The 72,089-nt window shown below is 37.2% G+C and overlaps 2 protein-coding genes across 2 annotated transcripts; one reads left to right on the top strand and one right to left on the bottom strand.

The window, feature by feature from the left end:
• Window positions 1–6,311: 6,311 nt before the first annotated feature.
• LOC126100856 (endoplasmic reticulum resident protein 29) lies at window positions 6,312–13,982 on the top strand. The gene is made up of 2 exons (XM_049911524.1): window positions 6,312–6,480; window positions 12,765–13,982. Exons 1-2 carry the CDS (start codon window positions 6,379–6,381, stop codon window positions 13,392–13,394), a joined length of 732 nt encoding a protein of 243 aa, XP_049767481.1. The 5' UTR covers window positions 6,312–6,378; the 3' UTR covers window positions 13,395–13,982.
• Window positions 13,983–18,751: 4,769 nt separating this feature from the next.
• Window positions 18,752–51,463, bottom strand: LOC126100894 (ran-specific GTPase-activating protein-like). Its single transcript, XM_049911561.1, has 6 exons — window positions 51,361–51,463; window positions 51,085–51,224; window positions 38,149–38,306; window positions 37,920–38,048; window positions 19,505–19,579; window positions 18,752–19,339 (listed from the first exon to the last, which is right to left on the bottom strand). The coding sequence occupies exons 1-6, from the start codon at window positions 51,373–51,375 to the stop codon at window positions 19,143–19,145; spliced, it is 714 nt and encodes a 237-aa protein (XP_049767518.1). The 5' UTR covers window positions 51,376–51,463; the 3' UTR covers window positions 18,752–19,142.
• Between the last annotated feature and the right edge of the window lie 20,626 nt (window positions 51,464–72,089).

The following is a 72,089-nucleotide window of genomic DNA, read 5'->3' on the forward strand; positions in this document are numbered from 1 at the left end:
TAACCATTCCTGCCACCTTGGAAACTTATTCCCCAGTTAAGCTCGCTAATCGGCAAAAAATAGCTGGTTAAGTTATTTAAGTGATCCCGAATTATTCTCCATTAGGCGTTATTCCGGGTTCATACAACGCGTTTCTTGTGATATTCCTGGAATAGAAATTAATTGGCTGCTAACTGGAGACTGTAAAACCTGTCCTAAACAAATTTCTGAAGTAATAACGTATTTTCATGTGCAGTGCTTATTTTTGGGACCAAAATATAAGTCTTTAATTCTTTTTGTGCCTCACATATGAGATATTCGAAGTCTAGGTGATTATCGAAACTGTACGTGAATCCAGTATATCAGATCTTTTATCACCATTATTATTTAATGAGACTCTAACCTCAGCTTGCACAGAAGTGGTACTGACAATAATTGGGAAGGTAATAACAATAAATTATACAAGATGCGATCAAAAAACAATGGGAATTTTTGTTTTTCTTAAAGAATCTGTATTTATTTATCAATATCCAAATTGTCCCCTTCAAAGTAATCGCCCTCGGATATAACACAGTTATGTCAACACTTTTTCCAATCTTGGAATCACTTCTAGAACTTACTTTTCGTTATGGTGTTCAGTTACCTCAGAGATTGCTTTTATCTCATCAGTGGTGGCAATACTACGCCCTTTCATGGTTCTTGTCAAACTCGGGAATAGAAAGAAGTCTCAGGAGGTCATGTTGGCGAATATGGTGCCTGAGCCAACACAACAGTTATGCCTTTTACCAAAAAACCACGAACAGGCTCTGAGGTGAGAGGTAGAGCATTATTACGATGCAATTTCCACAAGTGCTTTTGCCACAATTCTGGTCGCCCTTTTCACATTGCTTCACGCAAAACGGCACACGGAGGAAACAATGGGGAGAGCCTTCACTTGTGATTGAACTTGTCGAATTCTTTTTCAGTCTCGGCTCTTCAGGCAATTTCCTTTGGGCCAATTGGAACTTGGTTTCGATGTATATCCTAATACCAATGTTTAATCACCTGTTACAGCTTTCCTTAGAAGTTCTGGATCATTGTCGACTTAACTAAGCAATTCCTGAGTGATGTCTACACTGTGCAGTTTTTGGTCGAAATTCAAACATTTCTGGACAAACTTTGTTGTACACGTTTAATACCCAAAACATCCGAAGAAATTGCTTGGTGGGAGTCAAAGTACATGCAGATATCATCAGCAGCCTCTCTGATAGTGATTCGGCGATTTTCCAGAACCATGAGCTGGGCGTCCATCGCAGTCGCCATCTTCAACGTCTCCTCGACCCTCTTTGTGACCTTTATAACAATCATAAACTCTTGTCTTATCCATAGTAGATTTGCAAAAAGCCTCAATATTTCGAATTCGATGCTGCACTTTATTTCATTTTTGAAGCAAAATTTAATGTGGATTCTTTCATCCATCTTTTGCGAAAGTAAGAGCTCGCCAAGTACTCAAAAACACGTATAACCCTTCGACTGTCAACAATAAACCGAATATTCAAAACAGCTGAAAATGCAAACATAATCAGAAACATGAAATTAGATTTATAAAGTCTGCGAAATTAAATTTACTTTTTCATCACACCTTGTATATGTTTATTTTATGTAATTCACTCATTAATCAATGAAATGCACTGAACAAGTTCACTGTCTAAACTGAAATATGATTAACTAGATCACTGTGTAAATTAACATTCACATAACCAAATCATTGCATAAATTGGAATCAATAATTCACTGCACAATAAATAGCATCTTTGATGAAGCGATTCCTGATTAGAATTCATATAGACTGCTCGTCTGTAGAGTTTGATGACAGACACTTGTAGCACACCTACGTCACTTGTTCTTCTCAGAAACGAGATGGATGACAGTCACATAGACAGTGGATGCAGAACTTCTGTATGTAGCTTTGAGCTGATGATTCATCATGCAAGACCATTCAGAATTATATCAAATCCCCAGAAAATATTTGAATTTGATATTGGCTTCTACATACCCCAGAACTATGTATATTACTGTTTGTTCTTGCTGTTCAATTTGTTGATAATCTTTTGATTACCACTGCTATGAAAAATTCACTCATATATTCCATGAATCAAATATTAATTATTTTAAAAATGTCTTAAGTTTAATTTATGAACCATCTGACAACATCTTGAGGCATTAATTTGATTTGTGATCAATGCTAAATCATCATCATTGCAAACATTACATATGAGTATAACTCACAAGACAATTAAGCATATTACTTCAATATCATTTTTAAATGATATTTTAATTCACTTTAAAAGAAAACTTTTAGTGCAGTTTTTATTTCAGGGTGCCCTGAAATAGAAGCCTTATATGATCTTTTTTTTCTGTCTGCCTGTCTGTCCAACTGTTGAAAATCCTTTTTCTTAAGAACAGGTACACATATCAAACTTTATGTCACATACTAAAATATATGGTTCCTTTACGGGCCAAAAAATTGAAGCTTCTAAACCAACTCAGTGTAAAGATATTGGCATTTATGTCACATATTTTGATACTGACAATCTCACTCATCAAAATCTATAGCGTACTTACCATTGACCTAGAACCATGAAATATGACAAGAAGCAAGGATTCACAGCACAAATAAAAGAAAAAAATCCGAAAATTGCAAATCTGCTACTATATCACTGGAAAATATATTACTTTTTGTTATTCTCGAACGTCTTAGATTTCCCAGGACCGATATCTTGTCAGTGTTGCATCGAGAACAGGAAAAAATCGTTCAAACTACCTACTCCCAGGATGATGCACTATCTATACATATGATTAAATTTATATGGAACCCTCTGCGCATGAGGCCTCCTTGCATTTAATCGGATTTTAAAATAAATTCAAAATATTCACAAAAGACTTCAGTTCTTTTAATATTGCACAGTTTCTCAGCCTTCATCACTGTACAGTAGCACTTCCGCATATATAAGGGCCGATCAAAAAGGCATTTATAAGGGCCAATCAAAAAGTTTCCGTTCAAAGGCCACACAATCCAGAACCTGTATGCCAATGAGGCAAAAGCGGATAAAACACCATGTCTAGCTGCGTGAAGATCCGCAACTGCCTGCTGCAGTGCAAGAGGGATCTTTGACCCTTCAAGGCCTTTTTTGAGGGACCAAAGGTGTGGTAATCACATGGGGAGCGATCAGAACTTCAGGTTGGGTGTTCAAGTGCCTCCCACTTGAGTTAATGTAGCTTCTGCGTTACAGCATGTGCTACAAGGGACGTGCAATATCATGAAGAAGCAGCACCCTGTCTCACACCATTCCACAATGGTGATTTTCACAGACGTTCTCCCCCATACACATTCTTCATTCTCTGATGTATGTCTACCAGTGTTTTTCTCTTGGCAGCCAAGAAAAGAACAACAATACGTTGGTGATGTTTGGACACATTTGGTAATAATATCGTCATAGTTCACATTCCCACGTTTACCGCATGCACATCTCAAAGACACGAATGCCACACTAATTCCTGGCCTACACGTCAGTGTTTATGTACTCACATCAGAATCGCACTATGTAACATGTATGCTGCAGCAATGCCCTTGAATGGAAACTTTATGATTGCCCCTTATACCAATGTAATCCAAATTTTTCAACATGCTGCAGATTTAATCTCCTTTCCTATGGCAGCCACATGAAAGAACAATTCTGACAGGATCGCAATCATAATGAAAGTGATGAATGTTAGCTTTCAAAATATATCTCTTGTTCTTCCTCAAATTTCGAAAACCAACAACAACTATGTACAATGAGGTGGCAAAAGTCATGGGATATAGATATGCACTTATACAGATATTGGTACTATCAGGTACACTAGACATAAAAGGACAGTGCATTGGCAGAGCTGTCATTTGTACCCAGGTGATCCATGTGAAAACGTTTCCAACACCACTATGGTTGCATGACAGGAATTTCGGAAAAGTATTTCGAGCTAGATGCATGTGACAGTCTAATTCGGATTCACTCAACAACCAAAAGTAGAGGCGTTTGCGTAGAGTTACCTGTGCAAACAGGCAAGCGACACTGTGTAAAATACCTGCAGAAATCAATGTGGGATGTACGACGAAAATATTCGATAGGACAGTGTGGCGAAACGTGGCTATGGCAGCAGACGACCGAATCGAGTGTCTTTGCTAACATCACGACATCGTCTGCAGTGCCTCTCCTGGGCTTGTGACCATATTGATTGGACCCTAGATGTCTGGAAAATTGTGGCCTGGTCAGATGAATCCTGATTTCATTGGGTATGGCCGGTGGTAGGGTTCGAGTTTGCTGCAGACTCCATGAAGCCATGGACCCAAATTGTCAACAGGGCACTGTGCAAGCTGGTGGTGGCTCCATGATCGTGTGGATTGTGTTTGCATGGAATGGACCCAAGTTGTCAACAAGGCACTGTGCAAGTTGGTCGTGGCTCCATGATGGTGTGAGTTGTGTTTGCATGGAACGGACTGGGTCCTCTGCTCTAACTGGACCGATCACTGGCAGGAAATGGTATGATCAGCTACTTGGAGACGATTTGCAGCCACTCATGGACTTCATGTTCACGAACAACGATGGAATTTTTATAGATGACAATGCGCCATTGTCCACAGTAACTTTGAAGAACGTTCGACGATTCGAGCGAATGATTTGTGCATGGAATCGCCCAACATTAATCCTATCAAGCATTTATGGTAAACGATCGAGAGATCAGTTCATGTACAAAATCCTGCACCAGAACCACCTTTCCTATTGTGGATGGCTATAGAGACAGCACGGTTCAGTATTTCCGCAGGGGACTTTTAACGACTTGTTGAGTCCATGAAACATTGAGCAGCTGCCATGCACTGGCGGTCCAACACTATATTAGGAGGTATTCCATGAGTTTTGTCTCCTCAATGTAATATTTATTCGATCCGGATTTCTTTTATTGTCTAGTTTCTCTGACTATGGCAGCTTAGTTTTTCAACGTTTTTAATAATAAAATTCCGCTTTAAACATAATGGTGTAGTTAACTTCTGTCATTCGCTGCAAATAACCTCCTATACACTCAAAGGTACCATATTATACAACATTTAATTATATGTAGCTTACTGTATAACATAAAGACAAGTGTAGTGAACAAAACAGATGGATTTTTAACAATCCTGACATTGCTTTTTCAGGCATGCCACTACTGATGAAAAAACTTGGGAAAGATGGATACATTTTTGCATACTTGTATCTCATATAATGCTTTGTGCACCAGCATTTGTTGCCACTCAGTGTCACAGAGACATGTTTTACAAATGTAACGATGTGTTTCTCCCAACAAGATATAAAATACTGATATGGAGTTTTCATGGGTACATGTTCATGTTGACAGATACTGGATCTTATTAAAAGAGCTGCAAAAGTTTATCAATTTCTTCCAGTACAGTAATGATATAAACTATCAAAATATTCCTGGAGCACAAAACTTTTGTTACCATATGCACAAATAAAACAATTCTACAGATTGTGAATTCGTGACTTTTGTTCACGACGGAATTATTTTGAGTATGTGAACAGCTTGTAATGAAGCAAGCATTACAATATTGTTCTTATCTGACAGCTCTCTGTTTCAGAACTGTTACAACAAATGACATAAGGTTCATGACTTGAAATAACCCTTAGTCACATACAAGGTGACAAATTTTTTGGCCAATTATAACATGGTATATGACAGGAATCTATGAGGCTACAGTTGATCTCTGCTCAGATGCCTGAGTTCTATACCCAACTAGTATGGAAATCATGGAAATTATAACATTCGCCATCTGAACATCTTTGTTTCCTGCATTTTAGAGATTCCCACATTATATAATTTTATTTTATTGTTCGACCTCAAACAGCGTGGTATCAATCATGACAAAATGAAGAACAGTATACAGGATATTAATATTTACTGCTACAGGTACATTGTGCTCTTTTGCAGTAAATGAAATACACATTTGTATGAAATACACCAATACATTCAGTTGTACTAAGAATTTGTAGGCGACTGACTTTGCCGCACTTACCTCGCTGTCTGCATTTTTTTAACTTTTTTGTTTTGCGTTTCCTGGTGATTATATATGTTAGCTGCGCCGAGTAGCTAATGGGGAAAGACGTAAAAACAATGAAATTGTCATTAACACAATTTCAGTCATAGGCAATAAATCTGTTTCAGATTCTCTTCGTATAAGCTTGAGACTACGAGATTTCGAGACTTCTTATTATATTGTTGGTTTGTGTTGGCTACCCTGTTTGTTTCAACTGACGTGTCTGTACGCGAAAAGGTTTGATAAGGAGGCGGCGAAGTAGATGTATTGTTGTTTAGACAGGAGGGAAGATGTTGGCGTTGGTTCTGGTGTTTCTTTTCTGCAATTCCTTGTCCGCCGAAGTTATAAACTGTAAAGGATGTGTGCCTTTAGACTCCTATTCATTTGACAAAGTAAGTACACTTAGTTATGTAGTATGATTTACGGTAATTTTATGTGGCACATGATCAATAACGAAAGTTACCGGTGTTAAATTCTTGAGGATTAAACTGTTAATTTCTTTACGAAACTAAGCTTTTCAATGTGAAATTGAACTAACGTAGATGTATTATGTTGTATAGTTCAACAAGTTCAACAGTATACTATACGGAGATTACTATATCAACTTCTATGAAACTGTGTAACATTCTGTTGTTCTGCGATGACGGAAACAAAATCCGTGGATACCCACCACTTTTATTATCCATGTTGACGGAAACAAAATTCGTGGATACCCACCACTTTTATTATCCATGTATCCAACAAGTCTTAAGTATTTCTTTTGTGTTATTTCTGTAAAAGGCTAATGGCCACACTAGAGCAGTGGAAAAAAAAAGCCATTGACAGCTAATGTTACAACGAACAAGACGAAAGGAAGTTATAAAATTGCAGTTTCTTTAATGTGGTACAAAAGTATGTATTTGTTGACTTGCGGAATACTAGATGTTTCCGGAGTGCAGAGAAGTACCTTCGGAAATACGGCTAGAAATTGCGAAAGTGCAACTTGTTAACCGTAGAGACTGTAACCTCACGATCTGTTGGAATATGAGCGCACGTTTCACTGGATAGAGTGGACGAAAAGTGAAAATTTGAAGATTATTGAGCTTTTATTAATGTAACAGGATATTTTCACATTTTAACGAACTTCACAATTCCATTTTTGCCCTCAACTGTGACACATTACAGAAGTTAGTCATTGAGATATTGCGCTCCAAAATGGAATCTACTTTGCAGCAAACCTGAAAACATTCAGGAAAAAAATTCGTTAAAGGAGACAGTGACAGGGGTCATTTCACGTCAAATCACGCAACAATTGAAGTATTTGTAACACTCTATCTCAGATTTTCGCAAAACTTTGTATATTTGCTTATACTTATAACATAGTATCTTCTGCAAAATCTTTTTAGTCTCAGACTACATCTTTACTTTGTGTCGAATTTTAAATGTAGTGATATTCTGATTACTGGGCTCTCCAATAACGTCAATGCAAAATGGTACTTATGTACATAAATGCCCATAGCTCAGGTGTTGGCGATGCTTTTGATTTGGGATTTTTTCAAAGTTATGTTAGGCATATAGTTAACAGGTAGGCTAATAAATGCCATACGATCATTTCATTTTATTGAAGCAGTAAAGTTACAAAGAAAATTTTTAAGAAATGTTAATGTATGTCAGTTTTCGATTTCAGAAAAATTGCGAGGGTGTGGAAAAATGCCTGTATCACATTTCTTCAACCTACTGGGAACCTGATTTTGGTCTAAAATAATCCCATGGATTGTAAGCTTTCCAATAAAAAAAAATTAAATAAATTCGGACCTTCTACTATTTGATACACACATCTGAAATCAAAATACCTTTTGCTTTGATGGAAAAGTGTCATTTTAAGTAAGTTCACCCACTCACTGTTCCGTTACCTCAGATGCAATGGTACCAAATTAGCAAATTTCATTCTAGGCAGGCAGGATAACTTTGTGTGAAAATTTATTTCCTTTCATTTGACTTATTCAGTTACTGAAGACTATTAATATATATAATTTATATTTTCAGCCAGTCACCTGCTCACAGTGGTAAAAAAGTGTTCTTAGACAGCAGTAGCTTTCTTTAAAACCTTTATAGGCATGAAAACAATGCAACAATTGCTGAAATTCATTGTTGAAAATAAGTGACATGCAACAATTAGTCTATTTGGCTTCAGTTGCTGTTTGTCTTTCTGCGAGACAGATCATATCTGTTTGTGGTGCTGGCCATGTCATTCCACTTGTATAAAGTATGTTACAAGTGAATTAGTGCTCAGTTAATTGCAGTGGAAAATTTGAATTCATGTACTGTTGGAAAATTACTAAAAACCGCCATGTCATTTGACACCCTATACCTTAGTAAAAACTGTACCAAAAATATAAGAGCTGAGTGAAGACCAATGAGATTTTGCTGTGGTTCAGTATAAGTTTTCCACAAGATCAAGAAAGTGCTACTATATGTGGACATCACAGATAGTGATATCCGAAAGTTTTTGAAAGTCATCAAAGAACTTGTTGATTCTTCAAAATGTGCAGACAAACGGTTAAAAATCTTTGAGGTCAGTTTGTTTGACTTTGTCTAAAACATTGTGCTAAAAGAATCTATGTAAAACTAGGCCAGAACATGTGCACATGTTTATAAGTTTTGTGAACAGAAAACTGATGTCACTGGTAGATATTAAAATGGTGCAGGGACATTTCACGAATCAGTACAAAAAAAAAAATGTCAAAGTATTGAGGGTGCAAATAGAACCTCACATGTTTTGGGGTGCTCTCCTTAAAGCTTCACTCCATCCAAATCACAACAAGGCTACACATGGCATAAGAAGCTAGAAAAAGGAAGCATGTTTTGGAAAGAAAAGTGTGTAGGGCATAAAATGGCAGTAGTGAAGATTCGGACTGTAGAGGAGAAAAATTTGTTGATGAAATTGTTGATAAAGCCAAACATTTTGATGCCGTGATATTGTTAATGGAAGAAAAAGAGACTAGCATAGGAATACCTGAAAAAAAAATCAGATTTTAACTTTAGCTCCACCCTCTTGGTCAACAGAAAAGATAATGTCAGAATTCAATGTTGGTGAGCACGTGCTTTGACAAGTAAGGAAACTGTAAACAGAAATGGGTATTTTATCAATTCCTAAACCGAAAAGGGGGAAGTTATTGCTTATGAAATGGTAAAGATTGTCACTTATTTCTGCAAAAATGATGAATATACTCTAATAACAAGCAGCAGCTGTATGAACCATCCTGCATGTGGTAATGTGGTAAATTAAGAAAATTAATAGGTGATTGTGAACCACTGCTTTATAAGTACTGATATGGAACATGATGTAGAATATGTAAATACTGGCCAGAAAGAAATGGTCAAGTGGCTGGTGGAGCATTACTGACAAGTGAAGAAAGTGCATTATGTCAGTGATGGATGTGCTGCTCAATATACGAATAGAAAAAGCTTTAAAAATATGTGTGAGCACAAAAATTGATGCTGAGCATTCCTCTTCCATATGTTGTTTTCACCACTTACAGAAAGTTGGTGTAGGATTTCCTATGCACAAACCTCAAGAAGAGATTTTCAACATGTGATCCTTTGGAGATTGGAATAGTATCTTCTTCTGGAAAGTCTTCCTTGATTTTTTTTTCATTAATTGAAAATGCCCCACAATGGACATGCACTCGTCCTCAACAAAATTCTTTTGCATCAGCTATACCTTGCCTTCATCAGAAATGTCTGTGATGAAGGAGACTTCAAACTATGTTTTGTCCGCCCACTTGGACCAGCAGTGTCCTTTTTTTTAGCCTGAGAAGGAAGACTTTGTTTTGTGCCTTTGGAAAACATTTGATGTGCTATTTGGTGCACCCAGATCAACATCATTAGGAAGAATGTATTACTTTAATTAAGAAAATATTAGGTTAACACAATATAATTTGTCATAGTGGATTAAAAACAGAGTTGTTCTTAAGAACTTTCATAGATAGTTTCAGGGATCTTCACTGCTAAACGTGTACATTTTAAATTAACATTATTGTGGCTAAAATAGTTGTTAAAGATTTGACATCCTAAATAAAGTTAACCTGTGTAATGAAAATGTTTCAGTTACATTTATAACTTTTGGTTCTGTACTTTCATGAGGCAGCCTTACTGAAAGTTTACGTAATCTGATTTCAGTGCTCTTCTGAATAATGATGTCATATATTAAAAACGGTTTCGATAAAAATAAATCTTGTATCAGCTGTCAGTGTCTTAGATATTTAATAATCATTGTTTGGACCACAACAGCTTAATTTGATTTTCTATATTACCATAAGTCAAGAACAGTTCAGTAAAAAGTGACGGGACATGGACTGCAAGGGGATGTCCTGTTCTGGGCCACCGTTGCGAGAGATGGATCGCCGTGTTAGAAAAAAGGAGATGGTAATTACGATGGTGAGGTGAACTATGAACGTGGGCAGTATAATTTGCAAGCGGTAGTTTCTTTGGAGCTGCAATGGGGAAATGTCAGCTTTCACGAGGAGGCTGTACACTGGGCTCATTTGGAAAGCTCCCGTTGCAAGCTGAGCTCCACAATGGTGGATAGGGTCTAGCAGCTGCAGCATGGAAGGTGATGCTGAGCCATTCGAGTCTCTACAAGACTGTATGAGGGCTTTGTACAGCTGCAGCGGTGTATGGTGATCAGCATCCCAGTCAGTGTGGCTGAGGCATCGAATAATATTAAGATGCCACCAGCACTTTTCCTTAAGCAGGCTAAGATGGGGAACCCACGTTAAGTGGGTGTCGATGATCAGTCCCAAAAAGCGTTAAGTCTCCAATATGTCAAGTAGTTGGTCATCTAGGTAAAGGCCTGGATGGGGGTGGAAAATAATGACGACGACAAAAGTTCATGATGTAAATCTTGGCTGCAAAAAACTGAAAAGCCGTGAGTGAGGGTCCATGACTGCACCTTTCTTATGGCTTCCCTTTACTGTTTGTATTGACGTTCTCGTTGTCTCTGTGTGTGTTAATCGTGACTTCTCTTTTAGGGTGGAGATTGTAGTGTGTTGCAGAGTGGCTGGCTAATTCTTTTTTGTTCTTGTAATCAGCCAGCCTTGGCCATTGCTATATTATTTTACTACCTCCTGCTACTTTTAACTTTAGTGTATGTTTTCCCCATCTGGGTAGCTTGTTTAGTTTCCTCTTTCTGTGTGGTTTCCCGTTAGTTTTCTGCCCTTTTCCTTTCCTCTACTCCTTTTGGGAATTGTTTTAACTTGAGCCTCATTTACATGAGAAAAAAACGGACTGATGACCCTATAGTTTGGTCCCTTTATACCCCAAACCAACCAGCTAATAGTTACTAATCGTTTTTCCAATAAAGATACATCCCTTCTGTGATATAGGAAAGATGAGAGTGATGTGTTGAAAATAAGATATTTATTGTTGTTGTTGTTATTATTTTTGTCTGGAGTAATGCAATCCAAATGACAAACTCAAGTTGCAGCATTTGCATTTGTAAAAAATTTCAATCATCCCCCCCCCCCCTCAAACTACATGAAGTATGTGGAGAAATTTTGCAGTCACTATTGCCATGCAAAAAGTAACAAGTAGAAAAAGTTTTGTGAAAATCTGAAGCTGTGGGCATCATGTATGGATGATCGTACCTAGAACTATTTTTTTTTCCCCCATCACAACACAAAGTATTGATTTCAAATTTATGTGTGTGTCCATTCGTAAAAACCCATTAATCATTTTATTTTATCACATTGTGTGCTCTCTTGGGAGTTATTTAAGACCAGAAGTTGGAAAGCAACACATTAAATTTTTTGTATTGTTCTTTGTGACTTTACTGCTTAAATAGTTACATGTTTTAAATATATGCTTCTCTTAACTTATGAAAAAAATTCCAAAGTAAAAGCTTCGTAAAGGCCTGAGTTATGGGCATTATATAGATAAGTAACATCTTGCATTGACATTCTTGCAGAGCCCAGTTATCAAAATATCACCCCATTTAAAATTAGATGTAAAAAAGTTTGCCTTAGAGCAAAAGGATTTTGCACAAGTTCTTGGAAGTATAAGAAAATGTCCAAGGTTTCAAGAAAATTTGAGATGATGGGTGACATGGCCTGCATGATTTGACATGGAATGACTCATAGACTTCTTATAGTTTCTCATAATAAAAAGATTGTCAAAATTATAACCAGAAAAACACATCTGAGTTACTCTGTATGTTGCTGTGATTTGAATACTTACCAGAAACTGCAGTGTGTTACATCTTTCCCTTCTGCTTTGTCATAGGTACTCAGTTGTTGACACCAATGGCTAAGTAGTGTAAGTCTTGTACATAAATAACAGTGTCCATGTTAAAACATCACAGATTGTATTTATTATATTATGCAAAGAACTGATACTTTTTAAGAAATATTTCTAAACGATTCAGCTAGGTCATTAATGAAGTATGTTCAGGTGTTTAGAAGCTTAAATATTTTTTGTCATGTGCATCCTTTAAGGCATATAATTTAGTATATCTTAACGGGCACTATGTTCCTTCTCTCTTTTTAGTTTCATATTGGCTAAAAGGTTAAAGCTCGTGTTATTTAGGACAGTTGCAAAATTTTGTTATCATAACTGTCAATGGCTCAATTTTGGCTATTTTGATATAATTGACCTGTAGTTGTTTTATGTAACTGACAGATTTTCATTTTTTCTCCAGATTATTTCGAGGTTTAAAGCATCAGTGATAAAATTTGATGTTGCATACCCTTATGGTGAAAAGCATGAAGAATTTGCAAAAGTCTCCCATGCTACCCATGACATTCCTGACCTGCTTATTGGTGAAGTTGGTGTGAAGGACTATGGTGAAAAAGAAAACTCTGATCTTGCTGAACGTTTCAAAGTCACCAAAGATGATTTTCCAGTTGTGAAATTATTTCTGCAGGGGAAGGAAGAACCAGTTACTTTCACAGACACAGATTTCACTGCAGACAATATAAAGAAATTCATCCGCAAATATTCAGGAATCCATATAGGATTACCTGGATGTCTGGAAACTTTTGACAAACTAGCAGCAAAGTTTTCAGAAACAAATGATAAAGAAGCAAAGAAAACAATTTTGAGAGAAGCAGAAGATGAGTGGGATAAGACAAAAGGTAAGGTAGATCAACAAAAAGCAGAAACCTACGTCAAAATGATGCGAAAAGCCCTGGAGAAAGGGGACGAGTTCATTCCCAACGAAATGAAGCGAGTGCAAAATTTGGCAAAAGGCAAGCTGAGTAAAGAAAAGAAAGAGGAAATGCAACATCGACTCAATATCTTGCAGTCATTCACACACGATGAACTATAATATCCTATTTGTTCGGATATCAGCTATCAGCAGAAAGACTGAGATAAGGCAAACATTCCAGCACAACAAAACAAGAGTGTGAATAGTTTGGTTGAGTGACTTGTATGTATGACAGTAGTGATAAAATTTTGTGTAAACATGGTACCACTCTTCAGAAATGTTACTTGCTCAGTGGTGTAATTAAATTTTAAAAAGTTCTATAAAATTACCATACTTTTAAATTATTGCCTTTTATTGATAGAAATTGTGTTCAGAAAATTATATTGTAGAAGCTACTCATAGCATAAACTAAAAGGTAAATACTAGTAGGTAATTTTGGTGCAATACGGAAGATGATGTCTCACCTTTTCATGTTTCTTTAAAGCCATAAAACACATTACACTTTTCGTTTTAATTATGGCCTGATTTGAATGTGTTTTTGCCTACTCTGTATCTTTCCATTACTGTTATGTGTAGCAGACCCCTACAAAGATGGAATGGTTGTGGTTTTGTTTTTAAGAACGTGTATTTGCTGTTTAATATGTGCAAATTGCCTGTTTGTTGTTTTTGTTGCAGTTTGTATTTTTTAAATACAATGGATTTAAAAGACGTGTGTTTGGTTTCCATTTTTCATAGAAGTAGAATGAACCCATTTGTAATTTTCAGGTGTTCTCCTGTGTTGAATTCTGTGTGGTGAAGGTAGGGGGACTCTTACATGAAGTACGAGTCAGTCTGATGTTACACCAACTCAGTTATAAGTTGATCCCTGACAGTTATGGTGGGCTGGGTACCACAGCTTAGGGGGCTACCTCAACGAGTAATGTAATGTGATTTTGTAAGCACCTCTATGGAAACACCACGGTGGTGTTACAACTCTGCAAACACCAACTGGTCTCACTTGTAGCCATTAGCACTTGGCAATTAAAAGCCAGTGACACTGCTGCGAGCGGTCAGACATTAGCTTATGCTGTCTCAAGTATAGTGAGCAACAGCCGACAGTCAACTCTAGGTCAAAAATGTAGTTAAATAGTAACATCAATATAACTGGAGACAGATGTAAATTAATAAGTAACCGTTCCATGGCTTTTATATACTTTCTTCAAGTGGTCTACATGCAAAAATGCGAAATTTGCTTAGAATTTACTGGCAGATGCAGTTGTAACCTGTGTGTGGCTTAGTATTCCAAGTCTGAGCCTCAGTTACTGGGATCTTCTTCCGGCACATAATCGCCATACTTGACAATGTACTATGCACACAAAAATTCACTACTGTTTTAACTCACTGAAAATTTGAAGATATTGGAACTTCCCCTCCCTGCATACTTTCTGAACATAATGCTATCGGTGTAATAAATCTGCCAAATATACAAAGTGGACATTATGGAATCAATTACGTTCTGGAGGTGTCATTGCAGTATTCGTCGTAATGAGCAACAGAGGAAGTAACATGATACTAAATAATTAACATTCCATATACATAAAATTTTTAAGGTAATCTGAGGCAAGAGCATCCCCACAAGCAGCAGAACTTCCACAGAAACATCTGCCTCTATAATGACTTCCCTACAGTGTAATTAAAATTTGCACTTTTTAATCAACTATTGTCTGCATTATAATAATGTGCTCTGCCTGCATACAGTTTTTGGCTTACATGTCCATACATTTGACATACTTTTAAATGAAATGGAAAATTTTGACAAACTTCATATACCATTAACACATTGCTTTTAGCACTCTCAGGAAGTATGGGAAAAAAATCCAGTATTACGATGCAATTACAGTGTATACACTGACATTCAATAAAATTTTAGGTTAGTGCTTCATATGTCCCACAACGAATCTATAATTGAACTGAGCAATAATTCAATAAGAAGTTGCTATTCATTTCATATAAGATATTACAAATCGTAATCTCAACTTGATATCTGCACTGAAAATGGGCACTCTCAAGGTTAGAAACAATATCCCATTTCAAATTACAGTTTAACAGCTAACTCCAACAGTGGAGCCACAGCAACAAACCAAAATCAGTTTTATCTTGGAGATCACCTCTTATTTGTGTCAAACTAATTTGTTATGAGTTACTTAATTCCTCATAGATCATTAGATAGCACACTAAATAAAAATGAACACACAGAATTATAAGAAACAGAATGGCTACCCAGCACTTATCCTCAAAAGGGTGAAATTTCAAGGCTACCAATAGACAAACAAGTACAAACATTTATTTTGGAACTTACCTTCATCCTTAGCAAGGTAAGATGATTAAACTAGGGAAGCTCAGTAAGAAGGGGCAGGTCACTCACTCATGTTTAGAAGCACCCACCTCTAGAGGACCTTCACTCCAGAGATGAGACAACAAAGTGAGAAGTATAATACTAAGAATTGGGAGGAAAGTGAGGATTCAGTTGGCCTTTTAGTGAAGCAGACACTCCAATTTGGGTCATGTGAAAGCATGTTCAACAACTTGATACTGGGTATCACCAAAGTAGATTCTTATTTGTGCAAGTTCATGTACTCATCCATTTTAATGGTTGTGACTCCTATGCAAAAATGGAGTGAAAACATGCATAGTTTTACATGTTGCTCTGCCTTTGATGGGTTTATCACAGGTGGAGCTCACAAAAGTTATGTGGGTGCATACATGTGACAAAGCAGGAATAATCACAGGCTAGGGATAATGGACTGGCAGTGTCCTGTTTTGCAATGATGTTACAGATGTAAGAAGGGCAATAGGTGAAGGGAATTGGGGAAAGAATCACATTTCAGGAAGTGATACCCTTAATAAAGTAATGTGTTTAAGTATTAAAATGTCTACTAGGTATTTTGTAACAAGGCAGTGCTTTTTGGAATTGGAGAGTTGTATTTATTGTGTATGACAAAAGTGCAGTACCTGGATGATTTGTTAATGGACAGCATCTGTGGCCTTGTGCACCCGCAGCTTTCTACCTGAGGTCTCTGTGTGGTAACCATAGACTCTGCAATGCTTTATTGCGACCGAATATTTAAATGCTGAGTTGCTTTATATGACTGTAGGTGCAAATTGTATTCTTGAGTATGTAACAAATATCTTCCCATTAATGCTACGTCAGAATAGACATTTCTGAGTATAAATATACAAAAAATTTTAAGGTGTCAGTGTGGGAGATTCCTATAGGTCAACCATAAGTGACTTACAGTTGAGCATGGAAGATGACAATATTTCATCTTGGCCAAGTGTATACATTATGGCTGCAGCAGCAGATTCTACATTTCCATTCTTGACACATTTACATATCCTTAGTTTAGGTGTAGTATTGTTTGCTTAATAGGATGTAATAGATTTATCACTACTCTCTGCATTTTTGCAACATGTAAAATAAACATGCCACATAAAAATGAATCATTTATGTTACCACGTGTCAGCATTGTCTGCAACTGAAATTTCAGGGAGAGGGATGAGAACAGGGAACAGAACAGATGTGACCACACTCATTCTCCGACTGGCTGAAGCTATGGTAATGACATACACAAATGACTATTGTGTATTTTATGTACCTGTGTGTACGGACTATTTGACATTGATTCTTATATAGGACTACTAATAATTGACGACGGTAGAAAGCCAAAACCAGTCATCGTGAATTATACACTTTCATTGAATTACAGTGGACGTTTATGAATAACATACTGAACACAATTGTGGACTCATTTACAGAAGTCATGACTGTCATTTGCTTTGTTGTTCTGATCCTGGTATAAGCTACCAAGAGCAAAGACTGTTAAACTTAGCTGTTTGATGACCTAATTAATGTGTCATCCAGTTGGAAGTTTCATCAACATGAACAATCTAAGAATTGAAGCCCGTTACAGCAATATCTAAAACAGTGTTTTTTTTTTTTTTTTTTTTTTACTCCAAAGTTTTGGTTTTACTCGCAAAGTAAGGTCCCAATTGAAGCAACACTGGCAGCATAACTACTATACTTTGCCTTCTGATTATTAACAATACTTGGCACATTATTGGAGTAGCATTATTAGCCCAGTGATACTACCAGCATTGCTGGAGTTTTGTATTTCTCCCTTCATTTGCAGAGCTACATTTTTCCTACCCACAGTGGTAATTTTTTCCTACATTTTCCATTTTACAGAAAAGTAAATTTTTAAATTTCTGGTATCAGGGATTCAGCCATTTTTAATGGTTTCATCAGCACTTAGTAATGCATAGTGACAACATTTGACATGTTCATTAATTACAACTGAAATTTTGGCAAACTTATAAACAATGTGCAACTCTCAAGGAATTCTACAAACAGGAAACCTCTGTTGTTGCTATTTCAACAGATTGCCTGTATTGGAAACTAATTTGCTATCACCACATCGTCATTGTTGGTACTTACAGAATACAGTGTACTTTTAATCAGTCTCATTAAATCAGCACTCAAAACCAACTTACAATGATGACATTACTTCACTCTGTAGCAGTTTCTTTTAACTACTGATCAATACTTTATACCCTTATTACCTAAGGTATTAAAGATCACTCACTACTTAGCAGAAGTGTTACATCAATAAGTATGCACACCCACAGTAAAAGTAAAATAAAATAAATCAATAGCTCTCAGAGTAATCCTTCCACAAACAATTGCTTTATCAGTGCAATTAACAATTAGCTATCCAGTGGATGAATGGTCACTGCCAAACTGGTGGTACAACATCCTCAATTTCAATTGCTGTTTCACAATGAGGGCTATACAGATACTTCCCTCCACCAACAGCATCCCTTAACTACATAGATAGGCATACTAGCAGCACATCCTTTGCTCCCATAATTTTCCTGCCCTCAATCTGCAGTAATCCACTCTCCCCACACCCTCCACCCAACAGTTGCTCCTTTCTCTGTCCTGTCCCCCTCACATTTAGCATGTGCTACTCTGCACCAGCTCCAACATCCATGCATCACATGCCTTGCTCTTTTACCTGCCACTCCTCCCACCCACATTTCTAACTGGCGAGCTGCCACCCCCCTCCTAACCCTCCTCCCCCCTGCCTTCCACCTTCCACCCCTCTCTTCCTCTATCCAACACACCTACTCTTTGTATTTTATTCTATCTCAAAAAAAGGATTACTCTGAAAGGTAGGAAGTTTCATTCCTTTTTGTGTATGCCTACCAATGACTCGATGCTGCTGCTTTTCCGTGAGTTAATCAGAAAGTGTTTACATACTACCAGAATCTTCCCATTTCACCTAAGACGTTTTCCAGTAAAAATTCAACAGAATACAGGTTTCTGTGTAATGTCTGCTGGTATTTGAGCATATAATCTTGAGTCATGCAGATGTCATTAGGGAGGTAAGGAGGGGGGGGGGGGGGGGAGAGAATCTTTAAAATTTAAAGAAAAAAAGTTTTGTTCTACCGTCATGTTACTGGACTACAAAAGTTTTATTTTAGCATGCATACAAGACAATTAGGAATCAACAATGACAAGCAACATAACTCAATAGTATGTTTAATTATATATAATCTCAGCAAGCTATATAATAATATGAATAACATAGTCAATATACAGTCATCTTCACACATGGCAAAAAAATATGAAATCAGAATATCTGCAGTTGACAAGGAATAAAAATAATGAGAACATCAGGAATGTCAAGTTTATATTTTCCACATTACTCAACCAGTCACAGGAATCTGATTTCATATCACAATAAAAGCATAATTCTAGATCCACATATCATACGTATAAAAATATCTTTCACGAAGACCCATAGAAAATCTATAGCTACAGTAACTTTACTTTGCAGTTTCACCCTCTGCCACTTCAGGCTTTTCTAACTTCGTATCTGCTGTTTTTTCATCAGCCACTTTTAACTGCTCCAGTTTCTCATTCAGATTTTCATCTTCTGCAACACAAATCTCTTGACTTTCATCACTTTCATTTTCATCACTTTGGTTATTTTCTGTATTTATTTGATCATTGGATTCATTTCCTAAACAGAATTGTGAATATATTAAGGGGCAACATAAATGAAATACAACATTACATTACAGACAAAACACTAGCTCTGAGATACTTAAATATCGGATGATGTTATATTCTGTAACAATGAGCAGATTTTAAAGCAAAAATTTAATTAGATTTGTTGGAAACTTACCACTAGAGCTTTTGTTTAGCTGAGTCTCCACAATCATTTTTGCTTCTTCAAACTTTTCCTTCCATTTCTTTGCATCTGTAACAGACAGTTGATAAAGAAAAACCAAACTTGTTTATGTAGATATACTGACAGTATCTACATATACTTCAGAAACTATAATCCTATGTCCTTCACTGACTATGACTGCGGCTAACAGTACTTCATTTTACTTTCTAGTAATATCAGAGGGGGAGGGAGAGACTGCAGTAATATACAGTGTGATGCAAAAGTCACTGGACAGTTTGTTAAATAACAAAAGTAACATCAAGATATAGTACAGTAGAAGTTTTAAGCCATTAAGTTGTTATTACCAAAAGGTAATAATTACACCTTATCAAGCTGATATACAATGTTATGACAGAAAAAAACAAACAATAATCAAAGTAATGAATTTTGAAAGGTTGATTTGTGAGAAGTGTTTACAGTGAGATGTGTTTACAGCTGTAGTTTTCTGAATTGTCCATGTCAACAGAAGGAGAAAGGATTTTCACATTAAAAACTTTTTTATAAAAAAAGAGGTGCTACTGGAGTCATCAAGGACTCTGTTTATTCTCATAAGCCTGGCGCCACTGCTGAATAAAAGATTACATACCCAACACATTTCATGATTTGGACAATGATAAGCACACTATGCTATTTCCTATATTTTGTTTAAAACAATGCCCAGCATCCAGCAACTTTTGCACCACCCTGTAGAGTTGAAGGACATGAATGGAAAGCAGTAGTGGAGAAGGAAATGATGCAGGATTGTACCCTGTCCTTGATGTTATTCAATCTGTACACTGAGCGAGCAGCCAAGGAAAAACTTGGAAGGGGAACCAAATTATAGGGGGAAGAAATACAAACTATTGAGGTTTGAACAATTACTGCCTATGTGCTCATCGCCCATTGGTATAGCACTGACATTACAACAAACATATACTTATCTGTAACCGGATTACAGACTATATAGTAACATGTAGTTCCTCCTCCCCACTTGAAAGTAGTGCATTTTGAGAGAATTTGAAAGCAATGTGATGATGTATCTTTCTGCCGAAAACTTACTGTAGGAAGAAAGAACACAAGATTTCATTCCATACAAACTTCTTGCTTGCAAAAATACCTCGACAGTCCCTGTTGGCAAACATGATTTATTTCTGATATGGGGTGTGCCCACCCTTTGCTTTTAGAATGGCCTGAACTCTTCTGGGGACGATTTCAAGGCGTCTGAATGTTCGTGGAAGAATGGCAGCCCATTCTTCCCCAGGAGCTGCCGAAACCAGAAAAGGCAGTTATATTGGCCGCAAATGTCTGGAGCAGAATTGACATTCTATGAGAATCTTATCCAAAGTGTTTCACTGGTTTCAGCTTGGAACTCGGGGCATGCCAGTGCATTTCAGAAATGTTATTGCCCACAAACCTATGACAGGATCATTGTCTCCAAACTGTTCCTCTACTGTATGCAGTACACAGTGCTGTAAAATGTGTTCATATCCTTCCACATTTAGCATTTTCTAAATGCAATAAGAGGACCACAGCCTAAAAACATCCTCATTCTGTACCACCACCTACTCTGTACTTCACTGTTGGCTCTACAAATGATGGCAGGTAAAGTTCCCCAGCCAAACCCATCAGTATTCTAATTATTCTGAGATCAACGTCACTGACTTTCTGTCAATAGCTTTGGTTTTTCGAGGAATCATTCAATCCATGGCTTCAAATTCCTTTTGATTTGTGAGGTGGTCATATCTAACTTCAGGTGCAATAACTTGCCAAAATTCTTGGCACTGCCATCCAGGATGAGTGAAAGAGCTCAATGAAGGCACTTTGATCATTCCTGAAGTCACAAAATAATCCAATCCATAGTGGCCTACAGATCTGTCCCAAACCATTCTTACTGTCACAGGGTATAGCTGATTCATCACTACAAATTATTTGTATCCAATCATTCACAGACTACTGGCATCACCCTTTATGCCATCTCTAGCATCACTTAGCACTAACTACAGGATGTTTAACTCCTTATGCATATTCATTGTGCTAGCTGGACGGACTGCTGGTAACACTTTGGAACTCCTAAGTAATTCATTTTGCAAATGTCATGTGATTATTTACAACTGCTCCCCCTGCAATGTTTGACCGTCCCTGACCATCAGTACATTAGGTCCACCTGATATTGGTTTAAATATGGTTGTTCTTTCACATTTCCAACTCGTATTCACATCACCACCCATGCTTGGAGTCAATGAGCTCTCCTGACCGACATGTTCTGCTGTTATTGCTACTCTAAAAACAACACAATACTCCCCACCTTTTATACTGGTGAGTCCACATCCTATGATGTCTAGCATCCAATTCTGGATTATATAGGGTGCCCACATACTTCTGATCAGATAGTATACCCATACATTGCCGCAGACATTTACCGTCTTGAAATGCAATTTGTCAGTCCAAATGACACTTTCTCATGCTTTGAGGGTCCAATACAATGGTCCTGTTAATTTTGGTGGCCTAATGTGCAATGAGCAGAGGTTTACATATGGGATGGTACCTACTGTGATCAATAGAAGATAGTTGTTGGCAAGTATAACTGTCCACCAGTTAAGTTGGGAAATTAAGCCCTAACATTCTGTCAACAATGAGATCACTGGACACTGAGCCTAACAAACTAGCAAAGACAAAATGGGCAAATCTTTTCAAGGAAATCATCTGGACATTTAGATGAACTAATTCGGGGAAAGCATATGGAACTCAAATTACTATAACCAGATGTGAATTTGAACCCCACTGACCCCAAATGTGGGGTGATGCACCAGTGAAAATACTACATTTGCTCTGTATTCTTTCACTGAGAAATGAAATGTTAAGCAAGTGGTTATATTATGGCCTGCCCAGCACTGTGGAAAGGTAACTTACAGCACCAGGTTTGATGACGATTCAGTGAAGTGACATACCAAATTCACAGGCAGCTATTCATCCTCCCCCCCACACACACACACACACAGTATCCTAGCTCTGAGAATTATTAGTCACTTCAATGGCGAGAAGTGAGGGTAGGTTGAGGAAGATTAAAAAGTATGGGGCAGATCCTGGATAAGAGGGGGCCATCTACTGTGAGCTCCTCACTGCATGTGGGTTCATTTCATCTGTTTTGAATCCGTCTCAGACAGAGAGCTGTTGGAACTGACAAGTTACAAATCCAAAAGATGAAGTTTTTTGGAGGGGACAACAGGACAAGGTACATAAATTTTTTAAAGTATCTGTCGTTTCTTCGAAACTTTTCTAACCTCTAACTTGTTACTTATAACTACCTTCCCACTGGTTACACAAAATTTACATTTTGCCATCCTATGAACCACAGAGGAGAAGTTTCAGAGCTAGCACAAGGAATTACACCTTAAACTTCAAGCAAGCATCATGTTGTGTAGTGTAGCACACAATTTTGCTGAGTACACATAGTGATTTCATTTTATATTTATGATTTCAGTGTAACAAGTGTTGTACCCTTTTTGGACAATGAACCCCGAAAAACTACTGGAAAGACTGAATAAATTATGCAGTAAGAAGAAGCCACAGATGGTGTGAAATCTGATGATGAGACAGTGGTAGAATATCAACACATCCCTGATTTAGAACTAGACTGTGCTCCCAACTAAAGTGATGTACAAGGAGATTACATTATTAGTAAATGTAATGTACACTGAAGAGCCAAAGAAACTGGTACACCTGCCCAAAATCATGTAGGACCCCCACAAGCACGCAGAAGTGCCACTACATGACATGGCATAGACTTTATTAATGTCAGAAGTAGTGCTGGAGGGAACTGATGCCATGAATCCTGCAGGGGTGTCCACAAATCCGTAAGAGTATCCAGGGGTGGATATCTCTTCTGAACAGCATGTTGCCTCTTCTGAACAGCATGTTGCAAGGCATCCCAGATATAATCAATAATGTTCATGCCTTTCGGAGTTTCGTGGCCAGTGAAAGCGTTTACACTCAGAAGAGTGTTCCTGGAGCCGCTCTATAGCAATTCTGGATGTGTGGGGTCTCACATTGTTTCACTGGAATTGCCCAAGTCTGTCGGAATTCTCCATGGGCATGAATGGATGCTTACATGCATGTCACCTGTCAGTTGTATATAGACGTATCAGGGGTCCCACATCACTCCAACTGCACCACACCATTACAGAGACTCCACCAGCTTGAACAGTCCCCTGCTGTCACGCAGGGTACATGGACTCAAGAGATTGTCTCCATACCTGTAAACATCCATCTGCATTCAATTTAAAACGAAACTCATCCAATCAGGCAACATATTTCCAGTCATCAACAGTCCAATATCGGTGTTGATGGGCCCATGCAAGGGGTACAGCTTTGTGTCGGGCAGTCATCAAGGGTACACACGTGGGCCTTCAGCCCATATTGACGATGTTTCGTTGAATGGTTCACACGGCTGATGCTTCTTAATTGCCCAGCATTGCAATCTGCAGTAAGGTTGCACTTCCGCCACACTGAACAATTCTCTTCAGTCGTCGTCGGGCCCATTCATGTAGGATCTTTTTCTGGCTGCAGCGATATCAGAGATTTGATGTTTCACCAGATTCCTGATATTCACGGAACACTCATGAAATTGTCATACAGGAAAATCCCTACTTCATCGCTACCTCAGAGGTGCTGTGTCCCAACACTCACTCACACTCAGACTATAACACCACACGTCCAAACTCACTTAAACCTTGATAAACTGCCATTTTAGCAGCAGTAACTGATCTGACAACTGTGCCAGACCTTTGTCTTTTATATGTGTTGCCAACAGCAGCACTGTATTCTGCCTGTTTATTTGTTTCTGTATTTGAATATGCATGCCTATACCAGTTTCTTTGATGCTAATGTATGTCAGGAGCATTCTTTTCTTTTTCCAAAAAATAAATGTGACCAACAAAAGCACTGCAAAAGTAACACCTAGTCTGAAACATGTTGATAGGGACATTACTGTGTAGTCTATGCCTTTGTTAAAGTGTTCCCTGTTCCCTTTTCAATTTCATGGTTTGAACAAGAAGAAGAATCAAGAGCATAGAGAATAATAATTAACTAATTTGTTTACATGCATCCATTTTTAATTGATTTATAATCAAGTGCAGGGATAAGTACAGTCTAGGAAACCTTTTAACAACTGATGGAAACTAAGAACTAGACAGTGGAGATGCAGGTTCATACAGCAATATCCAACATGTCTCTTGGGTTTGGGATAAATGTTTTTGCACTGTATGATGCCCACAACACAAGCAATATTTAAATCCCGAGGACAGCCTTAACTGGTACCTAACAAATCATAAGATAACATAATAGAAGAAGAAATAGATGTCAATTTGTGGGACAAAGGAGATCCTGCATTAGAGATGAAGTTTGACAGATCTTTGAAAGACTTGTGATAAAATGAGGCTTAAGGGACAGATAACATTTCTTTGGAATTTCTAAAATCATTAGGAGAAGGAACAACCAAGCACCTTCGCAAAATAATATGAAGAATCGGCAAGATTGGAAATTTAATGTCAGACTTTTGGAACAATATCATCCATGCAATTCTGGAGATAGCAAGAGGTAATAATTGTAGAGGCTATTCCATTACCAGCTTTAAAGTTCATGATTCCAAGTTGCTGACCAGAATTAAATACAGAAGAATGAAAAAGAGAATTACTTTCGCTTTAGAAAAGGTTACAGCACCAATGAGGCAGTCCAGATGATACATTTAATGATAGCAACAAGCCTTACAAAAAAATCCAGACACTTTAATAAGATTTGTGAACCATTAATTGGTGTGACAATGCAGGGTGGTGCAAGATGTTTGAAATACTCTCAAGGTACTGAAACACCAGGAGAGAAGTGCTCTGATTACAAAGAAAGTAAAGTAGGGCTGGAGTCCAGGCAGCAAACCCCCCCCCCCCCTCTCTCTCTCTCTCTCTCTCTCTCTCGTGCGCACGTGGGACCGCTATCTTTGGCTGCGCGACCAGAATGCCTAGTGTGTACAGATGTGTTACTGAAAAATTTGGCACTACGGTGAGACCCTTCCCTTTCTGAGAAACAAAAAGTCACTCCTATGTGATACAGGCTTTTTTCTTTCCAAGCACCACTTACCCTTCCAAACAGCAAACCTTCAAATAAATCAAACAGCAGGAAGTAGATGTGTTTTGCATGGTTATACTAAAAATATCCCCACCACTAATTTTCTCTTCCTGCACCAAGTTTGCTTACTAATGACATGCCCACATTAGCTGCACATGTTACATTATATGGTAATAATAGTGAAACTTAAGAGGTAGAAGTGTATGAGATCAAACATGTCAGAGTTTTGAACATGAACTTAATGTGCGCAATAAAATACAGTAAAAGACTAATACACTGCAGTCTGATATAGCACATACTTTGATGTAATGCAGAATGAAAATCTTATTACAGTCTGCATGTGTCATTTCTGTAATATTTACCGCTTGCAACCTTCAGGCCCTGAGAAGAAAAAGGTGTACAGATAACCGAAGCAGAGTATTAACAATCCCAACCCTGGGTTTCTCTTACTATCATTATATCAGGGCTGTCGCCATGTTGTGTCACTTCTCACCAATTATTAAAGCCCAAACTGAAAAAGTTAAAAAAAAATGGCTCTAAGCACAACGAGACTTAACATCTGAGGTCATCAGTCCCCTAGACTTAGAACTACTTAAACCTAACTACCCTAAGGACATCACACATATCCATGCTCGAGGCAGGATTCGAACCTGCGACCATACTAGCAGCGTGGTTCCGGACTGAAGCGCCTCGAACCGCTCGGCCACAGTGGCTGGCTGCAAAAGTTCACTTCAAGTTACACTGCAACAAACACTTTATTGTTATCAATAGACGGATTTCAAGCTGGGAATGCCACTGAATTAGTCAAATGACTTCTGAAAGAGAAGGAAGGTCTTCCAATGGCGAATTTGCTTCACAATTTCCTGAAATTTTACATATTCCATCCCGAAAAGTCAGAGTAAAAAATTCAGAAAATATGGTGGGTTTCAAAATGAAGACAGAATTCCTCTCCTCCTCAAAAAAAAAAAAATAAATAAATAAATAAATAAATAAATAAATAAATCAGTTAGCTGTAAGCCGAAGTCTCTATGTTCAAGTCTGCCAGCACAGTCGCTCAGCGTGTTCGGTCAGAGGGTTAGCTGCCCTCTGTAATAAAAAAACTGAGTTAATCGATCAACAACAAACTTAAACGGATGACTGACGACGTCTGCCCCGAGCTCATGCAACGAATGAAAGCGAACAAAATGAGAAAAAAATAATAATAAAAAGTTAAAGTAAAGGCCCTAGACGCCTCAAGAATGTAACCATATCATTACAGTTCACATACAAGCATTCAAGAATGCTTATAGTTCGGTTCCTGAGCGAGAAAGCACCTGTGATCAGTTAGCTGGGAAGAAGCTCTACAAATACAATATCACTGTCAGGCTTATCCAGCTGCTGATGTAGTCAGAAGATGAATTTTTGCCTCAAAACACAACAGCATTAATTCAGCCTCTGTATAATGGTATCATCCAAGTATTTGAAGCTCATTGTCACCATAAGGTAAATTCAGGTGGAGAAAATGTTCTTGGAATTTATAAATCCTCAGAATCTAGTGTATTCATTATGCTTGACATAAATCTGGCCACTGACAAGAACATCTAACAAGTGTTCCATTGAAGAGAATGCAACAGCTGAAGAAGGTAGTTACCCAGCTTCCAACAGCAGTAACATCCCATCTCCACATGGTATTCTGCAGTGCAATAGTGATTTTAAAGACTCTGAAGGCAGGGCAATTACCAATCATGAGGAACCATGACAATAACATTATTGATACTGTTCAAAATGAAAGAAGTAAAGTGGTCAAAGATAAGGATGAAATAGTGATTATATGGATGGAGAGAAAGTGAACCGAACAATATTTATTTGTTACATATGATGTACATAAAACAACATGTACAGGAGAAAATAGATGAAATGGCCTGCAATTGAAGATTGCTGCTTCATAGCAGCAGAAAAATGATCTTTCAGTAGGTTGCAGACAGTGTTGTAATTATGTGTGTATTTTATACAATGCTGTGCAGTACAGTATTTGAATTGGAACTACTGTAGTGTTGCTGTTTGATCATCATTTCAACTTTGCCCAATTGCTGTACACGAAAGATCTTTAAATGGTATACTTCTAATGTTCTTTAAATTTAAATACTGTACAATGGATGGAACAGTAGAACACTGCATTATGTGCTCTTCCAAACTTCTCATGTATAGTTTTATCATTTCACAGATTACTCTCACATACCAGAGTTATGCTATAATGCAGAGGTAAAATATTCAACAAGAGGGTTATGCACTGCTAGTCATGGCCATGACCTTTATGTGATTTTCAAGGCAATTTGGAGATTAAAGGGTTTCTTTATGGGAACCCTAACATTTGATTCAGGATTTGGAAAGAGTGGCAAATTTTACTTAGAAAATGATACATTGTTCAAGGTCATAGCAAGATTCAATGAAGTCAAATAAGCAAATGTGTTTTTAATTCTAGTAGCAATTAACTCTTAAATAGGGGAGGGATACAGCAAAATACAGTGTTAGATACAATTTGGAAAGGGCATATGGGGTGATGTATCATTACCACCAACCATGATTTTAAAGGTAATTATAGAAGATCATTCAAAAGTTTACTTTTATTCCATGGAAACCCCTTTTTATGAAATTGGATTTGGAAAGAGGGAAAGAGAGTTGAACTTTAAGTTTTGATTAATGTTTTTATTGTCAAAAATAAGCACATCATAATTAGAACTAAAAATATATTTGCTTATTTGACCTTCACTTAACCATGCTACTACCTTGAATAATTTATCATTAAATTTGCTGCTCTTATCAAATCTTAAATCAAATACTGACAATACATTCAAAATGCCTAATTTCTAGAGCACACAGAGATTCCTTATAATAGCACAGCTAGTCAAAGATATTTCTTCTTTTTCAGTAATCCAAATCTAAATATAAGGACAATGTGTGTGACTAGTAATGAAAACATCTTAGATCCCGGATTTGAACCTACCCATTGCTTCAATTTTTAATAATAATAATAATAATAATAATAATAATAATAAAAACCAGCAGCAATGGCAGCCGGAAACTTCCGGTATAATCTGCCAACAGCCTTGTCAAAGAGGGAGGAGGAGTGGACAGAGTTTCAGGGTGCTCTGCTGCCCTTGGGGTGGCACCTGAAAGGGTATATCACATTTTAAATGAAGAATTAAAAGTGAAAAAAATTATCTGCAAGATGGGTGCCGCAACACTTGACACACGTGCCGTCGCCATGGCAAAATTACATGAACTAAGGTATGAATTGTTGGCACATCCATCGTATTCACCTGATATGGCTCCGTCAGACTTCCATCTCTTCCCAAAACTGAAAATTTTTCTTGGTGGATGAAGATTCACTTCAAACGAAGAATTGATAGCCGGAGTTAACAACTATTTTGCAGGCCTGGAGAAAACTCATTTTCTAGATGGGATCAAGGCACTGGAACATTGTTGGATCAAGTGCTTTAATCTACAAGGAGACTCCAATGAAAAATAAAAAAATGTTTCAGCAATGTATGTACTTTTTTTCTATTCAGCTCCAAGAACTTTTCAAACCACCCACACACATCCATGGTAGAGGCAGGCACAAATTTCAAATATTGAAAGGCCTTGATCACACAATTCTTTATTAAGCATTATGTGTTTCAAAATTTCATCAGAGTGAAGCTGCGGAATGAAGAGGACAAGAAAAATTAATTATAGCAAATATGTACATAATGATATAAGTATGCATCTAAGTATTCCAACAAACAGAAATTTCAATTAGTATTCTACTTACATTAAAATCAAACTTTAATACAAAGCTCATGAAAGAGGTCACAGAGACTAAATGTAACACAGATTTCATCTCATCTAGGCATACTTGACAATGCTGAGGTCTATTCGAATAGAACCAGTGCCAAACAGTGTAGCATTTAAGCTATCAAAGAAGTGAACGAAGGCCAGTAGGTGGTGGAAGGAAATCAAAGAGTAATTTTACAGACTTCTAGGCTTTCTGTTTAAGTACTTGTCAGAATCTCGTGAACAACTTCACAAAATTACATTTGTGCTACTTTTGTGGAAGAGAAACTCATACAGTAAAAGCATGAAGTGTGCGTCATTAGGTAAAACCGTGAATAACATTACAGAGAGTGTCTTTAACCAAAGATCACAACAGAAGACATTTGCAACCAGAAACTGTTGTGTTACAGTATAGTATAAAACCAATATATATAATAATGAAAATATAAGTTGTGAAGGACTAAGTTTACAATCATCACAAAATAGAATGTTACAAATAAAGTCATACTACAATAGACAAACATGTAATAAATGATATATCAATCAGTGAGACAAGCCCAGATTAGTGGCAACAACTTGAAATAAAAAAGGGATTTTTCTAATTTTTTAATTTATTGTTAGGTTGTATAACTATTCAGCTGTTATCAGTTTACAGCAATCACAAGAAGAAATGTTACGTGAGCACAACCAACTGTAATCATTACACTAGTTGAATAGACAATGGATGATGTGTAATATAACCATTTAGGTAAGCCTAGATGAATGGCAACAATTTGAAATAAAATATTACAATTCTTTTCCTTATTTTATATTTAAAAAACTTAAAGGTATAATGTCAGATATATATATATAATAGCTCAGCTAGTATATGCACGAGGACATACAAAAGAAACCTATTAGCATATTGTGGTTGAGGATGTACAGTCAGTATCATTGGTTGACAAAAGACTGATGCCTAGGCAATCTTAATGCTGAAATAGTGGTCATACTATTTAAAAATTAATGGATTACATTTGGATTTATATGGAATGCAATGCGAACATGTACAACAGTAGGAAATTGTAGGGCCATACATGTGAAAATAATCTAATTGAATTGCTAGCAAAACCCTAAAATTCAACATTCGTAAGGTTAACCACAATGTAAGATACATGTAATGTAATTATACTTGATATGAGAAGTTAAAATTACTGTGTCCATAATGAGGAACACATGCGAGGAAGCATGCAAGAGTTGTGATAAAACTGTAGTCAAATGAATAGCATGAAGTACTAATATTGGTGAAATGCAAAGTACCGATGCACTACACACTGCCTCTGATTAAACGAGCCACACTGCATACCAGATACATCATGGTGGCAGCTTTCAAGAACAGGTCTTTATCTCTTGGTGTCCAGTGAATCTATAGGTAAAGCCTAGCAAGACAGCCTCATCAGACTGTTCATGAAAATTTTGGCACCACGTAACAGAGCAGAAGATACTAACATATCTGCAGCAATAATGGTTGCATCATATATAGCTCACAAATTCTAGATGATTATGGCTAAACTAAGCAACCTTAGTGCAACTGGGTCAAATCCGAGATACATTTCATATCATGTCTTCAAATCAATCTAAGAACCAGTTCTCACTGAAAAACTGCTCATTAAGCAACTAATGCATCTGGCAGATACATTGTGTATATATTTCAAATTCTTCCAAAATATCTGACACACGACAATGAGAGGTGACATGCAACCTCGAGTCCTTTGGCTATTGGCAACAAGCCATACTGCTTCGTTTTTCAAATGCTGTCCCAGAAAACTGGCATTACTAGGATACGAGTGCTCTCTGTATTTAGTACTGAAATCTCTTCCCATCTTATCGATATAGAAGTTATCAAGTCTCCACATTGTATCTTATGTACATCTGGTTTACTAAAACTACTCCTTGGTCCCCAGCCTATATCATAACATAATCGCATCTGTAAATTACCCCTCATTTTAAGTAAAATATTGATAGTCTTTTGGAAACTTGTGCAATTTTGTCACAGTGGGGATCATTGTATGTTGGACTAATAAAACAACCTTTTTATCCCCTTTTTTGACTACCTTGGATTTCTTCTTCTGTATAGAATAAAACAATTTATGACTATTTCTAGCTTTATACTCATTTGCTATAGCCACTTCAACAATTGTCTGCAACTCCTTATACCTTGCCTCCTGATTTTATATACCAGGTGATCAAAAAGTCAGCATTAATTTGAAAACTGAATAAATCACGGAATAATGTTAGATAGACAGGTACAAATTGACACACATGCTTTGAATGAAATGGGGTTTTATTAGAACCAAAAAATACAAAAGTTCAAAAAATGTCCGACAGATGGCATGTCATCTGATCAGAATTGCAATAATTAGCATAACAAAGTAGGACAAAGCAAAGATGACGTTCTTTATAGGAAATGCTCAATATGTCCACCATCATTCCTCAACAATAGCTGTAGTCTAGGAATAATGTTGTAAACAGCACTGTAAAGCATGTCCGGAGTTATGGTGAGGCATTGGCGTCGGATGTTGTCTTTCAGCACCCCTAGAGATGTCGGTTGATCACGATACACTTGCGACTTCACGTAACCCCAAAGCCAATAATCGCATGGACTGAGGTCTGGGGACCTGGGAGGCCAAGCATGACGAAAGTGTCGGCTGAGCTCACTATCACCACCAAACGACGTGCGCAAGAGATCTTTCACGTGTCTAGCAATATGGGGTGGAGCGCCATCCTGCATAAACATCGTACGTTCCAACAGGTGTTTCTCAGCCAGGCTGGGGATGATGTGATTCTGTAACATATCGGCATACCTCTCACCTGTCACAGTAGCAGTTACAAAACCAGAATCATGCATTTCCTCAAAGAAAAAATGCCCGATAATGGTAGATGTGGTAAACCCAACCCATACCGTGACTTTCTCGTCGTGCAATGGAGTTTCCATGACAATTCTAGGATTTTCGGTAGCCCAAATTCTGCAGTTGTGGGCATTGACAGACCCTCTGAGCGTGAAACGAGCTTCGTCGGTCCATAACACGTTACTCAACCGATCATCATCTGCCATCTTTTGAAACGCCCACACCGTAAATGCCCTCCACTTCACTAAATCGCCAGGTAACAGTTCATGATGCCAATGGATTTTGTACAGATAGCATCGGAGGGTATGCCTCGGTGCCAACCAAACAGTAGTGTATGGAATGCCGGTGCAACGTGCGACTGCATGATCGCTGACTTCCCCGTGCATAGAAGAACCCGCCGGACCTTTACCCGTTCGAATCCCCTTCCTATGGCGATAGGATCATAGTGCTGAACTAGCACATTCCACATTCTGATAATACAGCTTCACTAAAAGCACCTTTTCAGGTAACGTCAACATGCTGCGACAGCTGGCACGTCTGATTCTCTCTCTCATTACAGCTCCTTTTATACACAATTGTCATGCGCAGTCACTGATGTTTTGCTGTCCAGCGCCATCTGTCGGACATTTTGTGAACTTTGTAGTTTTTTTTGTCCTAATAAAACCCCATGTCATTCCAAGCATGCGTGTCAATTTTTACCTCTCTATCTACATTATTCCGTGGTTTATTTTCAAATTTATACTGACTTTTTGATCACCCGGTATAACTACATGTCAGAACCTTGTGAACAACTTTACAAAATTACATTTGTGCTACCTTCATGGAAAAGAACCTCATATACCAAAAGCATGAAATGTGTGTCTTTAGGTAACACCGTAAACAATGTTAGTGTGAGTTTTTACTCAATAATCCGAATAGAAGACATTTGCAACCAATAACTGGTGTCGTACAATATAAATATAAAACTGATATAGATAATATCGGTTGAAATGGGTGTAGTAAGTGGGTATAAAGCTGGAAGCATTTGTAAATGGTTTTACTCTACACAGGTAGCCAAAAAAGGTCATTTTGTTAGAGTAACCTACAATGGCCCCTCCGTGATAAAATTGCAAAAGTTCTGAAAAAGGCTAATATCACAATGTTTCATTTAAAATTAGAGGTAATTGGCACATGCTATTATGGTATGACGTAGGACGGAAACCAAGGGAGTTAGCCAGGTGTATATGAGATACAATGTGGAGATAGCAGTAATTTATATATTGGTAAAATGGGGGAGAGATTTCGGTCCAGATAGAGAAAGTATTCATATCCTAGCAATGCCAGTGCTCTGGGATAGCATTTAAAAACAAAGAAGCATGGCTTGTTGCCGATTGCCAAAGGACTTGAGGTTTCACATGCTGCTTCTCATAGCTGTCTTAAGACGTTTTGGAAGAATTTTAAATCTACACACATCACATCTGTCAGTCGCGTTGGTCACTTAATGACCACAAATATCTCAGAATTCATGAGCTATATAAGATGCAACCGTTATAGCTGAATATACGTTAGTATGTTAGGCCCTGTTAGATGGTGCCACCATTTTCATACCCAGTCTATGGTTGCTGTCCTGCCAGGCTTCCTCTATACATTCACTGGACGCCAAGAGATGGAGCCACTGATCTTGCAAGCCACCACCGCGGTGTAACTGCCTCGCAGTGTAGCTCCTTTAATTATAGACTATGTGTAGTGCATCGGTACTTTGCATTTCATCAATATTAGTACTTCATTCTATTCATTTGATTTACTTTTTAATTTTATCACAACACGCACATGCTTCCTCACTATGCGTTCCTCATTATGGACACAGTAATTTTAACTTCTCGTATCAAATAGAATTACATTACATTTGTATTACATTGTGGTTAACCTTACAAAAGTTGAATGTTTGGGTTTTTATAGCAATTCAATGAGTTTATTTTCTTATAGATAGCTCTACAATTTTGTACTGTTGTACATGTTCGCATTGCTTTGCATATAAATCCACACGAAATCAGTTTATTTCTGAATAGTATGACCATTATGCTTGACTAGAAGAAGGGATTGGTTGGTAGGGCATATTCTGAGGCATCAAGGGATCACCAATTTAGTATTGGAGGGCAGCATGGAGGGTAAAAATCGTAGAGGGAGACCAAGAGATGAATACACTAAACATATTCAGAAGGATGTAGGTTGCAGTAGGTACTGGGAAATGATGAAGCTTGCACAGGATAGAGTAGCATGGAGAGCTGCATCAAACCAGTCTCTGGACTGAGGACCACAACAATAACAACAACAACAACAACAACAACATCTTTAAGTTTCTTAATATAAAATAAAGAATTGTAATATTTTATTTCAAACTGTTGAAATTCATCTTGCCTTACCTAAATGATTATACTGATCATCATCCACTGTTTGTTCAACTAGTGTAATGATTACAGTTGGTCGTACCCGTGTAACATTTCTTTCTGTTATGTGGTGAACTGGTAACAGCTGTATAGTTATACAACCTAACACTAAACTAAAATGTTAGAAAATTTCCTTTTATTGTATAATAGTTACTTTTTTATTTAAAGTTGTTCCCACTAATCTGGGCTCTCCTAAATAATTGTTATATTATTTATTACACGTTCATCTATTGTAGTATGACTACATTTGGTGATAGCTTAGTCGTACATTCAGTTTGGCAATCCTACTATCCGAATATATAATGAGATTGTCAAATATGCCTAGATGAGATGAGATGAGGTCTGTATTTTAGTCAATGTGCTCATTTTCGTGAGCTTTGTACTAAAGTATGATTTTTATGTAAGTACAATACAAACTGAAATTTCTGTATATAGGAATATTTAGATGAATACTTATGTTATTACGTACATATTTGCTATCATTAATTTTCTTGTACACCTCAATCCACAGCTTCAGTCTGATGATGAAATTCTGAAATGCATAATGCTTACTAGAATTGTGTGATCAAGGACTTTCTATATTTCAAAGTTGGTACAAGGAACATAACTGTGAAGAAACCACAGGTAACAGAACGAATACTTTAGGTGGTTGATAAAGGAAGGAAGTACAGAAGTTTTCAGGGAAATTCAGGAATACAGACATACAAGTCACTTAGAAATGAAATAAATAGAAAGTGCATGGAAGCTAAGGTGAAATGGCTGCATGAAAAAGGTGACGAAATTGAAAGTTAACAACCTTCAGTGAAATAAAAAAGTGCAATAAAATTAAGAGTGCAATGAAATTCCACTGTTAAATGTAGGGAGAAGAGAGAACAGTACACTGGAGGCCACTATGAAGGAAGTGGGACGGGAGGTGGGGGGGGGGGGGGGGGGGGCGGATTTTGTTGTGCTGCGATAGAAGACTAAACAGAAGTTTATCAATGATCCAATATTGGAATTTAAAAGAGCTCTGGATGACTTAACATCAAATAAGGTAGAAGAGATTGACAACATTCCATCAGATTTTCTAAAGCAATTCGGGAAAGTGGCAACAATCAGGAAAAAACATCATTCACATAATTCCAAAGACAGCAAGAGGGAGAAATATTGCACACTCAGCTTACCAGCTCATGCATGCTCACAAGAATAGTATACATAAAAATGGGAAAGAAAATTGAAGATTTTTTTAAATGACAATCAGTTTTGCTTTAGGAAAGTTAAAGGCACCAGACAGGTATCCTGACATTGCAGCCGATAATAATAAGTCAAGAGTTGCTCATAAAATCTGTGGACCTGGAAAAAGCATTCAACCATGTAAAATGGTTCAAGATGTTCGAAATTCTAAGGGAAACACAGGTAAGCTACAGGGAAAGGAGGGTAGTACACAATACATACAAGAACCAAAACAAAACAATAAGATGTAAAACCAACAACAAAGTCTCTGGTTAAAGGGTGTATGACAGGGATGTAGTCTTTCACCCCAACTTTTTGATCTGTATTCTGAAGAAGCAATTATGGAAATAAAGGTTAAAGAGGGGGATTAAAATTCAGGGTGAAAATATCAATGATAGGAACCGCTGATGACACTGCTATCCTCAGGGAAAGTAAAGAAGAATTACTAGGTATGTTGAATAGATTGAATAATAATGAACACAGAACATGGAACTGAGACTAAATTGAAAAAAGTCTACAGCAGTGAGAAGTGGCAGAAATGACAACAGTGAGAAACTTACCAGAACTGGGTATCACAAAGTAAACAAAGTTAAAGAATTCTGCTAACTGGACAGCAAAAAAACCCATGATGTATGGGGCAAGGAGGACATAAAAAGCAAACTAGCACTGGCAAAACAAGAGAAGTTCAGCAGTATCAAATATGGGCCTAACCACACACAAAGGAAATGGGACAATTATAGTCAAGCACTGCTTGTTCAAACTGTTTCTGTTAAGAGTATTTGTACCAAGAATTTGAGGCAGGTTTGCTAGGTTCCTTCTACAGATTTGAGTCAAAGTACTTTCACATGCCACTGTAATGCCACAAACACTCCAAAACATATTCACTAGCAGTATGTTTTAACCATGTGACATTAGGAAGTTCTCTGGTTACTAGCATCCACAATACTACTACACTGGAGAAGCCCAATGAATTTAAGGTGTACCAAAGAACGTCCATTAGCCATACACTGTAATCTCTGAAGTATCTTTTTTCCATAGAGCTAATGCACCAATTGACACAAACACACCAATATCACCTGGCTTTTCTGCTGGCCTGTGACTTTTTGTGGCACATAAGCAAATCCACTTTATTACAAGAGGAAGAGGCTGTACATGAGCACAGAGGAAGAGAATACAGAAGGAAATCAGCTATGTTCTTTTGTAAAGCAATAGTCCCAGCATTTAACTCTTACATGATTTCAGAAAACCAAAGTCAAGATGGAAGAATGGGCATTTGAACACCACTCATCAAGAATATAAGTTCTTAGTTTTCCTTACTGAGCAACTTCACTGTTAACAAGTCCAGCCTGTTGTATGCAACTACATACTGCAGCTTATAACATTCTGAATGGCTTTAAAAGTTTTTTGATTCATCTATTGATAATCCAAAATGGCTTATCAGTGCTTCTTATTTTATGGTAGTATGGATGTTGAAGTCTCCCTGAACATGGCGTATTAGTATGAATGAGATGTCTTTCAAGGTATTTTTATCACATCAATGCTACCATGGTATGTAGTGACACATCCACTGACAACTGCTCATTTATGACCACTGTCCCACAGTATATCATCTGTGACACTGCTGCTTTTATTGGTGAGACTGCATCTTTTCACATTGCATTATCAACAGAAGGAGGCAGGTGACAACAATTCTTGTTAAATGACAATATATCTGCCTAGAAAATTCTGAAGTAGTTGCCACAATAATTCCAGACCTAGAAACTATTGTTCCTTACTTCAACAATATTTTGTGTCCGAAGTGTTACATTAGTCAATTACAGTGCTATTAAGCACAAATGACAGAAAAAATGTGTGAAAAACTGATGGAAAAAACACTTCTTGCATATTCTGCTCACTACACCTGAAGAGAGAAATTTGACATGTGGAGCCTCATCCCTTACAAGCTGCAACAGAACTTACTTTCGGGATTTGCAAACATCATTGCCAGCAGTTCTTTCTTCACTTCACCGTCTGCAAATTCAGCATCTACACTGTAAACCCACGATCTGTTACTGCCACAGTTTGGTTTCAAGTCCATCCATGGTGTCACTGCAAACAAACACACTACTTTAACAACACCATTCAATATTGAAAATGAGTAAAGATGGAGATATCATAAAAGATGGTATATCAGTATCAGGTAACTTACCAAAGTGGTTTGCACATAATTTCAATGTTTTGTCCCTTCGCATAACAACTCTGACAGTATTTTTCGTAATATGCCTTAGTAGCTTTACTTCTCCTGTACCTCTCTCTTTCCATTCAGGTGGAGATTCTGATTTGTCATAGCGAAACAATTTTGCCCTCCTGTAACAAATTATATCAACATCATGATTTGAAATGTTTTTTCAGTGGACTACTTTCAGTAGTCAGCTTAAAAATTACACAATTCGCTGTACCTATTTGCAATTCGTGCCATGTTTACAGTGAGCAGCAATCTCTCCTTTTCCTTATATTGTTGATATTCCAACCTGGAGTTTCCATTGTTCAGCACTTAAGTATTGCGATTATTTTGAATAATAATAATAGAATTTAATACCGACACACTACTGGCAAGAAATATCCAAAGCAATTAATAATGGGGCAATAGCAAATAAAAGGAAAATATGATGGAATGAAATATATGAAGCAGCCACAGCAGAGAGGAGAGAGGTCAAAAAATAAAAAAGGAAATGCTCATAGAAAATTTAAGATAATGATCAGTTTAAACAATAAAGCAATTGAACAGCCAGTTAATCACAAATACCAAAAGAGACTTTGGAAAGGAGAAACTTTTGGAAATAAACAAAAAATCTGTAAAAAATAATACCCATGACTTATCAAACTTTTAAGAACAAATTAAAGGGGTATGAAACTCCAAATATCTGTTTCAAAAATGAAAATGGCAACATTGAGTTAAGCAATACTGAAAATCATGCAATCCTATCAAGATATTTTCATCAGCTTCTGAACTGACCTGAACATTCCAAATTAGAATCCTCAGATATTAATGAAAATCTGGAAGAAGGTTTACCACAAAATATGTAAGAAATTGAAATAATTAAAACCCTAAAAAACAACAAAGCTAGTGGAGAATATTCAATCATGGAAGAACTTTTTGAAGTGATTCTAATCAAATACAGCAAATGAGCTAAATTTACTCTTTGAAGATATCTGGAGAACAGTAAAGATCCCAGAGGACCAGAAAGTTGTATTGACACATCCAGTCCACAAAAATGGTAAGAAACAGGATGTAAAAGCAAGTGCAGACAACCTTTTTAGCAAAGTCATTTAGGCAAATATCAAGGTGGTTTTGGGAAGGGAAGGTCATGTTCAGAATTAACATTTAACCTCAAGTCATTAATTCACGACAGGTTACTTAATTCAAAGGACACTGTAATAATGTTTGTGGATTTCAAAAAGGCTTTTCATTCTATTGATGATGAAATTATGGATAAAATAATTCGAGAATTTTGTGTAAAGTCTAAACTGGCAAACCTAATCTGTGAAACACTTACAGATACAGTCTGTAAAGTTAAGAGAAATTTCACAGCCTTTCAAAACAAAAACAGGTGTATGACAAGGTGATGGCCTATCCCCAATGCTTTTTAACAGTGTGTTAGAGAGAATAGGGAGAATTTGGAACGAAAACTTATTGAACTCAACATCTTGCCTATAAGGTTAGGAAGCAAGAAGATCAAAATCAACTGTCTTGCAGTTGCACATGATTCTGCTATACTTTTTGAAAATGTGGCATCTGCTATAGCACAAATCTCCTGGAAGAAATCGCCACCAGAACTGGATTAAGAATATCTGCAGAAAAAAAAATGTAACAAACGTTGAGGATGTTCCACAACTCCTGGAAACAGATATTGGCCAAATGAAGAGGGTAAAAAAATTCAAGTATCTAGGGGAGATAATCCAGGACAACACTTTGGAACAATCTGTAAAAGAGGGAAGGTTGCTTGAAATGGGGAGGGGATATGGGCTCACCAAAGACCTCTAGAATATAAAGTGCCTATCCAAAAATGCAAAAATAAGACATTACAACTCGAAAGTGAACAAGAATGCCTACATGCAAGTGAATGCCTGGCATTAAACTATACTTGGAAGTACCAGAAAGGTGAATTCCAAGGAAAATATTAGAACCAGAAAGCACTGCAGAAGGCTGGAAATCACAATATAATTCTGAAATATACCAAAATATAGAAAATATTTCAAACCTAATGAGAAAAAGAAGACTCATGTTTCTGGACATTTATTTCAAATGCAAGACAGTAGATTAACTAATAATATTAAAAAATAATTGTGGGGACAGAAGTCACCAACAAGCTGGGTCAACGAAGTAAAAAAGGATTCAGAAAGAAAGAATACAAAAAGGAGATATAAGCAATAGAGAAGCCATTTGAGAAAAGTATTGAAAATGGATGGATTCCAAGAACAGGTAGGTAAAAAGATTGGTTGAAAATGGTCTGAAGACAGAAAGAAGAAATACGGTGTACAGATGAAAGCATACTAGAAGAAAAGAAATGAATAAAAAATTGGAATTGAAACATGGTCTTCGGATGGCCTATACACAGTAAAACAAATTAACAATAATAACATATTATCAGGAGATGGTGTCCCACAGCTCTTACATATTTGAAAAATGTTTTATTACTGCCTTGAGCTCCTGGTAAAGTATTTTATTTATAAAAATAGTTTCAGTCGTCTGACCATCATGACATTCATGAAAGTATTCACAGCATCACATTGGTGAAATATAAAATCATTATTTTCAGCTGATAAAATTGTGAAACAACACACTGTTATTGTATTATTATATTAATTACATCTTCAATATATACAATCTGAGCTAGTAGAGTATTCATTCATGTTAAAACTGTAAACTGTGATTACAGTTTTAACATTAACTATTTTATTGCCGTAGAAACTAAGGTGTTTCCATGTTAACTGACCATCTTACTTGAGAATTGCTACTATTGCAGGAATTATTTTAAGAGGTCCAAAGATAATGCACGGAACTAGTTGCGAAGTTAAATGGAGACTTACGGGTGTACAATTTTGATTTAGTGTTTGGATCAGGAGTCAACTAAATCCAACAGCAACAGAGCTGAAACCATGGGTATGAGAGTTGTGATCAATTAACCTAGTCTTGTGGATAAAAATGAAACTGGCAAAGGTTATTTAAAACCAAGAGTACAGGAACTGATTATGGTTCACCAGTACAAGGGCCATTCAAATGAAACCTGGTCACTAGTGTAAAGTAACTAACGATTTTACTAACTCAAAAATTTAGTTATACACAGTACACACACTCAAAAATAGTCACCAAAACTGCCATTTGAGTATTGCACATTTCAACGGTCAGTTGATGGAAAACCCACCGCGCACAGATTTTTCGTAAATTCAAATGTTGATGCATTATGGCTTAGGTGGTTCCCATGCTAATACCCGGTAAATGATGGATCTCGTCCATGGTGATTCTGCAGTTGTCCACGACTAAAACATTCACCTCTGCAACCATTTCCAGAGTGATGACATGATGAGCCTGTCCAGGACGAGATTTGCCTTCCAGTGACTTGTGCCCCTCAAGGAATCGTTTGTGCCATTTCACAACACTTTAACTACTAAGATTGTACTCACCATAAACTGCCTTCATCCGCCGTCAATACATATCATGGTCTCCAACTACCTCCACCACCAAAAATCAAATCACTCCTCGTTCTCCCTGCTTACTTGCCTGCCTGTTTGATAGTGGACAATAACTTTTGTGACCACCTTCTCTTCGGTGTGAAACCACACTGGTGCTAAGCAACATCAAACAGTGCGCACGCGATAGTCTCTCTACCAATAGATGGCGCCACCTTATGTGTAAGGGAAAGGTAGATGCACTGACCAGGTTTCATTTGAATGAACCTCACACATGGAGGAACATTAAAGAAGTAATGTTTGCATTCAGCATTTGAGCACCGGTATCCTTCAGGGTCCAAAAAATTTAGAAATGAAAATATTCCATTTTAAGTCAACAACAGTCTTAGCTTGCAGAGGTACACAGCCATGCATAGAAAAGGAACTCCCTTATAGGTTAATATTTGACAAGCTTTCCCAATGCACTTATCAGCTCATTTATTGTGTTCTTGACAAAGGTTGAACAGCCACCTCTTCGATTTTGTATGTAAGTCTTTATGACACAAATGTTTGCTGTCAGTATATGCAGCACCATCTAGTCCAGAAAAAGAACACACTGTCCTCGGATATCTAGTACCAAATGCATCTTAGAACTCTTTTCAGTAGGCCCTATTCAAACCTGACATTTAAAACTAAATGGGGACATATCAATTTTACACAACACTCTCACAAATCTTAAATTTAATCTGAACACATGTATTTCCAATATTTTGCTTGCAATGTGTGACTTAACCAAGTTAAGCTGTGTCTGCATTTATTTATAACAAAACAAAAATTCACTTGAGAAATTTTCAAAATCGCAAAGAGGTAGAATTGCTGGTCAGTACCCAACTGTGCAGAGGGCAAAATTAAATTTCAAAACTATCAATACACACATTTAAAAGCTAAAAACTATTCCCAGCTTTTAAAACTATTAATTCTTTCCTCGCAGAGGAAAGAGGAATAGACTGGCAAAAGTTAAAAAGCTTTCAAGCCTTATAATTTCAAAATCTGGGATCTTTTACAACTTTTAAAAGTATCATGAGTAATGAAATTACACCTGCTGACAGTGACCAACTGTATCTATTTCACCATTTCTCAAAGACACTTTTGTAACAGCCTAAACAATGACATCACACTATCACATTCATTATAATCCACAAATCGTACTAAAATAAGATTTGTTTAAGAATGTTTCAATTTTTTATCACACAATTCCTCTATATTAAATAAAGCATCATCTTCCAGAAACAAGATACTTTGGCAATAAGTGTAGGACACAGTTTCTTCCTGCTTCTATTAAATTTTGTTATGACCTGTCTTACCAGAAAATAGGAGTCAAACTGCAATAGCAATGCACTCAGGAGATGAATTTCTTATATAAACGGTTTGCTCCATATACAGTATATCCTTCCACGAACACAACTACTTCAGTGGTGCAAACTTTTTTGTTTGTCTTAACATACTTATTTATCATGTCATAACTAAAGAATACAGAATCCAAATACATCTAAGAACAAAAAGATGAGGACAGACAACTGCAGAACAGAATCTGACAACTTCAAAAACAGTGATACTCACTTTGGTTGTCTTCCGTGGCACCCAACACTAGAAAGAAGAGGCCAATCCTTCCATCCCATAAGCATCAACAGAAGAAAATTTTCCAATGCACACTTACGGTGTCAGTGGCCTCTGCATTGCATGCTGATGTTGGCAATTCATTGATATCAGTCACAGCCACTCAGTTGACTGTATACGGTAGCCAAAGGGTAACACTGAATCTAATTATTTCTTTCAGTGAACATTTGACTTGATTAAATTTATTTTCAATACGGAAAGTGCCAGAATAACTTTCACTGATCTATCACAAATTTTAAGGACAGTTACCAATTTTCATATTTCTTTGCTTGGAGAGGAAAAAGACTGACTGACCTATGAAGGCCAATGTTAAGTTGAAATGTGATTATTCGCTTGTCAGTTGGTAAAGCCAATGAATTGACACAAAAATAGAACTGCCGTAACAGATTGATGTGTAGCAAAGCCTGGGGTATACATTATTCATCATTGTAATAATCTACTTTTATGTCTTATTTCCCATTTTGCCAAAAATTCTGATGCTACAGTCTAACCTAACAGAACAAAATACCAACTTTATTTACAAACCATAGAAAATTATGAATGGGAACTATGGCTACCAACAACTGATTCCAAATTCATAATATACAGCTCCATCAATCAGCATGCAAGATGTTACAAATAACGGCATGCACTGCAACAGCGGCGTACACTGGAAGTGCACTTTAACTGAAGAACTCAAATTGTTATTTCAGCACCTACTATGTATATCATACCCAAAAGTCTCCACTAACATTGTGCATATTGTAAATACATAAGGTATGTCAACAGCCAGACTAATTTTTGCACAATTTGTTCTAAGGCAATGATGCAATATCTTAAGCATTCAAAAAACATATGAAGTTAATATTTTTTGAGTGGTTTCACCCTAATGAGATCATATACATAACAGTTTTTATAAATAAAATGATGGTTGGATCTACACTGTCTGGTTACATTAAGTTCTACAAGGTACTGACAGAGATGAGGAGCCATGCCAACTCCTGTGTTGTTGCCAGCTGCTGTAGGTTTCTTTGATAAGAGAGCAGTGCCCAAACAGCCTGGTGGAATCAAGTTTAAATCTGGGGAGTTCAGAGGGCACGGGAGACACTGTAAACTCATCCTGGTGTGCTCCAAAACACGCACATACACTGCGAGCTGTGCAACAAACATAGTAACATTTCCAACAAGAATATGACATAATGAAAGAGCATTTGAAAAAATATCTGCAAATCAAGCTCTTTCTAAAAATAGATGTGAGCCCCATAATAAATGGTTTATCTGATTGTGGAAGTCAAATGGGAGGAATAAAGCATTCACATCAATCAAGTTTCGCTAAGAGTAAAAATTACAGTTTCAAGGTATCATACATGTTGAGTCAGTCACATTATTCAGAGAAATTACAAGCTGAACAATGAGAAGTAGTTTACCATGAATACACAGTAGAGTAGAAATCTTATGCTTTCCTCGAAAACATCTTATGTCAATACAGTCTTTTGCTTTACAATCAACTTGAAAAGTTTGTGGGAGTTAAGGGAAAAAATGGCTACCAACTCAGCTATAAAGTATCTTGTGCCCACGAAAGAGAGCTTTACACAGGCAGCATTCCAAAATTCTTTGCCATATCATCAAAAATGGAAAAGCTCAACACACAAGAAATTCGAAATTACAAACAGGCAATAGCAATTTGGAGCATTATTAGTCATGAGTGAATAAACCCAATAAGGGAAATCACACTCAAATCCTTGATGACAGTGAGTGATGATATTAAATTCAAATAATTGGTTATTAAATCCAAAAAATTCTTTCTAACAGTGCCAGGAAACACAAAGGAGGCAAGAGGACCATCAAAGGCACATCCATTAGACTTACACATTGTATACTCCACTGCCAATCATTGGTTTTAGCCGAACCATCTGTTAGTGATCTCACAATCGTCATGTCATTGGAATGAAGTAACTCTTCTGGTTACGTTATCCAAAGAACCAAAATCTTGAGCTGATGTGGTATTCACTCCCTTGAATTACCTTTACAAAGGGGGAAAGAAAACGTGAGAGAATGAAGTACCAGTATGTTGTAGTAAAATCCATTTCTAATAGTGGAGATAAGTAATTACAAACACATCTCCCTCCTTCCGGTGTTCTCAAAACACCTGAGAAGATAACTCACACCAGAATATTGAACCATCTCTCTGGAAACATTTTAACACCTGCTCAGTTTGGCTTCCACTGCACCATTTACATTGAGAAAGCAATATATAATCTCTCATACTAAGTTTCTGAATAATTAAACAGAAAAATTACTCTGCTGGCATTTTGTGTAAACATTCACACATGTTCCCAATAAACACTGATAAAGTTTCATTTCAACAATTTAATACTCTTACTGATACAGAAATTTGTTTCACTACATAGTGCAGCTTTCGACAGTGCACAATAGTTCTGAGCACCATTGAGAGTAAATATCTCTGGCAATATTGTCTTGAAAGAAAAAAAAAAACTATACCACATTGTACACTATTTCATACTCTGATAAGTGAAATAATAGAACAAGAGTTTGTGAGCTATTTTCATATAGAAAATTTCATGCAAATTCAGTCAAAAGTACAGTCACCTGAAAAAAAAAAAGCATCAAGTTACGCTTTTTATATCTCTGCAAGTAATTGCATACCAACTCAAGTTCTCAGAATATAAAATTTCTGTTCTCCTATTGCTTTCCAATAATTTAAAAATTGAGGGCAAAGTTGACATTTCTTGTAAAAATGCCAAAAACAGCTATTTTAGCCCACTTTTACATGAAAGTATTTGCTGCAAAACTTTAACCATTTTAATTAGAAAGGCCATGTTCTATACCACCTAATAAAATTTGTTTGGTTTTGCAATGTGAGCATATAAAGTCCTAAAAAGCTATGACAAGGTCAAGGTGCAGGAAAAATATGCCCATATTCTGATGGTACTCAAGTTAAATCTGACAGTTTGTAGAGGGTGTTTATAAATGAATATCGGGGTTTTAATGCTTTATAATATTTATTACTTTACACTTACAGTTATAAATGATATGTCAAATGAAAGAGCAATCAAACAGTTTTACCAAGAACCTTATAAATGTTCAGTGCGAGCACCATTTGTCACACCACATACATCAAGGCTATAGCCAAGTGCTGGATAGGCTGCAAGGGGCCCAATTACAGGGCTTGCTTTGCATGGCCTCCATGTTCATCCGACCTAACGTCATGTGATTTTTTTTCTTTTGGGGCTTCATCTAGGATTGTGTGAACATGCCTCTGCTACCAGCAGACCTGCCTGAATTAAGAAACCAGATTGAAGTAGCTGTTGCTACAATCACTGAAGACACTTAAGGTTTGGTAAGAACCCAGCTATAGACTTGACATGTGCCGTATGACAAATGGTGCTCACATTGAACATTTATAAGGTTCTTGATAAAACTGAATTGCTCTTTCATCTGACATCATTTATAACTATAAGTTTAATATATTAAAGATTTTCAAGTGTTAAAACTCCAATATTCATTTATAAATACCCTGTATTATGTCTCTCAACTGTTCAGAAGTTTATGGGGAAAGTAAACGAGTCGTAATGAACAGGAACTGAGCTCAATCAGAAAAACACAGAAACAAACAGCAAAACATCGTCTTTTTTTTAAATTACATCTCAAAAACATTCAGCTGTTTAGAACACTTATAAAAAAATGAAAGGGCATAAAGAACCCAATAATAAGGATGGTGTTCTCTTTTTGTATCTCCAATAATTTGAAGTACTCACTTGAGCTTCTCAGCACACCAATATGCAGTCTGGAATTTAAAAAATGCATGCAACATGCTGTGAAAAATGACCTGGATCATAAGCTGTAGCATCTGTAGTTGCCAGCCATTTCATATCTCATGATCCACAAGTAATTATTGTGTAAGATCAATGGATCCATACCAAATGGGACACTGGACACTAATAAGATGACAGTGGTTGAATTTATTGAGAAAATGGGAATAAAAATTTGGAATCTGTCATACCAACAATACATTGCCAAACTTGAAAGCTTGCATCTTAAAGCCCTTAAATGTGATCTAGAGAGAGACAAGCATATTATTCTAATAGAATTTGACAAAAATTATTCATTCAGGATGCAGTGCAAAGCTTCCACTGGGAAAATAAAGCAACTATTGTCCATTTTGCCAATATTAGAAGATCGAAGCTATGAGTTTTTGCATTGTCGAAGATTGTCCTGACAAGACATGAGTACTGTTAATGTTTTTATCAAAGGTATATATGTAAATACACAGTTTGCTCATATTTCTCACATCCTTTATTTCAGAAATGGCTCCAGTGCCCAATACAAAATTTTCTCAAATTGTGCCAGCAAGTCTTGAAAAGGCACCTTGTGATGGGACTGAAGGTACAATCAACTGATTAACAGAAAGAGCAAGCTTGCAATGGTCAGTTAATAAGGCAGATTCTTGTGCTATACATCTGCTTTACTTCTGCACTGAGAGCATTAATGCCATTACTTTTCCTCTCATCAGTCAAGAAAAGACTGAACAAAATAATGGGTCCAAACTGGTGCCAGAGACAGGGATTCATCTGACATTATTCTGAATGTCTTGTCTAGAAATTATTACAAGCATATGGAGAACCAGCTCGTAAAGGTAACATCTTAGACAATCCAGCAACACACCCACCATGGTTTAACAGCCATGTTAGAATATTGCTCCATAAACAAAGAACTTCATCTCAGATTCAGTGTAAGTCAAAACCTAGTCGCTAAACTAAAACTGAACAAAATGAAAATGAGTAAGGAGAGCAGTTAGAGAAGTATTTAATTGCTGAAAGTAAAATTTTGTCAACTGATCTGAGTAAAAACTCTAAGAGGTTTTGGTCTTACATAAAATGAGTAAGCCGTTTGAAATCATTTACTCAATCACTCAGACTATGCTAGCACCAAAATAGACGATAACAGACAGAAGGCAAAAATATTGAATTCGATCTACCGAAATCTTTTCACAGCAGACGATCATAACACAGTCCCTTCTTTCAATCGTCGTATGAATGTCAGATATAGAGATAAGTCTGTTATTAGGTTATCTGTCTTGAGCTGACTGCAATGTAATTAAAAACAATTAAACCAGATGCGTTTCGCTTATATTTACAAAACATCTTCCGTGGTATTCTGTAAATTGGATACACACATTTGTACAGTTATTTATTTATTTTTGATTCTTTTAGGTTAAAAACAGCATTTTCTTTATAAAGTTGATCTGCAAGCTACTTAAGGTGTTTCTTTACATAATCTGCTGCTTCCCCTCTTGCTAGCAGTGGTTGGTGTCGTCAGGCTTCATTTCACATCTGCACTTGGCAGTTTTGGCATTTTGCATAATTTCCTGCACTGCACTATTTACAATTGACTTTCTTAACTGTTTTTCATTCATCACTGCCACAGTGTTTATGCCTACTCGTTTGTTTTTGTAGACATTGTGAGTGTAGCCAAAGTACAAAAATATTTTGTGTGTGTCATACACACACACATATATATATATTTCCCTCGTGGAATGTTTCCTTCTATTATAACTATATATATATAAACAAAGATGATGTGACTTACCAAATGAAAGTGCTGGCAGGTCGACAGACACACAAACGAACACAAACATACACACAAAATTCAAGCTTTCGCAACAAACTGTTGCCTCATCAGGAAAGAGGGAAGGAGAGGGAAAGACGAAAGGATGTGGGTTTTAAGGGAGAGGGTAAGGAGTCATTCCAGTCCCGGGAGCGGAAAGACTTACCTTAGGGGGAAAAAAGAACGGGTATACACTCGCGCGCGCACACACACACACACACACACATCCATCCACACATATACAGACGCAAGCAGACATGATCCACCAAACAAACTATGGGATCTACGCCAAATCGTCGTTGAGGAGTGGGAAAATCTGCACCAACAGTGCCTTGATGAACTTGTGGATAGTACGCCATGACAAAGACAGGCATGTATCAATGCAAGAGGATGTGCTACAGGGTATTGGAGGTACTAGTGTGTACAGTCATCTGGACCACCACCTTTGAAGGTCTCACTATATGGTGGTACAACATGCAATATGTAGTTTTCATGAGCAACAACAAGGGTGGAAATTATGTTTATGTTGATCTCTATTCCAATTTTCTGTATAGGTTCTAGAACTCTCAGAACTGAGGTGATGCAAAACTTCTTTTATAGTCCACAGGTGTCTTGGTGTCTTTGGTTACAACTACAGGTCTGGTGAAAGCCCATAAGAATTCCCACATAGCATACTATTGACCCCATCTGTCTGCATCTGCACTGTGATGCACGTTTCGAGCAATCACCTGAATGACTGCGTGCACCTTGGCTGACTTTTGAGCCAGTGTAGATATGCAACATGATTACCAGACCAGGCAATATGTTTACATTGATCCATGGTCCTATCTGCATGATTCTGTGCCCACTACAATAGTAATGGTAATTGACAATGTGTCGGGTTCTTTGGCCGATTTCTGATGATTTGCCAGCAGAAGTGGATGGCATTGTCAAAGCTTCACCCTCCATTGCTAGTGGTCTGACAATGCCAGCTATTTGTGATGGTGAAAAATCAGAAGAACCATCAGACAAACATCAGCCAAAGAACCCGAGACACAATCCAACAGACAGTTTGTAAACAAGTGGCCACAAGAAACTTAATTTTGAACGGACAATAATATTGGGTCAACATGGAAACATATAACCTGACTCTTTTCACATCGATGAATACTTTCACTTTATGATTGTGTTTCCAAAACACTGTGTATGAATGAACTAACATGACTTCAGTTTGTCAGCAGCATAAGTATCACAGATGACTAGAGATGCAGTTTGGAGTAACTTTATCCCTGTGACGTTATAAACTGCTTCAATAAGTCAAAGTATCCTCCCTTATGTTGGAAAAACAATGTGAATGAACAGACAAATGATGCCAACAGCTTATATCTCCATAAGTCTAAGCTCAATTATCTTAATCCAGTAAATATCGACAGGCATTGGATACTTCTAGATATGAAATTGACTGGATATGTAAAATAGTACGTTCTTCACAGCATTAACCAAGATGTCTGTCATATTTGTCACATACAAATGCTAATATATCAGGCTTCAAATAAAATGACTGTCAAATAGTGTGCAATTAACAATGCTATCTTCAATTTTAGTGTGCTACATGTCCCATCCACAGTCCATTTATGTGTGAAAGGGCGAAAATTATCGTTGAGATAGTTTTATTATTGGTCCAGGGCACGTGTGTGGCTATATTTAGCAGCCAGCGAATTTCTAGTGTATTTCAGAAATATAATATCGCTTCACAAATTTCCATTTGTTAATATTGGGACATTTTCAGCATAATCCCATAACACGCAAACATATCATAAAATGAAAACTAGTAGATCAAGAATATGTCAGTGGGGCTGTATGATGACTGTGATTCAAATTGACTTTCATTTCTCACTTACAGCTTTTACACCACGCACTTCTGTTATCTTACCTCTGTTAAACGTTACCATTATCGGAATAAAAAGTATGTTACGTGTATCAGGAAGAGTTTTATCATGCCTTGGCGAAAGGTAACTCAGCAATCAGGATGCTGGAAGCTTTAAGTTTAAATGGTGCTACGTATATACATATATCATGCACCCCAAGCGCTTCAACGGGGCCAGTTCAGAGTATTGGATAAACACCCCGAGTACGATGTACGGAAGGACCCCACTGATAACGGACTACTCTGATTCGAGATCTCAAAATTTCTTAAATCAAATGTGCTCACATTTTTATCATTTCAACTTCGTCTTCTTCCATAGTTCTTATTTTCACCTCTGGCAATGTCACGATGGGTTCAAAATGTGGATCATGTTCCTGCACTGCCTCATCGGGTGCTGTCTCCTCGGTTGTTTCCTTATGGTCTCCCTGGGGACAAGACGCCGAAACACGAAAATTCAGTGTACGGTTTTTTTTGTGATACATACATTGGACCGTAAACGATTAGTTTATTATGATTTTAGCTGCTCAAAGCTAATATTCTACAGGATGGCATAATACATACGTGGTCCTCAGACATACTAAATGTTTTGAATCGCGTCCACACACAACTTCTCAAACACAATTGCCGCCAGCACACACAAAACTCACTCAAACGATGCCAAAGATTGTCTGCTAAGACCAGAGATAATTTCGTCTCCGATGTACTAACCAAAGAAAAATAATCTCCCTCTGATATTAAACCAAGCAGTGTATAGCTTTTTCGGCGGAAACTGATTACAAAGTATTCAATATGACAGTTTCTTGTGTAGGTCTAATGTCATGCACACAAAGAGAGGTAGGAGGTAATAAAACTAAAAACAAAGGCAATGTCTCAAGGGTTCATCGTATTAAGTCAACTAAAAGACGCTTTTGGATGCTACATTGGGTTTTATTAAAGCGTAACTTACGAACTTGCAGAAACTAACAAACGACAAAAATGCAAAGCGTCATCTCTAAATCCAAAGAGAAAATGTAATGTAAAACTGAGTCTCTTCCAAACCCCACAAAAATACATTGTGCGGTTTATTCTGCCAGCGGCGATTCCCACACAGTCTCTCTGCGGAAGAGCGGAGCTCCAGGAACGTTTGGGTACGTGTACAGAACACGTGGACCAGCTCTTGTGCAAAATATCGGAGTCCCCTCTGGGTTTGCTTATCGTGTTGAGGTTTGCGTTTACTGTTCTTGATCTGTTCCTTTTTTCCGTTCCGCCGCTGTGGACATGGTTTCCCCCTTCTTTTCCTGAATCATTTTGTAGCCCAATGGTAATAAATATGCGGGCTTTACTAGTCCTAGGGAACTTTTCTGCCATTGCACTATATTTGGCTTGTATGTTCGTCTCGTTTTAGGACTGTATTGTCTGGCATACAGTGATTACAGAGGGGGACATACCGTGTCTGTTCTCAACATTACACGCGAGCATGTACTTAGATCTTCGTGCACAAAAACTTATGTTCCCCAAGCTGTGACGCTGGTGATAGATGCAGCTTGGATGTTTGGTTTTGCACTTGTTCTAACAAGTATGGAAGATTGATCACTTTCAGTTCTGACTGTGTCAAAAAAATTCTGATGGTAGGCGTAAGGTCTCCCTGTATACCACTTCTGCTGTGAAGCTTCTGTATCTTGCTTATATGTAATGTAGAGGCCTTGCAATACCACGAGAAGTGCAGAGGTCCAGCTATCTTCGTGACACATGATCGCAGCTTTCAATGTTCTGTGCCAGTGTTTCACTATTTCATTACTTGCCAGGTAGTATATAGTTGTATGATGATGTCAGAACCCTCACAGATTAGTCAGTTTTAGGAATAGTGTCAATCCCGGACTGTGGTAACAAGTAACAGACAGCTGAAACGTGCTACCCACGTTGCTAAAAAAATTTTTTGCCACCATCTCTGCCATCAGACCTTTGATTGGGACTACCTTCGCTGATCGAGTATATTGGTTGTGTAACATCCACGAGATAAATTTTAGCTACAGTGCGACGAGAGGAAATTATGCCTCTAACAGTTATAAACATTATCTATCCGACATATGAAAAAACAGTGAAAACGATGATAAATATTAATTATTTATATAATATTTTATGATGTAATTGGACATATCGATATGTATCATACAAAGACAATGATAATTGTAAATTCCTTTTATGATCCTCGTTTGTCTTCTTTTGTTTTTACCTTTGTTGGATGGGTTTTGTAGGTTGCGGATGCATATCAAACTGAGGTCTGTTAAGAAGTTGTAATTATTTGTTAATTATTACTTGAGAATAGAGTTCATTCTTATTATAAATATGAGTGAATAATTATTTGTAACTTTAATTCCTCACTCAATAAGCATTATCTGTGTTAATTATTTCTTTCCATTGCAAGGAGCCCAGCCATTGATGATAGCGATTTGTATCGTGTTTTTTTGTCTGTGTTTTCCTTAGACAAAAATCAAATGTTTGTTTGATGAAGTCTAAATAGTGCACAATACGAAAGTAAAGTTTAATAATCATTTCAAATACTTATGTTATTTGCTCTAACAATAGAAATTCTCTATCAATTGTCTGCCGCCATCTTAACAATTATCTCAGTGGCAAATTCAAATTACTCAACTCTGCAGACATAAATGCCGAAGGTAATACAAATGTGTAAAAAGAAATGTGCACCGGTGGTCCCAAAATCATTTTAATGAAAATAATTCGAATCAGATTGGTTCTTTAAAAACAGTGCTCATTGTACAATCGTTATAACAAACTTTTCTAGCTAATGTATGGAGCCGCAATTAATTACGCACGAGTTGTGAAGAATATTATTTCAGGTAACATACATCAGTGTTGTGCGTGGCTGATATTCAGTGGTTTTAATGATCATTTTGCTGAAGATAACTGTTTCCATCATAATAAATAGTTGTATAGAATCTGTTGTATGAACTGTGACTTAGTGACAATTACACAACTTAGAGACAAACTTTAACACAATGTTAACTTGGATTCCTTTAGCAAGTAGACCAAATCTTTAGACAGGATAAAAATTATTTAGTAATTACTCAATGTAATAAAATAAGATTATCATTTTCATTTACAAATTAATAAAATACCAAACCACCGATTAACACAGCGAACGCCACACTGATGCCCAACGTGGGGCCACCAATGCACATTTATTCATTGTAACAATTGAAATTGTGATCTGTTACAGGTACGGGGTACCAAAACAAACTATTAATCATTGTATATTTACTTGTTTCATGAGCATTGACATCTTCCTACCAAACTACTGTACGAATCTGCATCTGCACTGATGTGAGACACAGGAGTAACTTGATATAAGCAGTGCAGCCCTATACTCTCAATCAACACAGGTAGGAACAGATGTTCATCTTCTGTAATTACACAGAAAAGAAAAGTTCGCTGTAGGTATTAAAATCCATGGAGAAGAAATAAAAACTTTGAGGTTCGCTGATGACATTGTAATTCTGTCAGAGACAGCAAAGGACATGGAAGAGAAGCTGAACGGAATGGACAGTCTTGAAAGGAGGGTATAAGATGAACATCAACAAAAGCAAAACGAAGATAATGCAATGTAGTCGAGTTAAGTCGGGTGATGCTGAGGGATTTAGATTAGGAAATGAGACACTTAAAGTAGTAAAGGAGTTTTGCTATTTGGGGAGCAAAATAACTGATGATGGTCGAAGTAGAGAGGATATAAAATGTAATTGCAATGGCAAGGAAACCATTTCCGATGAAGAAAAATTTGTTAATATCGAGTATAGATTTAAATATCAGGAAGTCGTTTCTGAAAGTATTTGTATAGAGTGTAGCCATGTATGGAAGTGAAACGTGGACGATAAATAGTTTAGACAAGAAGAGAATAGAAGCTCTCGAAATGTGGTGCTACAGAAGAATGCTGAAGATTAGATGGGTAGATCACACAACTAATGAGGAGGTATTGAATAGGATTGGGGAGAAGAGCAGTTTGTGGTACAACTTGACTAGAAGAAGGGATCGGTTGGTAGGACATGTTATGAGGCATCAAGGGATCACCAATTTAGTATTGGAGGGCAGCATGGAGGGTAAAAATCGTAGAGGGAGACCAAGAGATGAATACACTAAACAGATTCAGAAGGATGCAGGCTACAGTAGGTACTGGGAGATGAAGAGGCTTGCACAGGATAGAGTAGCATGGAGAGTCTCAGGACTGAATACCACAACAACAACAACAATTATACAGCAGTACACAATCAACAATCGCTGTGTGTGCAATTTCAAATTAAAATCAGTACCTCCAACCATAAGTAGTAATAATTTAATATTCTGGCTGTGAGAATAATATTTTTAAGTGTTATTTGTGAGTATGTGTTAGTTATAAGTTTATTTTGTGTCAATTGCTGCTTGTCTGTGATTTATATATTTGTTGTGCTATATTGGTGATAGAATTTCGACAGATAAATGGTCATACAGTGTCCAAAGAATGAAGTAAGGCTGTGAGGACGGGGCGTGAGTCGTGCTGAGGTAGCTCAGTTGGTAGAGCACTTGCCCGCAAAAGGCAAAGGTCCCGAGTTCGAGTCTCGGTCCGGCACACAGTTTTAATCTGCCAGGAAGTTTCATATCAGCGCACACTCCGCTGCAGAGTGAAAATCTCATTCTGGAGAATAGTAGTTGTTACACCATTTACAGCTCCTGTGACACTTGCTTGGATATTTTCCCTTTGTGGCTTATCAGAGACAGCAGGGTCCTGATATAGCTCATCTTCGGTCCTGTTGCCATCCTGATACTGTATCATGTTTATTTTTTGTTCCATCGACCTATTGCCTTCATTGTTGGCCTCGGTCACCTGGCGAAGGCCTACAGGGACCGAAATTAGTTTGTTGGCTTCTGAGTGTTTTGTTTTGCTTCCAAAGTTACCTCAACTATTCTAACATTTTATGAGTTTTCAGTTGGAGGATGCGTTCTTCATTTTGGCAAATCCTCTTATCAGAAGAATCCAGAAAATATACTGCCTTTCTGTTTGGAGGCCGAAGCTATCAGTTTCATGGTCTTCCCTTTGGATTAAATATTAGTGCCGGTGTGTTTGTAGCAGCGTTGGATCACGTACTAGGGCCCCAGTTATTAGATCGAGTCACAGCATATGTTGATGACCTATTGCGGCAACAGATACCTGGGAAGAACACCTTCATTTAATACAAAATGTGACAGACAAATTTCTAGCAAGAGGAGTCACAGTAAATTTGAAAAAAACCAAGTTTGCTAGGGAGGAAATAAAATTCCTTGGTCACGTAATATCGCCACAAGGTATAAAACCAGACACTAGCAAAATGGAGGCAATTGCAAATTTTCTGTACCCACACATGAAGAAACAACTCAAAAGTTTCATTGGCTTAGCATCTTTCTTCAGAAGATTTTTAACAGCTCAACAGCTTAACAGTGAAGCGTTATTGAGTTTGCTAAAGTAAAACGCACAATGGTGCTTGACATCGAAATGCAAAGAAGATTTTGACAGTATCAAAGAGGCACTTATCAATGCACCAATTTTACATCAGCCAGATCTGTCAAAGGATTTCTTTATTGCAACAGATGCATTGAATTATGGGATCGAAGCATGCCTGCTTCAAATAGAAAACATCAACAACAAGCTAGAAGTCAAGATGATTGGATTTGCAAGTAGGATTCTAACCAAATGTGAACAATCCTACACCATGACTGAACTTGAGGCACTTCCCGTAGTATTTGCCTTTAAAAAATTTAGATACTATGTTTACGGGAAATATGTCAATGTTTTATGTGACAACCAAGCTCTGAGCTTCATTTTAACACGCAAATTACTGCACGGGCGGTTAGCTCGATGGACTCTCGCCTTGCAAGAGTATGACTTCGAAATTAGACATGTCCATGGACCAGATAATGTAACTGCCGACGCATTATCTAGGCTACCACGAGCATTACCAGTGTTTGCAGCTCTAGTAGAAAGATCTACAGAATATAAAATTCTTCTTATGAAGGACAAAGCTAATAGACAAAAATATTTAACATTGTGGATGAGGGTGAAACAATGTCAAGAAAAGGATCCGATATGGAAGAACATCAGGGACGCATTGTGTCAGCAAGATGATAGTGCTTTCCACCAATATTACCAGTTGAACAATGACATTTTATTTTAAAAATCTGACAATCCTAATAGTACATGGCGAGTGTGGATTCCATCAGACCTGCTTGATGATTTAATTTGGTTAATGCATCAGGCATGGGGGCACTTCGGCATTATTAAGTGTGCTATGAAGATAAGTCAGTATTGTTATTATCCAAATTTACAAAGAAGAGTTCAAGAACTTATCAGAACCTGTAAAATATGCCAAAAGGTCAAACCGAGCAATATTTGCGGAGATATTGAACTACACCCTATTATTGCAAAAGTCCGTGGCAGATTGCAGCCGTCAACATTGCAGGACCCCTACCAACTGCCAGAGGAGGAGTGAAATACGTGCTTGCAGTGTATGATTTATTTTCAAAATACGTGAAAATGTACCCACTTAGGGCATTGACTTCCAGTAGTATTGCAAAAAGATTGACAAACGATTACCTCAAATCTGTTGGGTGCCCATCGATTGTCATAACAGATAATGCCACTTATTTTATTGGAGGGAGGTGGAAGAACCTTATGGATGAATATAACATCAAACATGTTCTAATTTCAAGGTTTTCACCAAGCAGTAACCCGGTTGAAAGTACTTCCAGGGAACTCAACCAGTTCATCTGAACGTACGCCCACAATAGGCACCCTAAGTGGGTGGAATACCCAAATAGTTTCATGGAAACATATAATAATTTACCAAATATGACAACTGGTTTCACGCCCAGTGAACTAATGAATGAACAGAAAAATGAAGTGGACGAATGGGTTAATCCAATACCGAAGATCGAAGAGGAACAATTAACTTATCAGAAGAAACTAGATACAGCTCTACAGAATATAAATCGCCAAGCAGAGCTCCGCAAGGCGAAGTTTGACAAAAAACTTACTAAGACACAACAATATTGTATCGATGAGTTAGTACTGTTGAGGACACATCCCAAGTCATTGATGTTGTTGTTGTTGTGGTCTTCAGTCCTGAGACTGGTCTGATGCAGCTCTCCATGCCACTCTATCCTGTGCAAGCTTCTTCATCTCCCAGTACCTACTGCAACCTACATCCTTCTGAACCTGCTTAGTGTATTGATCTCTTGGTCTCCCTCTACGATTTTTACCCTCCACGCTGCCCTCCAATGCTAAATTTGTGATCCCTCGATGCCTCAGAACATGTCCTACCAACCGATCCCTTCTTCTAGTCAAGTTGTGCCACAAACTTCTCTTCTCCCCAATCCTATTCAATACCTCCTCATTAGTTACGTGATCTACCCACCTTATCTTCAGCATATCAAGAAAAAAAATAAAAAATTACTGTATGAATGACCATATAAAATAGCTAACATCCCACATGAGGGGTGCTATATACTAGGGGATGACAATACAGGAAAGAGGAAAGGACTGTATTGTCATAAAGACATAAAAAATATTTGCAATAGGAAAACCAATTTAATGTTGGAATATACTAAGGACCAATCAGAAGTGCAGGTGCACAATCCCATAACTGTAATTATAATTCTTATGGTAAAATAATTAGCAGTAATAATGTGATAATACTATGTATGTATTAGTTTATAAGCTTTTATGTCAATTATTACACTGCAATGTTCTTGAATTATTTGAACAAGGAGTAGAGAATCTCCATAATAAATGTATTTTTACTCTAAAAGGGATCAATAACTTGATAAACACTTGAGTGTTATTGCATTAAATGTGAGGGATTTTACCTTTCTATAAGTAGCATAGAAATGATTAAAATGCTTAAATAATATATTTCTTCATGTGTAAGAATGGATATAACAAAAATATTTTCATAAGATTGAGTCATGTATTCCCACACACATAGTGAGTGTTGGTGGTGTGTTTGCTGAGAAAAAACTGAGTGACTGAGAAAAAAAAAAAAAAAATAAAATAAACTGCTTTTACCACTAGTGAAGTGAAATCTGAATGTGTACTGATTTACGTATACGGTTTCATTACGAAGTCATTTAAAATGCTCTTATGAGCAACATTCCGGTTATATAAACCGAATATGGACAGCTGTCCCAAAAACATGGTAAATAACAATCTCAATAAAAAAATAAATGTTACAAATATGTCCCAAAACATGGTAAATAACAATCCCAATAAAAAATAGAAATATATAAATATATGTAGCTGTAATAAAAATGGAAATGTCCTGTTATCTGGACAGTTCAGTAATGATCTCATGGTCAAGATAATGTAGCAGATTCTGAAAGTTTTATATTGTCTCATGTTTATGTGACAGTGTAAAATTTTAAATTTTGTTATTCAGTCATGGTAATATGAACTTATGTGCAAGTGTCCATACCTCATTACTTGAAAAGTGTCATTTGCATATAGATTGTCTGTTAAGTACTGTGGAAAACTACTGACAGCAATCAGAACAGTGAAACGTGTTTCGCAGGAACTAGTGGACACGTGAAGAGCTGTGATTTATATTGTGAATAATGATGAACAGTGATAAAAACTGTGATCACGTAACTTTATGAATGCTCTTGGAGTGTCAAAGTTAGCAGCAACGCTATGAACGTTGAGTGCTGTTGACTGTATTAATAATTATCTTCAACTGATGACCTTTAGTAGTTTGATATGAAGCGTCTTTGCGTGCCAAATCTAATGTGACAGACTGTACAGCCAGCCGCGCAGCAAAACAGTGATGCAACATTGGCGACGCTTAAGTAAACGAAGCACACTACGGACATTTGTATGATTAATGGTGCAGTGTTCAAAATGTGCATATTGTTATAAAGTTACATGTGAATCACTACATTGTGTTGAACAGTGTCAAAATATAGAACATACTCCAAAAACAGTCTAATTCCATCCATGTGAATGCGAGTGAAATGGACACTAATAAACTTTTCCACAGGATGAGAATAGTAATTATCTTGTCACTGATGCTTATATTTCGACATTTCATGTACCTGTCTCAAACTGAGGGATGTGGGAAAGGAGAAACAAGACCTGCTGCAGCGCGACTTCTAGCCAGCAGCAGATCCAAACCACGAATGCAGCCGATGTCACCTGACACCCCACCGACTCGGTTGGAGGCGGTCCAGCAGCAGCCACTACCTGTCTGCATTCCAACGGTTCGACATGGGGGCGGTCTTACGACGTCAGCGGCAAATTCTTATGACATTCGATAAATGAGTGACTTTGAAATTTGTTATGATATACCACCGTGAAAAAACATTCATTATCTCGGATGCTTAGAACAGAGTCGTAAATTTGCATTTTCTAGCTTATTGTATTACATTCCTGTCAAGCCTGACTGTTAAAAGTAGGTGTCTGTATTTTCTTGAAGTCCCTTGGTCGGTTTTATTCCCGGTTTTCCAAGTCCAGTGAACCCAAATGGAGGGGGGGGGGATAAGTTAATCCGGACAGTATCCGCAGCAATTTCCAAGATAATACAGTCACTGAAGTCATCTAAAGTACACGATTCAACTATAATTTTATCTTGTCTAAAACAACACTGAAACTAAACATTTGCATCTTGAGAGTAGTAAATCTACGTGGATTACGTGGACTGATAAAAAAATACAATAAATAAACTAATTTTTTTTCTCAGCACAAGGGGCATTGTAACATCCACAAGATAAATTTTAGCTACAGTGTGACGAGAGGAAATTATGCCTGTAACAGTTATAAATATTATCTATCTGACATATGAAAAAACAGTAAAAACGATGATAAATATTAATTATTTATATAATATTTTATGGTGTAATTGAACATATCGATATGTATCATACAAAGACAATGATAATTGTAAATTCCTTTTATGATTCTCGTTTGTCTTCTTTTGTTTTTACCTTTTGTTGGATGGCTTTTGTACGTTGCGGACACATATCAAACTGAGGTCTGTTAAGAAATTGTAATTATTTGTTAATTATTACTTGAGAATAGAGTTCATTATTATTATAAATATGAGTGAATAATTATTTGTAACTTTAATTCCTCACTCAATAAGCATTATCTGTGTTTATTATTTCTTTCCGTTGCAAGGAGCCCAGCCATTGATGATAGCGATTTGTATCGCGTTTTTTTGTCTGTGTTTTCCTTAGAAAAAAATCAAATGTTTGCTTGATGAAGTCTAAATAGTGCACAATACGAAAGTAAAGTTTAATAATCATTTGAAATACTTGTCTTATTTGCTCTGACAATAGAAAGTCTCTATCAATTGTCTGCCGCCATCTTAAAAATTATCTCAGCGGCAAATTCAAATTACGCAACTCTGCAGACATAAATGCCGAAGGTAATACAAATGTGTAAAAAGAAATGTGCACCAATGGTCTCGAACTCATTTTAATGAAAATAATTCGAATCAGACTGGTTCCTTAAAAACAGTGCTCATAGCACAATCGTTATAACAAACTTTTCTAGCTAATGTATGGAGCCGAAATTAATTATGCACGAGTTGTGAAGAATATTGTTTCAGGTAACATACGTCAGTGTTGTGCATGGCTGATATTCGGTGGTTTTAATGATCATTTTGCTGCAGATAACTGTTTCCATCATAATAAATAGTTGTATAGAATCTGTTGTATCAACTGTGATTTAGTGACACACAACTTAGAGACAAACTTTAACACAACGTTAACTTGGATTTCTTTAGTAACTTGACCAAATCTTTAGCCAGGAGAAAAATGATTTAGTAATTACTCAATGTAATAAAATAAGATTATCATTTTCATTTACAAATTAATAAAATACCAAACCACCGAACAACACAGCGAATGCCACAGTTGACATATATATGGAAATATTGGCACACTTTCGACAGATAAATGGTCATATAGTGTCCAAACGTTCACAGCAGAAATGGCCTGTTGCTTTTGAAAATTCTCCAACTTGCTTATGGACATGCCTGGTCATCTTACATTGTTGGCATGGAACACATGTTTTTGCCCATCTGGAACAATCATTCCTTTTGCTGGGCTCTACAAATCGTTCTAAGCCTAACCCTTGTGTCTGTGCTAGGGTGAACTAAATTACGAATTCTACCAGAAACTGCTTTGCATACTCCTTCGAGTATGGAAGGTCTGGGTTTGCCTTTGGTCATGTCACACCTCACAGCTTTTTACCTTAGCTGCTAGTGGCTGTATCTGCTTAAAATGTAGTTCTGTTGATTCGCTTTGTAAATATACCTTTATCTGAGCATCGATAGCATATGCTGTGGCCAGCTATTCATAATCCGCCATGTAAGGGATGGCTCCGACCCATGGAAAAAATCAGCCTTTACATTTTTGTCCCCTCTAAGGTGTCTAATATCTATAGTAAACTGTCCAATATATTCGAGCTGTTAGAAATGTCTTGGGGATCAGTTGTCAGTTGTCTTGTGGTACATATATATTATGAACGGTACGGCCTCCATGTTCAGGTGAAAGTGCCCCACTGCTTCATACACATCTACTAGCTCACGATCAAATGCTCTCCATTCGACCTTCAATGCTGTGAGCTCGCTGTAAGAAAACTTAAGGATTGCTGACAACCTTCCACATACTGATGGAATGCAGCTTCAATCGCCTATTGGTTGGCATCTACTAGTGCTGACACTGTATCATGCGCAGGATGGACTAAAAGAATTGCTTTATGCAAGCTAGTTTTTATCTAGTTGAAGGCTTGTTACAACTCGGCTGTCGACCTGTGGCATCTTTACCTGCTAGCACTACAATTAGTGGGACTTGTACCTCAGCTGCTCCTGGTAAATACTGGTGGTAGAAGTTTGTGACTCCTAGGGATCTTCTTAACTGATGAAAGTCAATCGGATGATGACTTCGATTTCTTCTTTCATGGGGGAGAAGGGAGGGGATTCTGGCCACCGAAACTGCATAGCTGAAGAAATTCGCTTGCTTCTACTGCAGAGTAGAACATGGAGGCTGTACAGTTCATAATATATATGTACCACAAGACAACTGACAACTGATCCCGAAGACCATTTTTGCATGGTCCAATTTTTTCACAGTCCAATCTAACCACTGTCACAAATGATGAGGATGATCATGATGATGAAATGATGAGGGCAACACAAACACCCAGTCCCTAGGCTCCGAATGTCGTGTCTTCTGCTAGAACATTGGTGAGCTATTTAATATTTAACATCAGATATCATTTATCACTATGCCGTACCTTGCATACCTGGTCAAATACTTCCCTGAGGTGTTCCTCATACACTGTGGCAGTCCTGGAAAATACCAGGATGTCATCCAGGTACACAAAGCAGAAATATAGTCCTCTGAGGACCTTGTCCACAAAACGCTACCATGTTTGTGCAGCATTCTTCAGCTCAAATGGCATCCATAAGAACTCAAACAACCTGAATGGAGTTATCACAGAAATCTTCATTATGTCGTCTTTTGTCATTGGTATTTGATCATACCCTTTTTTTACAATCGATTGCGCTGAATGTCGTGATGTTGACGATGATGTTCGGTATGTGGGGCGCTCAACTGCACTGTCATCAGCGCCCATACAAAGTGCCAGTTTTTACACAGTCCAGTTTTTTCACAGTCCAATCTAGCAACTGTCACAAATGATGATGATGACCATGATGGTGAAATAATGAGGACAACACAAACGCCCAGTCCCTGGGCGCTGAATGTCGTGCCTTCTTCTAGAACATTGGTGAGATCTTCAAGATTTAGCATCACATATCAATTTAGAATTCCAAGTCTATTCAACATGTGGTAATCCCCACAGGGTCTCTAGGTTTCATCCTTCTTTTTGACTAAATTCAGTAGCGACCCCCACAGGTTGTCTGACCTACATATGAAACCCATTTGTAGCATGCCCTTAAATTCTGTCTTGCTGTGGCAAAACTTTTGGCCTCTAATCTTCTCAGTTATCGTGAGACCAGTTGACCCGGTGCCATTTTGATATGGTGTACTGTGTTAGGCAACCCCCTTTTTATCTCTTTGCTGATATCCACACTGCTCACAGCACTTCAGCTTAAAGATCCTGTTAAACCACTCTGTCAATCTTCATCTGTGCTGTACTGAGATTTATCTCGACCTTCTGTTACAAATAAACAGAATGGGCTCTGCTACATCTGCTAGTACAAAATTCCATATGCTCTTCCTACTTAATCAACATCTACTTTGTGATTTCCGACTGTCGCCTCGAGGTGAGTAGGCTTGGCTGGTGTTGCGCTTCCTTTTTTACAAGCCAGTAATGTACTAACATCGGACCTCGAATTAACGAAATGGTAATTATCTGCCTTAAGATCTCACACATATTATCTTTCTGACAATGTGTTGTGTACATAGTTCCGCGTAGTCAGCATGTACACAACTTTCCCACTAGAGCGCGCTCCGCTAAGCACAACAGTGCAGGCACAGCATTCGTCCGTCTCCGCACTATGAGATGGTGCTGCCATAGAGACGGACCAAATTCTGCTTCCACCGATCCGTGTATTAATATGTAACACAGACAATGAGATTGCTGCTAACGTAGAACCTTTTCTCCTCGTGGATCACACTCGTGCAGTGATACATGAACGCGCGAGGTATTATAACAAGTGTACAGACCTCCGATTAGTCAGTCTGTATTTGTCTGCCCCAGTCTGTACCAGTCTGAATTAGTCTGTACCAGTCCGTACGAGTTCTACATTGGTCTGTACCAGTCTGTAGTCAAGTTTCAGTCTGCGCCTAATAAGATTACCATATTCCTGTACATAGCCATGAAGATAAATGTATAGTATCAGAGATATCAGAGATATATGTTAGAATAAGATTCACGTACCAATACCAAAGGAACTTCAGATTGCCAATTGTAAATAGCATCCAGAACCAAGTTAAGTGATTTTTATGCTTGTTATTATTTTAATAAATGTGTGTGAAAATTAATCAAGTTCTGTTTAATGTTGGTCACCGTCAATCTGCTACTCTAAGCGTGCAAGTGGCATTTCTATCGTCTGACCTAACGGCAGAAGATAAATACGCCACAATAAGACAACGAGACATATTGCGGACACTCGCCTACTTCGTTAGAGCAACAAGTCAAATAATCTGATGGCGTGTGTACTGAAGGACTTACAGTACGTACACCACACAATGTTGGCAGTCTTGCTTGGGTACTCACTCTTTTGGGGTACTTACTGTTTTTGGACCCAATTTGTCTTCTACTTCCTTATTATGGAACTTTTGTCGAGTTCTGCAGCCCGGCACACCTTTTAACTGCTTTCTAACGTCCATGTGTTATTCCTTTTGGGTAGCCACAGTCTTTAGTGCGTTGATTTCTTCAGCCACTTCTATTACACTCTACACATTTGCCTGGTCCATTGTTGCATATACTCTGCCTATAAACGTGATACCGAGTTAATGTCGGTTCTTGCACATGTAACTATAGCTGTTTTACCGCTACTAGCAGCTGCATCATCCATAAATGTCACAGTAGTGTATCCGATAGCTTTTTCTCAATGATGCTTCGTAAACGCCTCCAGAATTCTAAAAACATTCTGTCATCTATCTGTTCGTTACGCAGTACTAGCTGTACCCATCACTTTACTTTCTTACACTGGTCGATTACTGTTTTCTTCAGATGTATGTACTGTTGTTCTTGGATGTTTCAATATAATGTCCGCAACTATAGTGGTCGCTCTAGCATCCAAACTCTTTACCATTAACGCGAATTATGTGTGATCGTTGGTCACACTGTTCTGTTCAAATACTAATTCTAATATTGCAAAACAAAACTTCGGGTTTTATGGCAAGAACTGCGGGGTTTGCTCTGTCATAATTGGCTGGATTTCTATCTCGTATTTGTCAGATTGCCTGTTTATTGAATTTCTGCCGTCTCTTAAAATCATGGACATGTCTCTCTGTTATTGTGCATTCCTATTGCAGCCTGAAGATCTTTGATGTGTTCCTACAAGTTTTCTTGTAGTTTTAACGACTGCAACTTGGCCTGAGCTTGACTAACTTCTTGATATGATGATTGACGCACCAATGTTGAATTTGTATCTGTCCTGAGATGCCATGACCGACCTCATTTGAACTCTTCTGTTGGGAGAGTTAATTTGGAGTTGGAACGGCTGCTTGAGTCGGGTGCGGGGGCTCATATTGGTGTGGTTCCTGTTGATTCTCTCAGTAGGTGGGACTATACCAGGCATGGCCTACATCTCAACAGGAAAGGGAAGGGGAAACTGGCTGGGGTAATAGCAGGAAATTTAAGGGGGGGAGGCACTGCCATGAATGGTAAAATACCAGTGGTTACAGGTGTTGGAGCAGCACCTTTTTTAGGATAGGTAAGACAGAAAGATGTCAAGTTCTACGAGAGGTCAGGATTGAAACAAATCTTCAGTTTAGGAAAGAAAAACAGCACAATTCTAGCACATTGGATCACCAATCACAGCTGTCAATTATAAATTTTCACCAATCACCAGAAATTTTATCTCCACCAAGTTGTATCTCAGTCCTAGGTAATTGCATTGATGAATTAAAGTCACCCAACCCAGTTGACATAATCTGCCTCTCTGAACACCATGTGACCACTGGTATAGCAACTAGGCCTAAGCACAATGAGAAACTCAGACAGGAGAGTACTGAAAATGTTAGAATAAGGAAAGGTTCTCATGAAAGTATAATTAAAAATAATGTAAGTATATTTCATCAAAATATCGGGAGTTTAAAGAATAAAGTAGATGGGCTTCTGGTTTGTTTAGAAGATTTAGAAGCTGAGGATGAAATAGATATACTATGCCTGTCTGAGCATCACATTGTTACTGATATGGGTAAGGTAAATGTAAGTGGATATAAACTCTCTGCACATGTAATGGGAGAAAATATGGAGAAAGGAGGAGTTGCCATATATGTCAAAAGTTATCATTGTGCAAAAAGTATAGAAACAAAAAAGTTTTGTGTAGAGAAACATATAGAAGCATGTGCCTGTGAGCTTAAATTAAATAAAGGCACATTTATAATTGTAACTGTATATAGGTCCCCATCAGGAAATTTTCATCTATTTCTGAAAAATTTGGACTCCTTGTTGTGCTATCTGTCAGACAGGGGGAAGCAAATTATTATTTGTGGGGACTTCAATGTAGATTCTATGAAAGAGGGTAATAGGAATAATGACCTCGAAGTATTACTCGGTTCTTTCAATTTGACACCCGTTATTGATTTTCCTACTCGGGTGGTAAAGGATAGCAGCTCACTGATAGATAACTTCTTTATAGACCAAGATAAGTTTAACCAGATAAATGCTCAGCCTGTTGAGAATGGTCTTTCTGATCATGGTGCACAGCTAGTTACAATATATGACATAGCTCCATTCAGCAATACTAAACAGTCCTCCAAAGTAGTACGTTCAGTCAATGATTTAACAATTGCAAATTTCAGGCAAAGCCTACAGCAGTTAGACTGGGATGAGGTGTACCGTGAACCTGATGCCAATTTAAAATATCATTTATTTCATGACATTTTTGTAAACGCATTTGAAAACTGCTTCCCCAAGAAAATAGTTAAATATACTCGTAAGAAACCTCGTAACAAACCATGGCTTACTAAGGGTATAAAAATATCTTGTAACCAGAAAAGGGAAATGTATCTGACAGCAAGAAAGAGTAGTGACCCAGAAACTATCAAACATTATAAAAACTACTGTGTTATATTAAGAAAAGTTATTAAAAAGTCCAGAAGTATGTGTATCATGTCTGAAATCAGCAACTCTGATAATAAAATTAAAACAATTTGGAATATTATTAAAATAGAAACAGGTCAACCAAGAGCACAAGAAGACAGTATTACCATCAAATTGAATGAAAACTTTACGAACAAAAAGTCAGAAGTTGAAAATATTTTTAATAATCATTTTCTAAATGTTGTGGATATAGTAGGATCCAGGTGTTCATTAGAAGATGCTAGGCTGTTAATGGAAGAGGCCACACTTATGCAATTTGATACAATTGAAATCTCACCCACTTCTCCCTCTGAAATTAGGAAAGCAAAAACTCACATGGAATTGATGGCATTTCCAGCAAAATACTAAAAGCTTGTTCTCAACAGATAAGTAAGATTCTCAGCCACCTGTGTAATAGCTCTCTGGAACAGGGCATTTTCCCTGATAGACTGAAATATGCTATTGTTATACCTTTGCATAAAAAGGGGGATAGATCTGATGTCAACAATTACCGTACAATCTCCCTTCTAACAGCTTTATCCAAAATTTTTGAGAAAGTAATGTATTCAAGAGTAGCTTCACATATCTGTAACAATGAAGTACTAACAAAATGTCAGTTTGGTTTCCAGAAAGGTTTTTCAACAGAAAATGCCATATATGCTTTCACCAATCAAATTTTGAATGATCTGAATAACTGAACACCACCCATTGGGATTTTTCGTGACCTCTCAAAGGCTTTTGATTGTGTAAATCATGAAATTCTGCTAGACAAGCTCAAGTATTGTGGCATGAGTGGGACAGTGCACAAATGGTTTAATTCGTACCTAACTGGAAGAGTGCAGAAAGTTGAAATAAGTATTTCTCATAATATGCAAAGATCAGCACATTCCTCAAACTGGGGAACTATCAAGAATGGGGTTCCACAAGGGTCAGTCTTGGGTCCTTTGTTGTTCTTAATATATATTAATGACTTGCCATTCTATATTCATGAAGAGGCAAAGTTAGTTCTCTTTGCTGATGATACAAGTATAGTAATCACACCTGACAAACATGAATTAACTGATGAAATTGTCAATACTGTCTTTCAGAAAATTACTAAGTGGTTCCTTGTAAACGGACTCTCACTGAATTTTGATAAGACACAGTACATACAGTTCCGTACAGTGAATGGTATGACGCCATTAATAAATATAGACCTTAATCAGAAGCATATAGCTAAGGTAGAATATTCCAAATTTTTAGGTGTGTCCATTGATGAGAGATTAAATTGGAAGAAACACATTGATGATCTGCTGAAACGTTTGAGTTCAGCTATTTATGCAATAAGGGTCATTGCAAATTTTGGTGATAAACATCTTAGTAAATTAGCTTACTACGCCTATTTTCACTCGTTGCTTTCATATGGCATCATATTTTGGGGTAATTCATCACTGAGGAATAAAGTATTTATTGCACAAAAGCATGTAATCAGAATAATAGCTGGAGTCCACCCAAGATCATCCTGCAGACATTTATTTAAGGATCTAGGGATATTCACAGTAGCTTCTCAGTATATATACTCTCTTATGAAATTTGTTATTAACAACCAAACCCAATTCAAAAGTAATAGCAGTGTGCATAACTACAATACTAGGGGAAAGGATGATCTTCACTATTCAAGATTAAATCTAACTTTGGCACAGAAAGGGGTGAATTATACTGGCACTAAAGTCTTTGGTCACTTACCAAATAGTATCAAAAGTCTGACAGATAACCAACAAGTATTTAAGAAGAAATTAAAAGAATTTCTGAATGACAACTCCTTCTACTCCATAGAGGAATTTTTAGATATAAATTTAAAAAAAACAAAAAAAAAATATTTAAAAAAAATAAAAATAAAAAACACAAAAAATGAAAGAGTTGTTATATTAACTTAAGTATGTTGTTAAATTAACTTAATTATGTCATATATTGGAAAATTTGACTCGTTCCACATCATTACGTAATATCGTATTCATGATCCATGGAACTAGTATTAATCTAATCTAATCTAATCTAATACCACATGACTCTCCTTGGTCTTTGCAGTTTGCGAATTTTTCTCCGTTTTTGTATATTCATCATCTTAATAAGCTAACTAAACGACACGTTTGGATGATACAATTTATTAATGTGTAACTTATGAACTTACACAAACTGTAAAACAACAACAATACAAAGAGTAATGGCCAATTCACAGTGGCCCTCACAGCAGAGTCATGTCATGGCATCATTGCCTCAAGACGAATCCAGACTGTCTGTCACACCATGGCATATCAAGTCAATTCAAGATACATGGTGTCAACTCACATTGTCCTCAACTGTTTTTTCGCAGTAACTGCGATCTGCACACGATGATTTTCAACTGCTTTTACACACTATGTGTCAGCTTATATATGTGGATGCTGGAGTCCACATTTGTTCAAAAATGTCACGTATGGAACTCAAAACAGAATCTCAAAAAAACTCAAAAAAGGATATCAGTCCGAAAAATGTCATTATGTGGTACATAAGTGGAATTCCACACTCTGTACAGGGAGGTCGAGTAAGAGGGATCTGCATTTTATAAATATTTTAGGAGGTTGAAGGACCAGTTTTTTCATTTGTTACGTCAAACTGCACCTAGAATAACTAAAAGGGACACAGTGTTACAAGCTGCCATCACATCCTGTGAAAAATCTGTGTTTTAGGTTAAGTTCTGTTCTCAATCCAGTACAAATTTTTGCATATTCGTCATATCTCTCTCAATACCTTTACCTTCAACATTTATGGGTCTTCTGTACATCGAGTATTTGGATTTTAATGGTTGAGGTGCCTTATTTGAACTAGGGGTAGTTGATGGGGCACATAAATACTGACTGCAGATGCTTGTAAAACTGTCTCACACACCAACAAGGAAAGCTACTTAACAATAAATAAGACTGCCACAAACATTTCTAAACAAACAATTCTAGTAAATTATTTTACATTCACTTCACAAAAAAAGCATTTTGTCATTGCAGTGCCTGAAGGTTTCAGTCCATTACTTTACAAAACATTATAAATGCCTAACAATGTACAAATAAATTACACTTACTGATCAATCTGATTCTACTCACAGTACTTTTTTCCCTTCAAGTTGAAGCCATATTGTAATTCATTTCTTTGTAAAATATTAAATACAGTACTGGTACATATAAAACTCCACTTTATAAATGTAGTAGAGGGCAAGTAGTTTAGTACACTCATGTCATACAATTCAGAGTGCTGCTTCAATGTACCAATTAATCTTTCATCATTTATTACGAAATTATAAATTTTAATAAAAGGAATAATGAAACAAAGCAATTTATGACAAATAACAAAACCAACAAACTACAAACAACTGATATGAGCCACAAAACGATGACAAACCGACAAACGGAGATTTGAGCATGGCTGCATATTGGGAGAAAATGAGCTTGGGGTCATGTGATCAACAATGGACACATGACACCAGCCATCAAAAGTGTCCTTCTGAGAAATCTTGATGGTGCCATAACAGGACAACCTGTGTGGATGCCACCACTTTAAATGTGTTGCAGAATGTTCAGTGATTATGTTGTCCCCATACACTTCACAAAGCTGACGATAGATTTCTATTGGTGTACAGTTTTTTGCAGTCAGAAACCTTATTACAGCATGCACTTCACGCTTCGCGGCATTTTCTATTAACGCTGTCACAGTAACTCAATGGAGTACAGCACGAACCTCTCACTAGCACGGCAGGATGTCGACTGAGCGGCGGAATGCCATGACACCAAGATGGCTGCTCTAGCCCCGCCCCTAACGGACACAAACGAAAACGTAATGTACTTTGTGGATAGCCCTCATAGTTTTCATATATTAGCTTATTCACACAGCACATTAACGGACTTGAAAGGAACAGAAGACGACGTCTTCATCAAATGGTCGTGTTTCACATGGGATGGACCTGTTAGTTCAGTACCAAACTGTGGAAGTAAGATTATGAGTTACCATCCATGGCACAAAAAGTCGGAATATAGTGTCAGAGTTAAAGAATTAGTAATGATAAAGTTTATTAATGGCCAAATCAATATTAAATACCGATATTGTCGACAAATTTATTTGATGAATTGCTGTGAATGGGGAAAACAGGAAAAGTGTCATTCAAACATTGCAAAATGCTGATATTACCTTTCTATCTAAAATACAGAAATTGTATATATCAACAAATATTTACAAAGTAGAGCCTTTGTATTAATATATTGCGTTTTTTCTTGCTAAATACCAAGTAACATGTAAAAAACTGTATTTTTCTTCTTCAGTAGATCTGACTTTCCCACCATTAATAATAAATAGATTACCTAATTTAAGTTGTTCATCAATTTATATTCTTATTTATACACAGTGCAGGCTTTCCTGTCCCATTACTGTAAAACCTACCTTTTTTGCTTATGGATATCTGGCATCTTTTCAGAAAAAATAACTGTGGATTAAAATCCAAATAAGC

The sequence above is a fragment of the Schistocerca cancellata genome, chromosome 9 (assembly GCF_023864275.1).
Source record: "Schistocerca cancellata isolate TAMUIC-IGC-003103 chromosome 9, iqSchCanc2.1, whole genome shotgun sequence".
NCBI lineage: Eukaryota > Metazoa > Arthropoda > Insecta > Orthoptera > Acrididae > Schistocerca > Schistocerca cancellata.

What these genes read in the sequence shown, in the direction of transcription:
- LOC126100856 (XM_049911524.1), top strand. Translation starts at nt 6,379, where the DNA reads ATGTTGGCGTTGGTTCTGGTGTTTCTTTTCTGCAATTCCTTGTCCGCC. An exon ending in ACTCCTATTCATTTGACAAA is followed by an intron (nt 6,481 to 12,764) that starts GTAAGTACACTT and finishes TTTTTTCTCCAG; the next exon opens with ATTATTTCGAGGTTTAAAGC.
- LOC126100894 (XM_049911561.1), bottom strand. An exon ending in ATTATGTGCAAACCACTTTG is followed by an intron (nt 38,049 to 38,148) that starts GTAAGTTACCTG and finishes GTTTGTTTGCAG; the next exon opens with TGACACCATGGATGGACTTG. An exon ending in GATGTTTGCAAATCCCGAAA is followed by an intron (nt 19,580 to 37,919) that starts GTAAGTTCTGTT and finishes TGTCTGTTACAG; the next exon opens with ATGCAAAGAAATGGAAGGAA.